Genomic DNA, 72,089 nt, shown 5'->3' with positions numbered 1-72,089 from the left:
CTTTGGGTTGCCACCGCCTGCGCCGTGAGACGTCAACTCGATTTGTATTAGTGATAATATCAGTTATCTTTCAGTTTGTCGAAGCTCCTTGTATGACTTTCATGTGTGTTCTTGATCAAGGAATCCCAACTGTTATCATGGGGGGTGCTTCCTCCTTCTTCTCTTCTTCTGATGTATACCTTGGTATAATGCGCAAGGAGAGGAGAGGAGAAGGGCACATCACCGACGGTCGAACTATTAGTGCGAGAAAGTGTCCACCAACATATATACAACATGAGATATGAGAGTTATTTAAGGAAAGCCTCGACTAACCAAGAGATAAGCGATATTGAATTAGGTCTATTTGGAGATGTGTGTATGTTATTAAATGAGTAAGATGATGATGAGTTATATGTCATATATTTGATTGCTCATGTTTATCTAGTGTTGTAGTTGCTCATGTACGTGTTCTTAAGTGGTCCTGTTATATGCAACATTGAAGTGGTTCCATTGTGCCAAAGTGGCCTTTTGTTGTTTCCAGGGAATGAAGCCGAGTGGCCTATGTTTTGCCGGAATGTTGATTCATTTCTGTTCCGACAAATTTCAGGTGCTCGATTTGTCCACTTTTTAGCAAAGGTCATGCCGAAATTTTTCATGAATTTCGGCATGACTTATGATATAAACTAGGACATATCGAGTGCCCGGGATTTACTGCACCAGGTTGAATCAACATTCCTACAAAACATAGGCCTTTTTATGTCATTATTCATTTTATCAGGTCTAGAATTAATTGACTAGATTTAACTGTAGGAAACATGGCTAGCAACGATGAAGGACAGGGTTCTGGTGATTGCAACGCCTACGAGGTGACACACTCTTATTTTAACTTTCTCGGCGAGCAATGGTTGTTGGAGGGCCCACCTGTCACATCCAAGACTGAGACCGACATCGAGACAGGCGCCGAGACTGGGACCGGCACCGAGACTGGCGCTGAGACCCAGACCGGCACCGAGATTGTTGAAGCCGGTATAGAACCGAAACCGAAGAGGATACGACGCCCAAACAAGCTAATCACTACTAGACTGGTGGCATGCGGAAGCACGCACATGCTACGATAATCAAATAGGTTGCACCCTATGGGAAACCGCCACCATCAACAATGAGAAACTAAAGAAGGTACCAGATATGGAGCACTCCCTTCTAAGGAAGCTGCACCACGCATTCTTGTTCCCGAGCCGAGATGAAAAAAATATACTGATCGAGATAAAGATCCGGCAATGAAGAAGATAAACAAACGCGCCATGGACAAGTTTAGAGGCGCGTTGTTCGTCTGGAAAGTAAGGGTGGAAACAAGGATCGTCGACAAAAAGGAACCATACTCCGAGATTGTAAAGGATAATCCGACAATTACGGAAGAGCAGTTTGAAATATTCTAGGCGGCTTGCATTGCCGAAGCTGCCAAAGAAAAGTCGGAGAAGATGAATGGGCTTCAAGAGAGGAACATGGGGTGACACCACCTCGGAAGCCGTGGTTACATGGGGAAGAGGCCCATATGGGCCAAGAAGGACGCGAAATGCGAAAGTCTAGGCATCCCAAACCCCTTGGGGGAGTTCACCGTCCCGCAGGAGCGTGATGTCATTAAGCCCCGGTGCCGTTGGGACCGACTCAACATGGTTTTCGATATAGACACAGTCATGAAGGAGTTCATGAGGCTTCTGGTAATTATTAATTTACCCCCTAATTTTAGCTTATGATCAATTCAACTGCACTTTTACTCACATTTGTAAATGGTCCATGTTCCTTTTGCAGAAAGAGCAACACATGATTGCGGCTGAAAGCGACTCGCTGTCTGAGGAGTTGGCGAGCCCAAGTGGGACACCCCATTCAACCGGGCCTTGAACATATTAAAAGGACTCCCGGTGGACACTCGGCCGTTGTATGGACGCGTACATGACGTCGGAGATGGCGCCACATGGAAGAAGTACTACCGTGAGACCACGGAGGAGAGAAAGGAAAGACGAAGGTTAAATGAAGAAAACATTGACATGAAGGTTGCGATTGCGGTTGATAAGAAATTGGCTGAGAGAGTCAAAGCAGCGGCAGCTGCTGCAAAAGAGGAGATTGCAGATTCGTGTAGTGTCTTGGTTCCGGCTATCGTTAGTTGGACCAAGGAAAATCCAAATAAGGATGCATCGGACTTTCCCCTTTCCAACTTCTTGGGGAGCAGGTCGACTAGCGTTGCACCAGCACCTGCTACTGCACCGGCTCCCGCACCTGCTCCTGCACCGGCTCCCGCACCTGCTCATAGCAGCCCGTCCTCCGTCTCGGACGTGGTCGGCGGTGCTTCGTATTTGGCTGAGCTCGATGCCCTCACGGTACCTGTCACACCGGCCCTCTTCAATATATGTATAATCTCCCGTTTCCATTGCCTTTCGGATGTGTCACATTGCAGACATGTCTTTGTAGGCCGACGTAACCCCGTGCACCATACTGTACACCATTAGCGGCGAGAATGTGGACGTGGGGAAGGCGAAGATAATGAAGCCGAAGGAACAATTGTTCCAGAGTCGACGGATCCCCCTGACGTTTTCAAGGTTTCCGTGGCCAGTGTTGAACCAGGCCACAAGAATTAGGCTCCTCCAGTAGCACTAGGGGGAGATGACGATGAGACCCCGCGGCGGCTTGGCGATCGCAAGTGTTTGGTCCTGTTGTGGCCGAAGAGTCTGCTTTGTCTGGAGGCGGCCGGGAACACACCCACGACCAAGCAGCCCCAGCAAGGTATGAACACCAACACTCCACCTACCCAATTAGTGTCGCCTGTCGTGCCGGGTGAGGAAGAGGCTCCATTAGTGGTTGATGACGTTGCCGCCATCGAAGAAGCAATGCATGATGCCATCGACGATGATGATGATGTCCCTTTATAGTACCTCAATACCGGTGCCTCTCACGTCGGTGGATTGATGGCTCAACAATATGAGTACTCAGGGTTTGACCGTGATGAGTTGGTGCCTGAATTGCCGGAGGATGAGCGTATTATAGGCTCACTTCCAGTAGCAAAGAATCATAGAAAGAGACCAAGGAAAGGCAACAAAGCTGGTTCTATGATCCAGTCGCCTCAGCAGCCTCGGGTACAAGATCGTATACCTATCCCCGGTGCGACAAAATTTCATATCCCCGGTGTTCTGATCCTACCTAAGGCAGCGGTAGAGGACATATACGATGATCTAAGGAGACTTCATGACAATGTGCTATGGAGAGAGAAAAGCCTGATCGCCTCGAAAAATCTAGGATACCCGCTCTACGTGGTTAACATGCGGCAACATAGGTTGTACGTCGACACATTCCCCACGGAAAAGTTCTTCCTTCGATACGATTACATCTTCGACATGTTTCACTTGAAAAAGCTAGATTTTACGTTTGTCCTCCTTTTTGCCTTGCACCTGAACCACATCATCATAATTGAACATATACCTTATATTTGTGTCGCTCCCCCGTACTTCATGCACGAGGGCTTCTTGGCAGTCTGCTCAAAGCACCGTGAATACGTGAATAACTACACCGCCGATTTCATGGTTGCCAATAAGGACAAGGGGCCGATTCTCGTGCCTTATCATCCCATGTAAGTCATCCGTAGATAACTTTCCTTCGATTTCAATCATTAATTTGCACACGTGGAGGCTAATTTGAGGTGTACTTATTTTGTGCAGTGACGGGTGCGCCTCCTTTACCCTCGATTCTCCCATGCTCTTTACTTGGACTCGTCGAAGAACATGAAGCAAAAGGATTATACCCACATCAAGTTTGTTCTCGACATTGCTATCTTTTTCTATGGCCTACGTGGTGGAGAGATCACGACCAGGAAGACAAGGAACCGCGCGCCCGCCTTCGGCCATAAGACCGACTTCTGCTGCATCCAGCAACCGAGTGGTACTCTTAGTTATGGATTCTATGTCCTCCACCACATGCTGGAGTGCAGACGGGATCAACACAACCTTCGCATTTCACCTACATCCGCTGATGCCCAGATTCTGCAATGGGCAAAGAATGTAGGAGATATCCCGGATCACCGACTTTGAGCTGAGTTCTATCACATGCAGCGTGAACTTGCGCAAATCGTCATGAATGAGGTCGTCGAAAAAATAGGGATGTTCTATGAAGAAGGGCAAATGTCGCGGGAAGACGTCCGAACATGCGTATCGACTCAGCGTCTCGACCTGAAGCCTTTCACTGCGCTCGGGGACTATCTCCCTGACTTGGATGGATTGCACGACATGTTGGAGTGATTGACGATACATGACAAAGTGTCCGTTTAGTCCATACTTACTCTATGATGAAACTTTGAGTTATGCACAACGAAACATTATTTGTGATGTAATTAAACCGTCCTCCTCAACTAGCGAATATCACTCTAGTTAGGGCATTTTGGGTACTATGAACTTTGTTATTTATGCTTATGAGATGTTGCTTCTACTTTTGCCAATTCTGTCTCTTTCTGGTGCTCAACTATATATGTTGCATATTATTGACTCATGTGATGATGCACGTACATAGATCATCGATGGCGAAGAAGTGCTACGCCAGGAGTATACAACAAGTGACCGGAGTTTCAGGCCCAGGTGTACCGGTTTCCGAGCGACAGCCAGAGAGAGTTAGATAGCAGAGCTGAAGCAGAAAGTAGTTAGTTTAGGTTCATGCTAGTGCGAGAGAGGGATACGAACCGGTGCCTCAAGAAATACTACATTATGTATGATGATACATGCCATGTAACTTGTATAGCTATATCTTGATTATGATTTGATGACATGATTTGTGTTGGATGGTATGATGAGACTATTATGTGTATGATAATCTTTACCTAATAATAAAGAGGCTATCGCTTCCGTCGGAAAACCCACCAAGGTGATTTTATAAAAAAACCCTTACTGTTTATGACATTAAACTCGTAGTATATATTAATTGTTTTTTAAAATACTCATATCTTTTAAACCGTAACTCCAAATTTAACATATTATATGTGGAGTTTGATTAGAAAAATATGTAGAATTTAAATATGATATTATTTTATCTGTTAAACGTTTAATAAAAATACTATCTAGGGTGCAATCTTAATAAATAATTCATTATTCATCTTTCTTCCATATCGGTACTCATCCGGGTTGGGGATGAACACGTCAACAAAATCAGGATTAGAGATGAAACTGAAGGTCACTTGAGTAATTCTTTGTACGTATTAAATCTACATGCAAGCCGTGTTAAAATAGAAGACCTGTGAAATTTTGAACTACATTTTTGTAGGATAAGACCATCTTTATTTGTGTCGTAACTACAAATTCTCAGATTATAGACCATTTTTTATAAATTAAGAGCGTGTGGTTTTTCTTTCTCCCGTTGCAACGCATGGCCCCTTTTGCTATCTATCATAAACTGGCAATATGCTCATCATAGAATACTGTATAAAATCTGTACAAAAACATCGCAAATACGTAGCAAAAAAGATATATGAAAATATAGTAGTAGCGCTCTTTGGTGCTGAAAAGGAAAATCCTACTGCTAGGCCACTTAGCAGTAGCGTTGGTATGGACATCACTACTACTAAGTAGCTATAGGAGTAGCGCGGGCCAAAGCATGCTACTGATACACGTTAGCTATAGCACCGTATCAGTAGCGCGGTACCCCGCGCTACTGATAGCCCTAAAAACCATGCTACTACTAGGCTTTTCCCTAGTAGTGTTGCTCCACTTGGGATCCATTATTCTCATAAAACTCCACGTTACACGTCTCCTCAATGAGTCCATTGGACTTGTTGAGGACACGGTAAGCACGAGAGTTTATAGCATAACCAACAAATATGCCCTCTTGAGCTCTAGGTTCGAATTTAGACAAATGAGAACCTTTATTAAGAATGAAACACTTACAATCGAACACCCGGAAGTACTTGAGGTTGGGCTTGTTACCGGTAAGAATTTCATACGGAGTCTTGTTCAAGCCTTTGTGGAGGTAGAGCCGATTGGATGCACGACATGCGGTGTTGATGGCTTCGGCCCAAAAGTTATACGGAGATTTAAACTCTGCCATCATGGTTCTTGCCACGTCCATTAATGTCCGGTTCTTCCTTTCAGCTACACCATTTTCTTGAGGGGCATATGGTGCGGAATATTGATGCTTGATTCCCCCATCACTCAGAAATTCATTTAAGGTGTAATTCTTGAACTCGGTGCCATTGTTACTTCTAATCATCAACATCTTTGCATCATGTTGACGTTGAACTTCATTGGCAAAGTCAATGACGGTTGGTGGAGTCTCACTCTTCCTCTTGAAGAAGTATACCCAAGTATATCTTGAGTAATCATCCACTATCACCAAGAAATACTTTCTTCTCCCAACACTATCGGAAGATGGAGGACCAAAGAGATCAATGTGGAGGAGCCCCAAAGGCCTCTTCGTGTATACGGTAGTTGTGGGGCGGTGAGCTGTCTCGTGTAGCTTTCCTTCAATGCACACACTACAAGCATGATCTTTAGCAAAACATACATTTGTTAGTCCAAGAATGTGGTCCCCTTTGAGGAGACTTTGCAAAGATTTGACAAGGGCTAGCCAACGATGCCAAAATCAGCCAATATCAACTTTAGCCTGTAGGCAATTCTTAGCCTTAGTGGGTCGCTCCAAAAAGTTAACCACATAGAGAACGTTCTCGACATGCCCAACAAAAGATACTTTAAGAGTCTTTCTCCACAAAAGGGTCACAGATTCAATACCAAAGAACGTTCTAAAACCCATGAGCGCAAGTTGATGAACGGAAAGTAAATTTTATTCAAGGGTCTCAACAAGCATGGCCTTTTCAATGGTAAGTTCTGGAGAAATTACCACCTTGCCAAGACCCAATACCTTTGAAATCGCATCATCACCAAAGAAGACTTGTGTGGCCATGGATGGGTTGGGATGAACGTCCACCATCAAGTCCTTGCTTTTGGTCATATGATTTGTTGCTCCGCTATCAAGCAACTGTGACATTCCACCGGAAGCAAACTCCTGCATAGGACCAATGCTTGGGTTTAGGTACCCATTCTTTAATGGGTCCTTTCAAGTCAGTAACAAGGGTCTTAGGAACCCAAATAGCCCATTCAATGTACTCATAAGGGGAACCAACAAATTTAGCAAATACACATTTCCATCACTAGCACGACATAAGACATAAGATGGGTTAAATTCGCCGGCATTGTTAGAAGGGAGGGGTTTTCCCTTCTTGGCACTACCACCCTTAGCTTTGCTCTTCTTTTCGTGAGTACCCTTCGCAGCCTTAACAAATGATTCTTTAAGCACGGGAGGTTGCTTGGTCTTCGTATTCTTGTTCTTCTTGGCCTTGGGGGCAAACCAAACTCCTTCCATAGCATCCACTTCCTTTTGATTGCTTAGAAGGTCATTGAGGTTCTTTTTGCCTTGAATGCATGTCAGAAGGCCTTTCTCAAGCCGCTCCTTTAATTTGGCATTGTAATCCACAAGATGTACATGCTCACAACACGGGTTAGTAGCATGTTGTCACGACCGGTTTCCAAATAAAATAATTTATTGGAAATCAGCCATCTACGTCTCCAGTGTAGAACAATATTTCCCACTGATAGACTCATCTTGATATAGAAAACCAATAGTATTTAATATTAAACAGGTAGTGCAGAGGCTGCTCTACAATTTATTACAACATGTCCAGGTCTCGCACATACAGATATGTTACTGTGGTAATGGGATAACTCTACTCCTTGTAATAAAAGGGGCACGTCACATCAGAGTAATGTGACATGACAAGCACTACTATGCACCAAGCATGAGCGTGAGGCTTGACGATTTATTCGTGATGGCAGAAGCGGTGAAATAATACAGCGACGAACTCCATGATCGCAAGACTGACTGGGACTCCTCTAGACATTCGACTCGCTATCGAACTCTTCATCCATGAGGTCTACTTCATCCATATTTGGCCACATCAACAAGCCATTGAGTACTTCGAAAGTTCTTGCAAACAGTTTGCACAAAAGATGAGATGCATGTGATCAATTATTAATATGCATGGTTGAGATCATAATTTATCAAATGGATCTGTTAGAAATAAATTAAGTTAGTGGATAAGTCGGGTGGTAATCCTCCCGAGATATCCCAACACAAAGGTAAAATAAAATAAACCGATCGGGTGTCTGGTGCGACGCCTCGAAAGGTTAACAAGGTTTAGTTTACCACCATCGTGCGTCTGAGCGACACCTCATACAGGGCATAAAATAAATAACAAGCCACAGTTGGGCGTCTTAGCGACACCACAGAAAGGGCACAAAGATAAATAACAAGCCACAGTCGGGCGTCTTAGCGACACCGTACAAAGGGTATATAACTAAATAACAAGCCACAGTCGGGAGTCTTGGCGACATCACAGAAATGGCATAAAGAGAAATAACAAGCCACAGTCGGGCGTCTTAGCGACACCATAGAAAGGGCATAAAAATAAATAACAAGCCACACTCGGGCATCTTAGCGACACCACAGAAAGGGCATAAAAATAAATAAGAATTATTCGGGTGGTACAACCAACCTTGAGGATAATTTTTGAACCAAGAAGATAATAATAGAATTTTCCACAATACTGTTAGATATACACAATCATTATTTATCCACCAACTTGTACTCCAAGGACCGACTCTAAGACCGACAATTAACTTGTCAAACAATCGTCCTTAACCGTGGACACGACTACTCAACTAGTTTTGACTCTGCAGAGGGTGTACTCTTTACCCATAGCTCACGGGTTTCGATAGCCCATATGACTAATCCCGCGTACGATATTTTAGAAGCAGACACTCAGAACCAGAACACACCCACTTTACCCCCGTGAAGCCCGGCTTCACCTGGACTACGCTGCCAGGGCAAAACCATAAGACGGGGAGGCTCCGACCTCGACTAGCATGGGATCAAATTTATACCGTGCGCTACAAGGGAGTGCCCTCTCTTTCGGTCCTAGACCAGAAACACCCATGCCCCCTGACCCGATGACTGGATTTAGTCCAGGGGCATGGATACCTTCATCCCGGTCCCTTTACTTGGTGTGTGACTGATAATAGGCCTACGACCGACTATACCGAATCCTTATTTAGGAAAATGTGGTAGCACAATAAATAAAGTAAGACATGGACAACACTCGATCTAGTTCGATACTGGTGTTATCACTTTCTTACCAATAAAATTATGCACTTGTCATGACCAGGCCATAACCTATCACGTTCCACGTGGCTAGGTTATCCACGACCTCTCACAATCATCACTTGCCATAGTCATGTTTTTAACATTATTTATAAGATATGCAACATGCATGAATAATGCAATGGATGAATATTAATTTTTTCTTAGTGAGCAAACAACACACCAGAAGTTCAAACATGCTTGCATGGTTCCACATAGTCGGGATCAAGCTCGGTGAAGTTAACGTCGGCGTTCCCTTCGTCAGAATCTATGTCATATAACATGTACCATCATAAGAGTTGAGGCCTAGCTACTAACTCCAAATAATTTTCAAATAAATCTGAAAATAAACTAGACCCTCAGATCAACATTTTTCAAAAAGAATCAATTCAAAAGTTGTTGTAGTTTAATAGTTATAAGAAAAACAAGTTCAGGGACTGATTTGTAATGAAACAAAATTTGTCCAGGGGCTAGTTTGAGAAACTCAAAGCGCCCGAAAGAGAATACGTTAACCAGCTTTGAAGACGGCTCCTGGCGAAGGCACCTTCGAGGGAAAACATTTCAAAAAATAGAACCCTGACAGGGGGGGTCCATCGTATCAGGTTCGAATCCACCTGCGCCAGAGGCGCTGCAATGATCGCTGGTGGCGATTGGCAGAGGGAGAGAGCCAACCGAGGTTACCTATGCACTCACCATATTCCTGCACTTCAGTGAGAGGTGGATGGGGTTGAAGGGAGGCCCTACGTCGATGACCATCTTGCTCCGACGGACGATAGGTTCGGGCACCTCCGGAACTCACCGAGGGACTATCCTGCAATCAAATCGAAGGGGAGCTCACGATCAGGAGGTCACCAGGAAGCTTTTGAACGCCTCAGGGGATCCTACCTCTGCTCACCATGCTCGAATCCAACAAGAACTCGAAGCGGATCAGGGCGGCCGGAGCTGGGGAAGAAGGCACCTCTGAGGCCCTCCTGTGGCTTGGGAAAGGTTTCAAAGTGGGGTTGGAGTGTGGTGAGGTGAGTGATGGGTTCGACAGCTCAGAGGGGGATCTATTTATAGAGGCCTGAGAGAGGTGTCACGTGTCTTAAATCCGGCGAGCAATTATGGTGATCTAGGGAGTTAGGCATGTGGTTAGGTGGTTCGGCTCATACCTACTCATCGAGGGGAATCCATTTTTGGCCTAAAGCAGTCCGGTCATCGACAGAGAAGTCGGGTCAACGGAGCGGTGCTCGCTGTGCACGGCGACAACACAGTTCATGCTTTGTGCTCCCCGGTGCATGGCGACGACAATTGTGGCGCGAGCTGGGTCTAGGGACACGCGGCGGCTTCACGTGCGAGGGGAGGTGCCGGTCGGTGCAGGGCTGCAGCATGGGCGAAGCTAGTGGCCGTGGCAGCCGCTGCAGGTGCTGCTGCTGGAGCTTGGCCAGCTCGGCCAGCTCACCACCGACGCTAGCAAGCATCCAAGGGAATGCGCGGCGCGTGGATAAGCTCGAGCATAGGATCGAGCGGCTCTTGTGTCGCTACTGTGGTGATTGTCACTGAACTGAATCCCTGAATTTTTGACTGAATTAGTTTCAGAGATTGACAGTGGCAACAATGCAGGCTAGGTGTTTGATTAAATGAAAATGGCATGTGCACAAAATATCTTGACCTGAAATTTTTTGGGTGGTCTCTCATTAGGTGAAAAGACTGCCCACAATTGTTCATAATTTTTGGAACTATTTTTGTCAGGTTTTTAATAAAAACATAGTCTTTTGTGTCAAACTTGAGTCAAATGAAATTTGAATTTTCCAAACCTGAGACTCCAAAGTTTTTGGTGAAAGAGGTTGAGGGTACTAAGGTATCCTAAGGGTAGGAGTTTGGGTCCAAAACTCCAAAGGAATCACTGAGTTCCTTTGTAAATTTGCTAGGGTGAAAATTGGTTACAGAAAATTCTTTTATTAAAAATAAATTACGAAAGGTGGTCCAACCTTTCTAAAGTTTTGGTAAACAAATGAAAATGAAGACCTAGTTGTTGTAGAAGTGCAAAAAGGCCTAAAATAGGATGGAGGAAAAGGAAACCTTGAGGTAAAAAAATAATTGAACCTATAGGATAAATTCCAAGGTTGTGCAAAAGAATAAAATATTCTCCCCAAACCACTTCATTTAGAGAAGAGGTCAAAAGATCACTTTTTAAAACGAGGCAGGTTGAGAAAGAAAGCTCTAAAAAGTTTTCTTAAAGAGATTGTCAAAGAGCTCCAAATTTTTTATCAAAGCCATGTAAAAATCTATAAAAGAAAAATGGGTCAAAATCAAGAAATCAAATTTAAATTTTTTGGGTGTTACAACACCTACCCCCTTAAGAAAAATCTCGTCCCCAAGATTTCAGCCAGTCCTCAAGAAGTTGGGGTTGCTCTTTCTACAAGAAATCCTCTCTTTCCCAAGTGGCCTCATCCTCTGAATGGTTGCTCCAGTGTACCCTGAATAGTTTGATGAGATTTTGTCGTGTCCTCCTTTCTGCCTCCTCTAATATTCTCATGGGCTATTCCTGATAGGATAGGCCTGGTTGTACTTCTATACTATCATGGGCTACCTGTTGATCAGGGTTCCTTACACACTTCCTTAGTTGAGAAATATGGATCATGTCGTGCACGTTTGACAGTTCCGTGGGTAGATCCAGTTGGTAGGCAACTTGGCCTCTTCGAGCAATTATGCAAAATGGTCCGATGAAACGATGCACTAGCTTGCCCTTGACCTTGAAACTTTGTAGTCCTCTCACGGGTGATACCTTTAGATATAAATAATCATTTGGGTTGAAGCCGAAGTCACGGTGTTTTTGATCGTAATAGCTCTTTTGACGGCTTTGAGCTGTCTTGAGTCTGTCCCTTATGAGTTTTACCTTGTCCTCTGCCTCTTGAAGTAGTTGTGGGCCGAAAATACGGCTATCTCCGGTTTCTGACCAATTTAGAGGCGTACGACATCTTCTTCCATATAAGGCTTCAAAAGGTGACATTTGTAAGCTTGCTTGATAATTGTTGTTGTATGAGAATTCGGCGTAAGGCAAACTGTCCTCCCAACTGTTTCCATATGTGAGCATACAAGCCCTAAGCATGTCTTCGAGAATCTCATTTACACGTTCGGTTTGCCCTCTAGTTTGAGGGTGATATGTTGTGCTGAACACTAACTGGGTTCCCAAGGATTGTTGGAAATAATCCCAAAATCTTGAAGTAAACCGGTGCCTCTATCGGATACAACAGTTTTGGGTATCCCATGCAAGCAGACAATACGGGGGAGGTATAACTTTGCTAGCTTCTGAGTGGAGTATGTAGTCTTTACTGGAATGAAGTGAGCCACCTTTGTAAGTCGATCTGTGACAACCCATATAGCATCGTGTCCGTGTCGTGACTGGGGTAGTCCGATAATGTACTCCATGCCTACCTCCTCCCACTTCCACTCGGGTACCTTCATAGGTTGTAACAATCGTGCTGGCTTCTGGTGTTCCGCCTTGATTCGTTGACATGAATCACAACGGGCAATGAAAGAGGCAATATCTCTTTTCATCCCTTGCCACCAATATTTTGTCTGTAGATGCTTGAACATTTTTGTACCTCCGGGGTGGATTGAGTATGACACATTGTGATCATCTTCCAAAATTTGAGCTTTGAGATCCTCTTGGTCTAGTACACACAATCGGTCTCTGTACCATAATATCCCCTGTTCGTCAATAATAAATTCGGGGGCTTTTCCAAGGTCCACCTTTCTCTTTATGCCTTCAATGCCGGGGTGCTCATTCTAAGACTTCTTGATATTCTCGTCCAGAGTGGGTTGTACTTCTAGTTGTGCCACGGTGCCTTCTAGAATGAGGAGGAGGTTTAGCAGAGCGAACTCTTTCGCAATCTCAGGTCTTAGCTTTGGTACAGGGCCTTTGTGTGAGGCCGGGTTTCGGCTAAGAGTATCGGCTACCACGTTATCCTTCCGAGGATGGTAATGAATGCCCACATCATGATCCTTAATTAACTCCAACCAACGTCGTTGTCATAGGTTGAGATTTGGCTGCATGAAGATATATTTCACAGCGATTTCCAAGCAGAAAATGCCTTCATTCCTTGAGAGCGTGTATCACGGCGGCCAACTCCAAATCGTGAGTGAGGTAATTTTCTTCGTGTAGCCGTAGTTGTCATGAGGCTTATGCCACGGCCTTCCCTTCCTGCATAAGTACGCATCCGAGGCCTTTCCTTGAGTCGTCACAGTATACTTCAAATTTTTTGTTTGAGTCTGGGACAATCAACACGGGTGCCGTGGTCAGTCTCGTCTTCAGCTCTTGGAAACTGTTCTCACATGCTTCAGTCCATTCAAACTTCTTTTCCTTTTTGAGTACCTCGGCCATGGGCTTGGCAATATTGGATTTTTTTCCAACAAATCTCCGGTAGTATCCCACCATTCCGAGGAAACTTCAGATGTGTGTCACGTTGGCTAGTTGCGGCCATTCACTTATAGCCTTGACCTTCTCAGGATCCACAGCTATGCCTTCTTGGGTCATTACAGGTCCCAAAAATCCAACTTGCTTCAGCCAAAACTCACATTTGCTGAACTTGGCATACAATTGATGTTTACGCAATTCCTCTAACACAATTCTTAGGTGTTCTGCATGTTCTTCGGGGTTCTTGGAGTAGACAAGTATGTCGTCGATGAAGACTACGACAAACTTATCCATGTACTTCATGAATACCTTATTCATTAAATGCACGAAGTAAGCTGGTGCGTTTGTTGGTACAAAATGCATTACCGTAAACTCATAAAATCCGTATCATGACATAAATGCTGTCTTTGGAATGTCTTCTGAACGTATCTTAAGCTGATGATACCTTGACCGCAAATCGATGTTCGAGAATACCTTTGCTTGTGCTAACTGATCAAACAAATCATTTATCCTGGGTAGTGGATACTTGTTCTTGTTGGTGTCCATGTTGAGGGCTCGATAATCGATGCATAGTCTAAGCGTCCCATCTCTCTTTTCGGCAAATTGTACTGGCGATCCCCAGGGCGAAGAGCTAGGTCTGATGTATCCTTTGTCAAACAACTCTTTTATTTGCTTCTTGAGTTCGACTAACTCAGTAGGTGCCATGCAATACGACTTTTTGTATATTGGGGTGGTACCAGGTGCAAGTTCAATGAAAAATTTGATTTCTTGGTCTGGGGGCATGCGTGGTAGTTCATCAGGAAATACATCCAGAAATTCACATACCACTGGGACGTCGTTCAGCTCAATTGCTTCCATCTGATTTAGTCGTGCTTGGTTTGACTTCTCCTTTTCTAAGGCTGCAACTTTTACTCTTTTACCCTGATGGTGGGTGAGTGTGACCGTTCGGTTGAAGTAGTAAATAAATCCCTTGTTGGTATTTAGCCAGTCCATTCCCAGAATAACGTCCACATTGTTGCTTTTGATCACAATGAGATTTGCCCAAAACGTTAAGTCTTCGATCTCAATAGTAACATCCTTGCAATATTTTTGTGTAATCTGTTGTACTCCCGGGGTCTTGGTGATCATCGAATTTTCCAAGGGGAGGGTTGAAAAGTTGTTTTTTGAAACAAACTTTTCTGAAATGAACGAATGGGAAGCTCCAAAATCAAACAAAACAATGGCAGGAATATTGTTGAGAGGAAACTTACCGAACACTATTTCTGGCGCGTTCATAGCATCTTCTTTGGCGACAAGATTCACGTGACCCTTCCTGTGATTGTTGTTGGGGTTTAAGTTGTTGCACTTTGGTGTTGGGTCAAAGTTAGAAGGGTTGGTTTTAGTTGCACCATTCCCGGCCTTTGGGCACTGTTGGGCGAAGTGTCCAACCTCTCCGTAGGCGAAACATGTGATACCGAGGCGGGGAGTAAAATCCTTGTTCCTCGCATAAAAGTGTGTGTTGACTTTAGTTGTTGTCGTTGGAGTACGAGGAGTTTTATTCCTAGTGTCCTTAGTCTTGTGCTTGATGTTGTGCCTCGGTGTCGAGTTGTTATGACGGCGTTTACGAATGTCATCCAAGCTGCGACGTTTGGCCTCCAACATGTTGGCTTTGTCCACAAGTGTTTTGAAGTCTGGAAATGTGTGAACGACCGGCTGTCATTTTAATGCCGGAGCGAGTCCATCCAGGAATTTCTCCATTCTTTTCTCTTCCGTCTTATAATCTTCACTTGCATAACATGATAATTGATTATACTGGTCCAGATATTCCATTGAAGTGGAACTCCTTTGTTTGAGGTCTTCGAATTCCTTCTTCTTGATTTTCATGATGCTGTTGGGAATGTGTGTCCCACGAGAACTCTCCTTGAATTCAGCGCACGAGTCTTCATCACTGGGAGGGTGTTCCGGAGACGGGCAATCACCTCCCTGGCTGCCATCTGAATAGCCTGCGTCTCCATAGGCATGGCTCTCCCAACAAAACAAAGATGACGGGCCTCCGGTTGCCCACGAATAAAATGCACCGACGCCTAATGCATAGTCAGGGAGTCGCTGATCTTGTGGCAGTAGAATGAATACTCGGTGCGAGTCATCGGTCCAATCGCGATCTTGGCAATGACGAAAAGAAGCCTCGAAAATCCCGCCGGCTCGTCGGCGAACACTTGAGACGCGCAACCACTGCCAGCTATCTACACAGTAGACAAATTTTTCATATAGTCATAACATAAATATATGTTGACTAATACAAAATATTTACAACATGCAGAAAAATAAAAAAACTAATCCGGTTAGCGATCGTGCCTAGGTGTTTCCTACAGTCAGCCTAGCTCTGATACCAAGGTTGTCACGACCAGTTTCCAAATAAAATAAGTTATTGGAAATCAGCCATGTGCGTCTCTAGTGTAGAAGAATAATTCCCACTCATAGACTCATCTTGATACAGAAAACCAGAAGTACTTAATATTAAACAGGTAGAGCAGAGGTTGCTCTGCAATTTATTACAAGATGTCCAAGTATCACATAGACGAATATGTTAAAGTTGTAATGGGATAACTCTACTGCTCGTAATAAAAGGGGCACGTCACATCAGAGTAATGTGACATGACAAGCACTACTACGCGGCAAGCATCAGAGTGAGGCTTGACAATTTAGTCGTGGTGGCGGAAGCGGTGAAATAATACAGCGGCAAACTCCAGGATCGCAAGACTGATTGGTACTCCCCTAGACATCGGACTCGCTATCGAACTCTTCATCCATGAGGTCTCCTTCATCCATATCTCGCCACATCAACAAGCAAGTGAGTACTTCTGTCACATCCCTGACACCTTAATCAAGTTAGCATTGTGCTCATCTCTTCTTTGCATTGCATCTAGGAAATTTTCAACAAGAACAAAGTAAGTGGTGAAGGAAAACTAAAAAACCCTAGACACTTCTCAAATTAAAGGAAATTTCAAACTAGTTAAAATCAATGAACTCAAAATGGCCTCAAGAAAAGTTCATTTTTTCTAGTAAATCATGGAAACAAATAAGCAATGAAGAAAACCATTTTCATAACACTCTTGGCATTTGACATAAATGCAAAAAGCTACTGGTTTCAAGTTTAAAATTTGAATTCAAAAACTTTAAGTTTTCAAAAATGCTGAAAACTTCAGGAATGGTTGGATATATCCAAACTAATATTCTGGTGTGTTCAAAATATTTTTATAAACTATTTTGGAGCTGAAATAAAAAGCAAATCAAAATAGTTAGCAAATCAGAAAAACAAAACAGAAAGAAAATAGAAAGAAAGGGGGAAAACCTTACCTGTCGCCCTCAGGAGGCCTAGCCCACCACAGGCAGGGGCGTCTTCTTCCTCCTGCCTTCTAGCAGAGGAGCAAACACCCACGGCGGCTCCTCTACCTCCTGCTTCGCCGTGGCATGCTCCGGTGCTCCCCAGGACATCGCGATTGCGGGGATATCCTCCCCGAGCCCGTCTCTATCCGTTCCCCTGCTTCAGTTCCCCCCTCCTCTCGGGATCTCTCCTCCCTCCTTCTGCTGCCATTGCCAAGAGCTCGAGCTCGAGCCCCCGTGCCTCTAGCCACAGGACCTTCCACCCGAGTAGTCCAGTAGCTCCGCCTCGACGAGCTGGTTCTCTCTGCAAAGGCCGAAGCCTCCCCGAGCCGTGCAACGTCCCCAACGCCATCGTCTTCAACCTTCGGTCGCCGGCAAATCGACGGTGAAACGCCGGCTACAACCCCTCCCTGAGCAGTCTGAGCCTAGCTTCACCTCCACCGTGAGCCTGCGATCATTTCCCCTCTTCTTCCCCTCGTATTCGTGCCCTCTACCCATTGGACCATCGAACCCGAACTCCGGCAGCCGCCTCGGCTCGTCGCCGGCTTGCTCCGGCCACCCATAACCCTCCCTGATGCCAGTGCTGGATGAGGTCGAGCCTGGGGATCATCCGAGTGCTCTCGGCAACCATTTCCGAGTACCACAACAAGAATTCCGGAAAAATGCCAAAACTTCTAAAATTCATAGAAATTAATCTGTAACTCCAATGAAAATAATTTATATATGAAAAAGTATCAGAAAAATCCAAGGAATCTGAATATGTCATTTTCAAACATGTTTGAAAATGTTACCGAACCCAAACATATAGATTAATGAATAAATTAACTTTCATAAATACTTTGGAGATGGAATTTGGAAAATATTTAAAATTCACTACAAATGATATGATCAAACACTGTCCAAATTACGAACCAGCATCCTAACATGTCATTCCATGAATGTTAAAAGCAAGTTGATCTGAGCATCAGGTCGAATCAATTAAAATGGTATTCGAGAATATCTCGTTTGAAGTGATATTTGAATTTGATTCAAATCAACTTCAAACCTACTAAATATTAACTATAATAATATACCACCTTGCATCCTCATTCCATGCTCATGCATCATCTTGTTGCATATGTTTGTTACTGATTGTTGTCATCCCTTTCGGTAGGCTCCGCTCCTCCGGATTCCACCGAATATCCGACTGACGGATATTGTCCCTCCTCTAAGCAACAAGGCAAGCAACCATTTTGATCATCCTGATAAATCCCATGTTCTCACTCCTGCACTTACTTATTGCATTAGGATCAGATGCTTCAAATGCTTTTGCCATGTTAGTTGAACCCACTTCCTTTGCATGACCTATCCTTGTCACAGTAAATAGCTGAACCTTGCAACCTAGCATACCTGGTAGTTGCTTGAGACATGTTGTGCCTTATCCTGCTATGCATGCTATGCTTAGAGTTGTGTATGGTCTGTCATCTGGGAGATGAACAGAATTGTGAGAATGTGTTCGGTAAGCAAAGGTTGTGTGTTGAACCTGATTTGGTAAAGGTACCGATGAAAGGCTGTGTAGGAGTACATGGCGGGTTGTTTCATTGGAACCGTCCTTAGGAACTGAGTTCCGTGTATGTAATCCAAGACTAGATACTACCACACGTTGGGATACTTAATTGACCCTCTCGACTTATTAGTCGCTTAGTACTCGGTCCAGGAGTTGCAAGTAGTTTCTGGTGTTTATAGTCATGCTGGAGGTCGTGCATAGCGCTGACCTGAGAGGTGGGCTGTGATGCGGTAGGCAGTGGCACGGTGTACCAAGTGGCACCCGGATGGTGGGCTTGGGAACCCTGCGCACATCGTTTGAGGTCGTGGCAGAAACCTCGACTGGACTTCCGTACGGGTTACTCTCAAATAGGCGATAAACCTGGACTAGGTACTAGTGTGGTTAACGGTCGTGGCCGACTCCCTTGCTGGGCTTCCGCTTGAAGGTTGCCGAGGTGCATGACGTGCACATGGCGATAGGTGGAGAGAGCGTGTGTGACGAAGTACACCCCTGCAGGGTTATGCTCTATTCGAATAGCCGCGTCCGCGGATATGGACTACTTGGAGACATATGTTGTTCATAGACAACTTCAATGGCTACTCATTAAATTCTCAAGATAAGCGTGAGTGTCGTGGACGGCATTTCTGTATGGAGACGGAATGATTCCACGATGGAGTATTGTTGTGGTGTTAGTGGACTCGTGTGAGAGAAATCAAGTTGTCAAAATTATTTAAAAATGCAAGTTGTCTAGCCACGAGTCAAATGCTGGCTTTCCGCATGAAACCCCACAATACCTTATTGATACTTTGCATGAGTAGTTAGTTATCCTAAAGTCTTGCTGAGTACCTCCGTACTCATGTTTGCTTAATAAATGTTGCAGAGGTTGCTAATGACCCTAATGGAGGGTTCTTCATAGACATCAACGACAACGAGTAGCTGGTGTCCCAGCTACGATCTGGCCCTAGGTTGGGTCTGTAGTATAGTCAGGCCATGTGACTTCTAGTTTCACCTGTCTGTACTCAGACAGTTTTAAACACTTCCGCTGGTTTGTAACTGAATGACTGCTATGATGGGTCGTGAGACCTTTTCTGTGTAATATTATGTGTGTGGCTCTTCTGAGCCTCTTAAATAAAGCTTGTATGTTTATGGTTATGTTGTGATGCCATCGATGTATCTATACATAACGGTATGCCATGCGTACGTGTGTCGTACTTCCTATGTATGGGGTTCGATTACCTAGCCGTAAACTTTAGTAGCACTCCTTACAGGGAAATGCCCCTTTGTGATCCAACGAGCCATGGTAGCTCGCTATTTCTCCGGACACATTGGTTGACTGGCGTGTGTCCTTCTTAGCTGCTGTGTCTGTCCCCTTGGGGAAATGTCACGTGATGTAATGAAGTCCTTGTAGCTTGCTACGACTCGTCTACATTCGCTGGTGACCGACACCTGCTTTGCTGGGTCATGTATGCCTGTCCTTGTGCGGTACTGCCACTTTGGTTTATGACTAGACATGTCGATCCGGGTTCTTTGTCATTGGAATGCTAGCGACACAATTGCATACGTGAGTCAAAAGGCACAAACGGTCCCGGCTAAGGTAAGGCTGCAACCGTGGGGTTAACTGTGCGTGAGACCGCAAAGGGATGCGATGTGTTACATGCTGGATTCCTATGGCTTAGGATCGGGATCCCGACAGCGTTGGTATCAGAGCCTGACTGACTGTAGGACTACCAAGCCAAACTGGTCGAAGTTGAGTCTAGAATTGCTTTAGTTATACATAAGGGAATTGTTTGTGGAAGGGAACGTAAGACTCTTGTTCTCTTCTCAAGTTATTCTATTCTGGTCATCCTCGTCTTTTATGCGGGAATTAAGGACTAGGTTACTCATCTTCTTCTAGGCTCGTGTTTCTGATCGGTAGATTATAAGACTACGGGTCGAGAGTTATATTGGGTTTCTTTCATCCCTAGGAAAAAAAGTAAGTTTGATGATCAGAGAATTGAACTTGATAGTTGAGTGGTTACGCTATTCCATTTTGGGTTGTCTCAAAATTTGTTTTTGAGCATTTACAGCCGTTATGCTGCCCAATTTTGCATTCAGAGCTCTAATGCTTTTGCATTACTCTCTATTTTTAGATGCCTGGCCGACCTTCTCGTCAGGTGGTACGTCTGACCAGGTGCATTGATGTGCCGGGTCATACGACCATGTTGGTCAGGGTGATGTCGGTGTGCGGTTACCGCTGGTACCCCGAGTACACAGTGGAGGAATAGTACCGAGACTTTAACAAGAGCCAGTATATCTGCACTGTTAGGGTATTTCCAGACTACCCTGGAGCTGAGGAGCCAATCCGTTGGTCCTATGGGTTGGGAGTCACTGTTGACATGCCAGTACAAGATGCTGCCTATTCAATGCTGACCATTATGAGGGCGAGACATGCACCGCTGCAGAATTCAGAGTTCTGCTATGTTCCTGCTTCTCAGCCTGGTGAAGAGGGATACCTCAGCGGAGTCTATTTTGATTCTTCTATGGAGGATCCACTACTGCAGTCCACTGCTGAGATGCTAGAGAACAGAGACGGGGATGCTCGTGCTCTCCGCATGGAGCTTTATGCTACCTGTGCCCGTCTGTGGACGGCTTTGATGCAGCTGGCACCGGTAGTCCAGACAGGGTACGGAGATATGGAGATGCTGAACCCTGTTAGGACCCATCTTCCGGCCCACGTTGACTGGCCAGCTATAGGAGGAGTCACCCCTCTTCGGGGACCCCTACTACCACCAGTCAGGGGACCAAGGCCACATCCATGTCCTTATGGATCCCAGGGATCTCAGGCCAGAGTGTTTCCTGATCCGCAGATTGAGCTTCCAGGCCATGGAGGTAATCTCTATGAGATGTTCTATGCGGATGCTTGAGCTGTGAGCGGAAGGATAGTATGGTAGTAGTCGTACGATCACAGTCCCGCGTGACTTGTGAAGTATGCTTGTGATGTGAAATGAATTCCGGAGGCCTAGATAAATAATGTATAGGAAGCTTGTAAGCCTCTAATGAGTAGTTTCATAATTTCAGTAGTTTGCTCTTCGATTAAGGTTGTACTGAGCTATGTAAGGGTGTGTATGAAGCATGGTGTATATATAGTAGATGCTTGTTACCATGTTGTTCGGATATTCATTTACGCATTCCGTGTGTTCAGTACATTCTTAATCCATAGCTAGTATTGATATGATATTGGTCGAAGCTGTGAGTTTGTTTGTCAGGATGGTGTTCACCAGGTTGAACCGTGCCCCTGCTCATGAGCAAGGCGAGGGTAGTCAAGCGTCGCAGCAAGACCTGCCTCACCCGCCCTCTTTGGCGGAAGTTATGCTTGAGGTAGAGAGGAACAAAAGGGAGACCAACCGACTGTTAGAGCGTATTGAGCAGAATACGGCTTGTCAGCCTAGGAATGCTGCAGTGTCCCTCAACGACTTTGTGAAGCAGAATCCTCCAAAGTTTCATCACTCCATCGATCCCCTCGACGCTGATGACTGGCTGTGCAGCATCTCACGCAAGATTCGCTCTGCGAATGTTTCTGAGGCGGACAAGGTGACCTTTGCGACGTATTTCCTGGAAGGACCCGCCAATCTGTGGTGGGAGAACTTTGAAGCGATGCGTCCTGCTGAACCAACAGCCACATGGGCAGACTTCAGTGCAGCCTTCCGTCTGCACCATATTCCAGAGGGCTTGATGGACAGAAAGAGAGAGGACTTCTGTGCTTTCACCCAGGGCAAGTTGTCCGTGGATGCCTATAGCCGCGAGTTCGGTAACCTCACCCGCTATGCAATAGAGGAGGTGTCTACTGACGCCAAGAAGCAAGCAAGATTCCGTAAGGGTCTAAGCCCTGAGCTTCGTCGTGATCTGCGCCTCCACGAGTGTGCAAGCTTTCAAGCCTTGGTCAACAAGGCGATCAGTGCCGATACTGGTCATACCGACCTTGAAGCCACAAGGAAGCACTCCCGTGACCTTGGCTCGTCATCTGGTTCCGCGTTTCCAAAACGCAGGCTGTGGGTTCCGAACAGTTCTCTCCCGCCAAGATACACTCCGAGGCTATCCTATGTGGCGCCTCAGACGAATCAGACCAACCCTCCAACAAAAACTTATGGTGGTCCAGCTAGCAATGCTGCACCACGTGGCAACCAAGTGATATGCTACAAGTGTGGAGAACCAGGGCACTATTCCCGTGAGTGTCCTCAAAATGTGGGTGCCAAGCAACCCGGAAAGTCCGTCGGGCAAAGCTTACTATGTGAATCCAACTCCTGCACATGGCCGTGTGAACTATGCCTCAGCAGAAGAAGCTGCAGAGGATCCCGACGTCATACTGGGTACACTTCTTGTTAATCATCACCCAGCGTCTGTTCTCTTTGACACTAGGTCTTCTCATTCCTTCATTTCAGAAAGTTATGCACAGTTGCATAACATGTCTTTTTGTGATATGCCAATTCCATTGGTTGTCTAAACTCCTGGTAGTAAATGGCAAACCTCTAGGATAACCTATGATAATGAAATTCTAGTAGACAGACTAGTTTTTCTAGCCTCATTGATAGCCTTGAAATCTTCGGATATCAATATCATCTTGGGTATGGACTGGATGTCAGCTCACTATGCCAAGATTGATACTCATTCTAGAAATGTTTAGCTTACCCATCCCTCGGGTGAGATAGTCAATGTCTCTACTCAAGTTGCCAAATGCCAACTCTATTCCCTCAATGCCAACCCTCTTCTGGAACTTGAAGACATTCCGGTAGTCCGCGACTTCCCGGATGATTTTCCAAAGGAACTGCCAGGAATTCCACCTGACACAGATGTAGAGTTCGTGATAGATCTTGTTCCGGGAACTGTCCCAATAGCTAGAAGACCATATAAGATGGCACCCCTGGAGCTAGCCGAACTTAAGAAGCAACTAGATGATGCCTTGAATAAAGGTTTCATTCGTCCTAGCTCTTCTCCTTGGGCTTTCCCCGTCCTATTCGTCAAGAAGAAAGACGGAACGGATCAGATGGTTGTAGATTACCGACGAGTTAATCTGGTCACCATAAAGAACAAGTATCCGCTCCCCAGGATCAACGATCTGTACGATCAGCTCGCTGGATCCTCAGTCTTCTCCAAAATGGATTTGAGGTTGGGATACCATAAAATCAAGATCAAGAACGGGGACATTCCAAAAACGGCCTTTGTTACTCGTTATGGCCAATACGAGTACACCGTCATGTCCTTCAGTTTAACCAATGCCCCAACCACCTTCTCTCGTGTGGTGAATTCAATCTTCATGGAGTATTTGGATAAATTCGTCGTGGTATACCTCGATGTTATTCTCATCTACTCGAAGAACGAACAAGAACATGCCGAGCATCTAAGGCTGGTATTGATGAAACTTCGAGAGCATCGCCTTTATGCCAAATTTTCAAAATGTGAATTTTGGTTACCAGAAGTGACCTATCTAGGTCACGTAATCTCTGGTAAGGGTATTGCTGTCAATCCCGAGAGAGTTCAAGCTGTCCTTGATTGGACTCAACCTGAATCGGTTAAGCAAGTTAGGAGTTTTCTTGGTCTGGCGAGCTATTGTCGCCGCTTTGTCCAGAATTTCTCCAAGGTTGCAAAGCCTCTAACTGAACTCCTCAAGAAGGATAAAAAGTTCGAGTGGACACCACAATGTGAGCATAGTTTCCAGGAACTGAAAAGACGCCTGACTTCCGCACCTATGTTGCTACCACCAGATTTTTCGAAGGACTTTGTTATCTATTGCGACGCCTCGCGACAAGGATTAGGTTGCATTCTCATGCAAGATCCTCATGCGATTGCATACGCAACTCGACAGTTGTGTCCACATGAGGATAATTATCCCACACATGACCTTGAGCTTGCAGCTGTGGTCCATGCACTAAAAACCTGGCGACATTACCTACTGGGTAATCGGTGCAAAATATTCACTGATCACCAAAGTCTGAAATATATCTTCACCCAGCCGGATTTGAATCTCAGGCAAAGACGGTGGGTTGAGTTGATCTCAGATTACGACTTAGGGATAACTTATACCCCGGGGAAGGCCAATGTTATGGCTGATGCACTAAGTCGTAAATCTTATTGTAACAATTTGATGCTACAACAAGGTCAACCACATCTCTATGAGGACTTTTGGAAGTTGAATCTTCATATTGTTCCTCAAGGATTCCTTTCTACCCTGGTGGCGAAGCCTACCCTTAAGGATCAAATTATAGCTGGCCAGAAGCATGACAAGGGTATATCACGGATCAAGGAGAATATTATTAGCGGAAACGCTAAAGAATTTTCCATGAATGATCAAGGTGTTGTGTTCTTCCAGAATCGTCTAGTGGTTCCTAAGAACCTACATCTAAGGCAGTTAATTCTTAAGGAGGCCCATGATTCTCCTCTCACCATTCATCCCGGTAGTACTAAGATGTATCAGGACCTACGCCAGAAGTTCTGGTGGACTAGGATGAAGAGAGAAATTGCTGAGTTCGTTGCTAACTGCGATGTTTGTCGTCGAGTTAAGGCAAAACATCAAAGGCCTGCTGGCACCCTTCAACCTTTAGCTATTCTTGAATAGAAATGGGAGAAAGTTAGTATGGATTTCATTACCGGATTTCCCAAGACCAAGAAAGGAAATAATGCTATCTTTGTGGTCATTGACCGACTCTCCAAAGTAGCTCATTCTCTTCCCGTTCGTGAGAGTATAATAGCTGGCCAGCTAGCGAAGTTATATATCTCTCGAATAGTGTCTCTTCATGGTGTTCCCCTGGAGATTAACTCGGACCGTGGGAGTATCTTTACTTCTCGCTTCTTGGAAAGCTTTCAGAATGCCATGGGGACTCACTTATCTTTTAGCACTGCTTTCCATCCCCAATCAAGTGGTCAAGTAGAAAGAGTGAATCAAATCCTAGAAGATATGCTCCGAGCTTGTGTTATATCGTTTGGTATGAATTGGGAGAAGTGCTTTCCATTTGCCGAATTCGCTTATAACAATAGTTACCAATCAAGCTTGGGCAAAGCTCCTTTTGAAGTTCTCTATAGACGAAGATGTCGAACACCTCTTAATTGGTCAGAAACCGAAGAGAGGCAACTCTTTGGCCCGGATATGATCCAGGATGCAGAAGAGCAGGTTCGCATTATTCGTGAAAAGTTGAAAACAGCCCAGTCTTGTCAAAAGAGCCAATATGATCGTCATCATAAGGCTGTGACCTTTGAAGTTGACGAGAAGGCTTACCTTCGGGTTACACCTTTGAAGGGTACCCATCGATTCGGTATCAAGGGCAAGTTGGCTCCTCGTTACATTGGTCCTTTTCGCATTCTTTCCAAATGAGGAGAAGTTGCCTACCAGTTGGAACTTCCTGCGCATCTTTCCAAGGTTCATGATGTCTTCCACGTCTCGCAACTCAGGCGTTGCTTTTCGGATCCTATCCGTGAAGTGGACCACGAAACGCTTGATCTCCAAGTTAACCTTTCGTACCGAGAATACCCCTTGCGTATTCTTGATCAAGCTGAGCGTACCACTCGACGTCGAAACCTCAAGTTCCTTAAAGTTCAATGGTCAAATCATTCTGAAAAAGAGGCAACATGGGAAAGAGAGGATCGTCTCCGACTTGAGTATCCTGCGTTATTCCCGACGACTTCTAAATCTCGGGACGAGATTCTTTTGAGTGGGGGTGAGTTGTCACATCCCTGACACCTTAATCAAGTTAGCATTGTGCTCATATCTTCTTTGCATTGCATCTAGGAAATTTTCAACAAGAACAAAGTAAGTGGTGAAGGAAAACTCAAAAACCCTAGCCACTTCTCAAATTAATGGAAATTTCAAACTAGTTAAAATCAATGACCTCAAAATGGCCTCAAGAAAAGTTCAATTTTTCTGGTAAATCATGGAAACAAATAAGCAATGAAGAAAATCATTTTCATAACACTCTTGGCATTTCAAATAAATGCAAAAAGCTACCGGTTTCAAGTTTAAAATTTGAATTCAAAAACTTCAAGTTTTCAAAAATGCTGAAAACTTCAGGAATGGTTGGATATATTCCAACTAATATTCTGGTGTGTTCAAAATATTTTTATAAACTATTTTGGAGCTGAAATAAAAAGCAAATCAAAATAGTTAGCAAATCAGAAAAACAAAACAGAAAGAAAATAGAAAGAAAGGGGGAAAACCTTACCTGTCGCCCTGAGGAGGCCCAGCCCACTAGGGGCAGGGGCGTCTTCTTCCTCCTGCCTTCTGGCAGAGGAGCGAACGCCCACGGCGGCTCCTCCACCTCCTGCTTCGCCGTGGCACGCTCCGGTGCTCCCCAGGACAGCGCGATAGCGGGGATATCCTCCCCGAGCCCATCTCTATCCGTTCCCCTGCTTCAGTTCCCCCCTCCTCTCGGGATCTCTCCTCCCTCCTTCTGCCGCCATTGCCAAGAGCTCGAGCTCGAGCCGCCGTGCCTCTAGCCATAGGACCTTCCTCCCGAGTAGTCCAGAAGCTCCGCCTCGACGAGCTGGTTCTCTCTGCAAAGGCCGAAGCTTCCCCGAGCCATGCAACGCCCCCAACACCATCGTCTTCAACCTTCAGTCACGAGCAAATCGATGGTGAAACGCCGGCTACAATCCCTCCCCGAGTAGTCTGAGCCTGGCTTCACCTCCACCGTGAGCCTGTGATCATTTCTCCTCTTCTTCCCCTCGGATTCGTGCCCTCTACCCACTGGACTATCGAACCCAAACTACGGCAGCCGCCTCGGCTCGTCGCCGGCTTGCTCCGGCCACCCATAACCCTCCTTAAGGCCAGTGCTGGATGAGGTCGAGCCTGGGGATCATCCGAGTGCTCTCGGCAACCATTTCCGAGTACCACAACACGAGATAGCATGTCTCCGTCGAAGTTCTGCCGCGGATCTGGTCGCCGCCGGTCAGGCTCCGGCGGGGGACGACGTGGCCGGCTTAACCCCAGTAGCTTAACCTAATCGCTCGCTAACAGTGGGCCCAAGGCCAAGTCAAACCCACTTAGGGGCTGTTCAACGCGGGATTAGCTCCTCAGCCACTGACCAGTGGGTCCCCCCTGTCAGGTTTGACTTTCAACGGCCAGTTGGACCTGCTGATGTCATGTTGATGCAGTAAAGAGTTTTCTGATTTAAAAGAATTCCAGAAAAATGGCCAAACTTCTAAAAATCATAGAAATTAATCTGTAACTCCAATGAAAATAATTTATATATGAAAAAGTATCAGAAAAATCCAAGGAATCTGAATATGTCATTTTCAAACATGTTTGAAAATGTTACTGAACCCAAACATATAGATTAATGAATAAGTTAACTTTCATAAATACTTTGGAGATGGAATTTGGAAAATATTTAAAATTCACTACAAATGATATGATCAAACACTGTCCAAATTACAAACCAGCAACCTAACATGTCATTCCATGCATGTTAAAAGCAAGTTGATCTGAGCATCAGGTTGAATCAATTAAAATGGTATTCGAGAATATCTCGTTTGAAGTGATATTTGAATTTGATTCAAATCAACTTCAAACCTACTAAATATTAACTATAATAATATACCACCTTGCATCCTCATGCCATGCTCATGCATCATCTTGTTGCATATGTTTGTTATTGATTGTTGTCATTCCTTTCGGTAGGCTCCGCTCCTCCGGATTCCACCGAATATCCAACTAACAGATATTGTCCCTCCTCTGAGCAACAAGGCAAGCAACCATTTTGATCATCCCGATAAATCCCATGTTCTCGCTCCTGCACTTACTTTTTGCATTAGGATCAGATGCTTCAAATGCTTTTGCCACGTTAGTTGAACCCACTTCCTTTGCATGACCTATCCTTGTCACAGTAAATAGCCGAACCTCGCAACCTAGCATAACTGGTAGTTGCTTGATCCATGTTGTGCCTTATCCTGCTATGCTTAGAGTTGTGTATGGTCTGTCATCTGGGAGATGAACAGAATTGTGAGAATGTGTTCGGTAAGCAAAGGTTGTGTGTTGAACCTGATTTGGTAAAGGTACCGGTGAAAGGCTGTGTAGGAGTACATGGCGGGTTGTTTCATTGGAACCGTCCTTAGGAACTGAGTTCCGTGTATGTAATCCAAGACTAGATACTACCACACGTTGGGATACTTAATTGACCCTCTCGACTTATTAATCGCTTAGTACTCGGTCCAAGAGTTGCAAGTAGTTTCTGGTGTTTATAGTCATCCTGGAGGCCGTGCATAGCGCTGACCTGAGAGGTGGGCTGTGATGCGGTAGGCACTGGCACGGTGTACAAAGTGGCACCCAGATGGTGGGCTTAGGAACCCTGCGCACATCGTTTGAGGCCGTGGCGGAAACCTCGGCCGGACTTCCGTACGGGTTACTCTTAGATAGGCGATAAACCTGGACTAGGTACTAGTGTGGTTAACGGTCGTGGCCGACTCCCTCGCTGGGCTTCCGCTTGAAGGTTGCCGAGGTGCATGACGTGCACATGGCGATAAGTGGCGAGAGCGTGTGTGACGAATTACACCCCTACAGGGTTATGATCTATTCGAATAGCCGCGTCCGCGGATATGGACTACTTGGAGACATATGTTGTTCATAGACAACTTCAATGGCTACTCAAAAAATTGTCAAGATAAGCGTGAGTGTCGTGGACGACATTTCCGTATGGAGACGGAATGATTCCATGATGGAGTATTGTTGTGGTGTTAGTGGACTCGTGTGCGAGAAATCAAGTTGTCAAAATTATTTAAAAATGCAAGTTGTCTAGCCACGAGTCAAATGCTGGCTTTCTGCATGAAACCCCACAATACCTTATTGATACTTTGCATGAGTAGTTAGTTATCCTAAAGTCTTGCTGAGTACCTTCGTACTCATGTTTGCTTAATAAATGTTGCAGAGGTTGCTAATGACCCTAATGGAGGGTTCTTCATAGATATCAACGACGACGAGTAGCTGGTGTCCCAGCTACGATCTGGCCCTAGGTTGGGTCTGTAGTATAGTCAGGCCATGTGCCTTCTAGTTTCACCTGTCTGTACTCAGACAGTTTTAAACACTTCCGCTGGCTTGTAACTGAATGACTGCTATGATGGGTCGTGAGACCTTTTCTGTGTAATATTATGTGTGTGGCTCTTCCGAGCCTCCTAAATAAAGCTTGTAGGTTTATGGTTATGTTGTGATGCCATCGTTGTATCTATACATAACGGTATGCCATGCGTACGTGTGTCGTACTTCATATGTATGGGGTTCGATTACCTAGCCGTAAACTTTAGTAGCACTCCTTACAGGGAAATGCCCCTTTGTGATCCAACGAGCCATGGTAGCTCGCTACTGCTCCAGACACATTGGTTGACCGACATGTGTCCTTCTTAGCTGCTGTGTCTATCCCCTTGGGGAAATGTCACGTGATGTAATGGAGTCCTTGTAGCTTGCTACGACTCGTCTACATTCGCTAGTGACCGTCACCTGCTTTGCTGGGTCATGTATGCCTCTCCTTGTGCGGTACTGCCACTTTGGTTTATGACTAGACATGTCGATCCGGGTTCTTTGTCATTGGAATGCTAGCGACACAATTGCATACGTGAGTCAAAAGGCGCAAATGGTCCCGGCTAAGGTAAGGTTGCAGCCGTGGGGTTAACCGTGCGTGAGACCGCAAAGGGATGCAATGTGTTACAGGCTGGATTCCTATGGCTTAGGATCGGGGTCCCGACAACTTCAAAAAGTACTCACAAACAGTTTGCACAAAAGATGAGACGCATGCAATCAATTATTAATATGCATGGTTCAGATCATAATTTATCAAATGGATATGTTTGAAATAAACTAAGTTAGTGGATAAAGCGGGCGATAATCCTCCTGAGATATCCGAACATAAAGGTAAAAAAATGCACTGATCGGGTGTCCGGAGCGACGCCTCACAAGGTTAACAAGGGTTAGTTTACCACCATCAGGCGTCTCACCGACACCTCATATAGGGCATAAAATAAATAACAAGCCACAGTCGGGCGTCTTTGCAACACCGTAGAAAGGGCATAAAGCTAAATAACGAGCCAGAGTCGGGCGTCTTAGCGACACCACATAAAGGGTATAAAAATAAATAACAAGCCACAATCGGGCGTCTTAGCGACACCACAGAAAGGGCATAAAGAGAAATAACAAGCCACAGTCGGGCGTCTTAGCGACACCACAGAAAGGACATAAAAATAAATAACAAGCGACAATCGCACGTCTTAGAGACACGAGAGAAAGGGCATAAAAATAAATAAGAATTATCCGGGTGGTACAACCAACCTTCAGGATAATTTTTGAACCAAGAAGATAATAATAAAATTTTCCGCAAAACCGTTAGATATCCACAACCATTATTGTTCCACCAACTTGTACTCCAAGGACCGACTCTAAGACCGACACTTGACTTGTCAAACAACCGTCCTTAACCGCGGACATGGCTACTCGAATAATTTTGACTCTGCACAGGGTGTACTCTTTACCCATAGCTCACGGGTTCCGATAGCCCATATGACTAATCCCGCGTACGGTATTTTAGAAGCAGACACTCAGAACCAGCACACACCCACTTTACCTCCGCGAAGCCCGGCATCACCCGGACTACGCTGCCAGGGCAAAACCATAAGACGGGGAGGCTCTGACCTCGACTAGCATGGGATCAAGTAGTTAGGCCTCAACTCTTGGTCCCAAACCGGAAACACCCATGCCCCCTGACCGGATGACTAGATTTAGTCCAGGGTCATAGATACCTTCATCCCGGCCCCTCTACTTGGTGTGTGACTGATAATAGGCCTATGATCGACTATACCGAATCCTTATTCAGGAAATTGTGGTAGCACGATAAAGAAAGTAAGACACGGTCAAGACTCGATCTAGGTCGATACTGGTGTTATCACTTTCTTACCAATACAATTATGCACTTGGCATGAGCAGGCCATAACCTATCGCGTTCCGCGTGACTAGGTTATCCAAGACCTCTCACAACCATCACTTGCCATCGTCATGTTTTTAACATTATTTATAAGATATGCAACATGCTTGAATAATGCAATGGATGAATATTAAATTTTTGTTAGTGAGCAAACAACACATCAGAAGTTTAAACATGCTTGCCTGGTTCCCCCTAGTCGGGATCAAGTTCGGTGAAGTTAACGTCGGCGTTCCCTTCATCGGAATCTACATCATATAACATGTACCATCGTAAGAGTTGAGGCCTAACTACTTGCTCCAAATAATTTTTAAATAAACCTGAAAATAAACTAGACCGCCAGAGCAAGATTTTGCAAAAAGAATTAATTCAAAAGTTGTTGTAGTTTAATAGTTATAAGAAAAACAAGTACATGGACTGATCTGTAATGAAAAAGAATTTGTCCAGGGGCTAGTTGAGAAACTCAAAGCGCCAGACAAAGAATACGTTAACCAGCTTCGAAGATGGCCCCTGGTGAAGGTGCCTTCGAGGAAAAACATTAAAAAAAACAGAACCCTGACAAGGGGGCCTACCCTGTCAGGTTTGAATCCACCAACGCCACAGGTGCTGCGGTGATCGCTGGCGGCGATTGACAGTGGGAGAGAGCCAACCGAGGGCACCTAGCCACTCATCGTGTTCATGTGCTTCGATTAGAGGTGGATGGATTTGAAGGGGCCCCTACATCGACGGCGATCTTGCTCCAGCAGACGACAACTTTGGGCACCTCCGAAACTCACCGAGGAACTCGCCTGCGCTCAAATCGAAGGGGAGCTCAGGATGATGAGGTCACCAGGAAGCTTTTGAACGCCTCAGTGGTCGCTACCTCTGCTCACCTTGCTCGAATACAGCCGGAACCCAAAGCAGATCGTGGCGGCCGGAGCTGGGGAAGAAGGCCCCTCCGAGGCCCTCCTCTGGCTTGGGCAAGGTTTCTGAGTGGGGGTGGAGTGTGGTGAGGTAAGTGATGGGTTCGACAGCTCGGAGGGGGCTCTATTTATAGAGGCCCAAGAGAGGTGCCGCGGGTCTTAACTCCGGCGAGCAAATGGTTAGGTGGTTCAGCTCATACCTACTCATCGAGGGGAATCCATTTTTGGCCTAAAGTAGTTCGATCATGGACGGAGGACTCGGGTCGATGGAGCGGTGCTCGCTATGCACTGCGGTAGCAGAGTTCAAGCTCTGTGCTACCCGGTGCGTGGCGATGGCAATTGCAGTGCGAGCTGGGTCCAGGGACACGCGGCGGCTTCAGGTGCGAGGGGCGGTGCCGGTTGGTGCGGGGCTGCATCAGGGGCGATGCTGGTGGCCGTGGTAGCCGCCGCAGGTGCTGCTGCCGGAGCTTGGCCGGTTTGGCCAGCTCACCACCGACGCTAGCAAGCATCCAAGGGAATGCGCGGCGCGTGGATAAGCTTGAGCACAGGATCGAGCGGCTCTTGCACCGCTACTGTGGTGATTGTCACTTAACTGAATCTCTGAATTTTTGAGTGAATCAGTTTCAGAGATTTAAAGTGGCAACAGTGCAGGCTAGGTGTTTGATTAGATGAAAATGGCACGTGCACAAAATATCTTGAGCTGAAAGTTTTGGGGTGGTCTCTCATTAGGTGAAAAGACTGCCCACAATTTTTCATAATTTTTGAAACTGTTTTTGTGAGGTTTTTAATAAAATAGAGTCTTTTGGGTCAAACTTGAGTCAAATGAAATTTGTATTTTTAAAACTTGTGACTTCAAAGTTTTTGGTGAAATAGGTTGAGGGTACTAAGGTTTCTGAAGGGTAGGAGTTTGGGTCCAAAACTCCAAAGGAATCAGTGAGTTCCTTTGTACATTTGGTAGGGTCAAAACTGATTACAGAAAATTCTTTTATTAAAAATAAATTATGAAAGGTGGTCCAACCCTTTCTAAAGTTTTGGTAAATAAATAAAAATGAAGACCTAATTGTTGTAGAAGTGCAAAAAGGTCTAAAACAGGATGGAGGAAAAGGAAACCTTGAGGTAAGAAAATAATTGAACCTATAGGAATAAATTCCAAGGTTATGCAAAAGAACAAAATATTCTCCCCAAACCACTTCATTTAGAGAAGAGGTCAAAATATCACTTTTTTAAACCAGGCAGGTTGAGAAAGAAGGCTCTAAAATGTTTTGTTAAAGAGATTGTCAAATAGCTCCAAAGTTTTTATCGAAGCCATTTAAAAATCCATAAAACAAAAATGGCTCAAAAATCAACAAATCAAATTTAAAAAATTTGGGTGTTACACATGTGCATTATCAATTAAAACAAACGGTGAACATGTGGCTATATCCTTACTAAGTTTTACTTGGAGTTGAGCATGAGACTCTTTCAATGAAGCATGAGCACTCTTCAAGGCTTTGTGGGCCATGTCAAGTATATCAAGCTCTTTCTAGAGTCTAGCATGGTCATCCCCAAGCGCAACCTTTTCAGATTGAAGCCATTGAGTAAGAACAATATCATGATCATGATCTTTTTTGTAATTTAGTAAGGTCATCGTTGTGTGACTCCTCAAGATTCAAATGAAGCCCTTGCTCTTCTTCAAGAGCAATGGGGAGATACAATATCTCATTGGCATAGTCACGACTATGTCCTTGCAAAGTAGAGATAGTTTCTTCATGAGTTTCGATGAGGTCATTAGCCTCTCCGAGTTGTTCCAAGAGAGCAACGAAATGCTTCTTGGTTTTACCCTTGATTTTTCTCGTGAATCTATCAAAGGAGTTTTCTTCATCATTAACCTCGTCTTGTTCATCTCCACTAACCATAAGATAGGGGGTAATGGAAACGATAGTTTTGATGTTGGAGGTCACCTTGTTGGATGCCTTGTCCATAAGGCACTTGGCAATTCGATTCTCATTGGGGGCGTTGAAGAGGGACACCTTGCTTGGGGAAGAAGATGCAAGGGCCACCGTGGCCATTACCAATACTTTGCCACATGCATCATCGTCATCATCCTCATCGGATAGATACTCTTCTTGAGCCACCAACACCTTATTCTTGAAGAAGTTGTTCTTGTTGGGGAAGATCTTGGTCTTGTCTTTGTGAATAAGTTTGCCACCATTGTCTTCTCTCTTCTCACAAGGACAGTCAGCCACAAAGTGACTCACATTGCCACAGTTGTAGCAAGTCCTCACTCGTTTCTTGCCTTTGTACCCATTTGAGTTGTTCTTGGAGAAATTGGGCTTTGAGTTTCTCTTATTGCCCCAAAACTGCATTGACGCAAGAGCCATATGCTCATGATAAGCATACTTGGTGTCTTTGGGGCACAATTCCTCTTCTTATTCTTAATCTTCCTCCACAACAACCTTGGCCTTCAAAGCAAGATTGGGAGAGTCTTTTCTTGACTGTTGGACATGATCAAGAGCATTGTCAACGGTCTTGTTCAATATGTTCATGGCAATGAACTCATCCAACACATTGCTTGAGGACATGGAGTGAAAGTCTGGCCTTTGACGGATGACAGAGGATGTGGACTTGTTGAAAGGAATGATAGCCTTGAGAAAATTACACTTGATCCAATTTTCATCCACATATTTGCTTCCATGATCTTGAAGATCATCTGCAAGCGTTGTCACCCTTCGGTAGAGCTCACGAGGGTCCTCATCCTCAATCATAACAAATTCATCGGCCTCATGAAGTATCACTTCATAGTTAGACCATTGAATACTAGAGCTTCCCATGTACATGGAAATGATGTGCTCCGAGAAATCTTTGGCACGAGTAAACGGATTCAAATGAGCAAGATCTTCAATGGGAATAACTGCTTGTAGGCTGAACTAGGCGGAGTGATTGAGGTGATTGTCAACCTCTTCTCTTGGAGTGAGGTTTCTTGGACCATGTGGGTATTAGCCTTGCTCAATGATTCTCCAAAGTTGTGTTGAGCTGTGACTCAAATGAGCCTTGATACAAAAACCCAATTAGAAAAATCATTCTTAACAAGCTTAGGAGGAGGACTGAGGTTAATAATATGCGGTGGGTGAACCGGTCATCCATAGACCAAGAGAGGAGGAACCGAGGCAAATGTATTTGCCCCACTCGTTCCTTGACACAATTTATTTCTATCATTACTAGTATTCTCCTTTTTGGAATTGGTCCCCATGTTCGAAGTTGTAGGATTAACCACATGCAATGGATCGGTAGACACTTCGAAGTCATCAAGGAAATCTTTGAGCATGTTCTTGACCTCGATAGCCACTGAGGATCTAAAGGTGGACTGTCGGGACCCCGATCCTAAGCCATAGGAATCCAGCCTGTAACACATCGCATCTCTTTGCGGTCTCACGCACGGTTATCCCCACGGCTGTAGCCTTACCTTAGCCGGGACCGTTTGCGCCTTTTGACTCGTGTATGCAATTGTGTCGCTAGCAATCCAATGACAAAGAACCCGGATCGACATGACTAGTCATAAACCAAAGAGCCAGTTCCGCAGAGGGACAAACATACATGACCCAGCAAAGCAGGTGTCGGTCACTAGCGAATGTAGACGAGTCGTAGCAAGCTACATGGACTCCATTACATCGCGTGACATTTCCCCAACGGGGACAGACACAATAGGTAAGAAGGACACATGCCGGTCAACCAATGTGTCCGGAGCAGTAGCGAACTACCATGGCTCGTTGGATCACAAAGGGGCATTTCCCTGTAAGGAATGCTACTAAAGCCTACGACTAGGTAATCGAACCCCATACATATCAAGTACAACACACGTACGCATGGCATACCGATATGTATAGATACATCGATGGCATCACAACATAACCATAAACATACAAACTTTATTTAGAAGGCTCGGAAGAGCCACACACATAATATTACAAGGTAGGGGGTCTCACGACCCATCATAACAAGTCATACACACAGTTCTTACAAACCAACGGAAGAGTAAAGCTGTCTGAGTACAGACAGATGGAAGGATAAAGGCACATGGCCTGACTATCTACAGACCCACCCTACGGCCAGATCGTAGTTGGGATACCAGCTACTCGTCGTCGTCGATGTCTAGGTAGAACCCTCCATTAGGGTCATTAACAATGTCTGCAACAATTATTAAGAAAACATGAGTACAAAAGTACTCAGCAAGACTTTAGGATAAGCTATCTACTCATGCAATGTATCAATAAGGAATTGTGGGGTTCCATGCGGAAAGCCAGCCTTTGACTCGTGGCTTGACAACTTGCATTTTAAAATAATTTTGACAACTTGATTTCTCGCACACGAGTCCACTAACACCACAACAATACTCCATCATGGAATCATTCCGTCTCCATACGGTAATGCCATCCACGACACTCACACTTATCTTGACAATTTTATGAGTAGCCATTAAAGTTATCTATGAACAACATATGTCTCCAAGTAGTCCATATCCGCGGACGCGGCTATTCGAATAGATCATAACCCTGCAGGGGTGTACTTCTTCACACACGCTCTCGCCACTTATCGCCATGTGCACGTCATGCAACTCGGCAACCTTCAAGCGGAAGCCTAGCGAGGCAGTCTCCCACGACCGTAAACCATGCTAATACTTAGTCCAGGTCTATCGCTTATATGAGGGTAACCCGCACGGAAGTCCGGCAGAGGTTTTCGCCACGGCCCCAAACGATGTGCGCAGGGTTCCCAAGCCCACCATCCGGGTGCCACTTGGTACACCGTGCCACTTCCTACCGCATCATAGCCCACCTCTCAGGTCAGCGCTATGCACGGCCTCCAGCATGACTATAAACACCAGAAACTACTTGCAACTCCTGGATCGAGTACTAAGCGATTATTAAGTCGAGCGGGGTCATATTTTAGGGCCCAGCATGTGGTAGTATCTCGTCTTGGATTACATACATGGAACTCAGTTCCTAAGGACGGTTCCAACGAAACAACCCGCCATGTACTCCTACATAGCCTTTCACCGGTACCTTTACCAAATCAGGTTCAACACACAACCTCTACTTACTATACACATTCTCACAATTCTGTTCATCACCCAGATGACAGACCATACAGAACTCTAAGGATAGCATGCATAGCAGGATTGTCATGCCCAAGATGCGACCCTATCCTTAATTTGGCTCGAAGGCCTTGTCAGGGATAGAAGCGCATCTCGTCGTGTCGCAAGAATGGATATCGTTACAAGTACATGTACTGAAAAGATGAGATATAAATAGAATTGGCTTACACTCGCCACAAGCTACATCAGAGTCACATCAGTACATTACATAAACATCAAGAGTAAGAGCAGGGTCTGACTATAGATGAAAACAAACGAGAAAAATAAGAACGACGTCCATCCTTGCTATCCCAGGCTGCTGGCCTGGAACCCATCCTAGATCGATGAAGGAGAAGAAGAAGAAGAAGCAACTCCAAATGAACAATCAACGCGCTCGCGTCAAGTGACCTTTACCTGTACCTGCAACTGGTGTTGTAGTAATCTTGGAGCCACAGGGGACTCTGCAATCTCATTTCCAAAGGTATCAAGCCTAGCAAATCTTAATGGGTGAGGTATGGTTAAGTGGTGAGGTTGCAGCAGCGGCTAAGCTTATATTTGGTGGCTAAACTTATGAGTACAAGAAATAAGAGGGGGGAAGATCTACGCATAACGGACGTGTCTACTGATGATCAAATGAATGATCCTGAACACCTACCTACGTCAGACATAACCCCACCGTGTCCTCGATCGGAGAAGGAACTCACGAAAGAGACAATCACGGTTACGCACACAGTTGGCATGTTTTAATTAAGTTACTTCAAGTTATCTAGAACCAGTGTTAAACACAGTTTCCATGTTGCCACATAACCGCGGGCACGGCTTTCCGAAAGATTTAACCCTGCAGGGGGCTCCAACAAGTCCATCACAAATTCCACAAGCCGCATAGAAATCCTCAATCACGAATCTCGCGATCTCGTCGGATTCCCTAGTGGAAAACCTCAACTCTGAGATTACCCAAAGCATCACCTGAATCCCGATGCACAAGATATCTCGTCAAAGGTAAAACTAATCCAGCAAGGCCGCCCGGCGTGTCGACGTACCCGATAGGAGCCGCGTATCTCGTTCTCAGGACACGACGGATGGAACTAGCTACGAGTGCCAAACCTCGAGTTTCCCCGTGGTGGCCCCGCAGGCAGACCGTTTGGGACCAACACCATCAGCACTGGGCCCCCCCTGTTTCTGTAAAATTACTCCTCGGGTTCATGACACCCTATGCATTTCAATGTTAACAAATTATTATGTTGGGCAAATGTAGAACCAATGTTGGGCCTTGCCAGACCAGCTTTAATCTAAAACAAATTATCAAGGGGGTCCCCATAACAACCCCGATCGTGTTAGGAGCGCTCAATTATGGAACATAACACCGGTAGCCGAAAACTAAGGGGGCAAAGGTGGAACAAAACACCAGGCTAGAAAGGCCGAGCCTTCCACCTTTTACCAAGTATATAGGTGCATTAAATTAAATAACATTTAATAGGGTGATATAACAAGGAACCCATGTTATCACATGGAAGCAACTACACCTACAACTAGCAACGCTATCAACAGGGTCAAGCAAGCAGTAACATAGCCAATCAGTGGTTTGCTAGGTCGAACAGGTTGAAGGTTTCATGGCATTATTGAGAGGCTGACATTTAACATGTGGGAAGCAACGAGACATAAACGATAGAAGAGGTAAAACTAGCATGGCAATCATAGTAATGGTATCTGGGGAAATGGTCATCTTTCCTGAGATCCCGCTTGGAAGAAGAATGACTTCGTGAAGTAGACGAACCGACGTAGTCGAACGGGTCCTCACAATCCGACACGCTTGCGGAACTCTATCGAGACGGAGCAAACCGGAAACACAAATCAACACAAGATATTTACCACACGATGCACAACACAAATGATGCATGAGCGGCTGAATACATGCAAGACACAACATGACAATCCACACAATCAAACACTACACATTAAGTGAAGTTCAATATGCAACGAGTTGCATATTGACGAAACTCCACGTGCAATTATTTAGTTCTATCCTGATTAGATACACGGCAATATTAAATGTGATTAAACATGGCAAGAGGTGAAGCGTAATTAAACTACTTATCTAGGCATTTTAAATGAGGTTGGAAATGACATATAGCATCTCCGAGACGACCTCACATGATAATTTACAATTCTGTCCAGATCTGAACTAACACGTTTAATTAGTTGTTAAACAGAAAAACAAATAGGTTCACGTGATTCTACGCGTCATTTGAGGCAATTTTCACATAGAGATCATCTCCAACGGAGCTACGGTTCAAATGATACAAGCACCACAAGATATGATGGCATGGATGCAATATGTGTGCAACGACGGTCACGAGCACTTCAAAACATACAACCAGCAAGAGAAAATATAACTACACGAGATTCTAAGCAAGTTTCATGTAGGACACTATCAAATCGGAGCTACGGTTCAACAACTACGAGCAAAACAAGAACTGACTACAATCTGCCAAAATCAGCCACATAGCATTTTCTACGCCCCACAACTACGGGCTACACAACTCCGATATGCTCAAGCAAGGCATGGCACGAAAGAGGGCAAGAAGCACTACTAAAAACAACTAACAACAACTAGCATGGCATCATGGATCACTAGGGAAATAAGTCACAATATGGCATCTCACACACTATTTCAGACTTAGTGAATATTGCACCTCATGAAAGTGCAGTTTTCGATCTGAAGCCATATTGACAGCAGAAGAATTAATAGCTACAGGACTCCAAATGGCATGAAAATTCACACCATGCTAGATAAACACAAGGGCTACAACTAACTCCATTGCACCAACCTCAAAAGAGCTACGAATCAAAGGATAGAAGCAAGACAAGATAGCAACAAAATATAACAGATTCCAGACTTAGAAATATTTCAGCACCTCCAAATCAGCACTATTTCTAGCAACTTGAGAGCAAACAAACCACACATAAACATGCATTTTTATTGCAACAAAAAATACCAGGGGCTAGTCTAAACACCCAAGAACAACTTCCTAGTTGACAACTCCGTCAAACGAAGCACAGAATAAATCCTACGAATTAAACAAAAGGGCATCACGGAAAAATATTGCGCGAACTAACTTACTCAAAAGCTAAAACTAATTGCACAGAAAAATCACATGGATGTTTCTACCCTGAAAACATATAAAATATGTGGGGTTGCACAACAAAAATGATACCACACGTAAATGCGAGAAAATAACCTATACACGGGAAAATAAACTAGCGACAAACCCTACACGCAAAAATACCAAAGTCTACTCTAAAATACATGGAAAATAGGTTCCTAAAACATGGGCATTTTATCTATGGCATACGAGCAACCCGGTCTTGCGCGAAAAATAAATACGGCGTCTATCCTATCTAGACATCACGCTAATCTATGCATTCGACACATCAAACAATGTCAAACGATTATGCAAGTTGTGAAATCGTGTTCTACTTGCAAAACTAACCCAAAACCATATAAAATACGCCTCGTTCGACTTATGGATTAAAAACTAAGGACGTTTTAATATGCCTATTTCCTGAAATTTAACTAATTTGGAAAAACCCTAAAATAAAAATACTACCGGGCCGAATTTACCTAATGCTACACACGGGGGGAAGAGGCTCACCTCGGTGGGTCGGCCTGGAGCTGCTGAGGGAGAGGTGGCCGATCTGGGCCGGCTCGGGGAAGGGGTCAACGGCCCACGCGGGCGAGGCCCACGCGCAGGAGCGCTTGCTCGATCGAGCGGCTCGTCCCTCGAACGGGATCGAGGCCGTGGCGGCGGCCGGGACTGGAACCGGCGAAGGCAGCGTCGCAGGTGGCCGGGGACGACGCGAGGAGGCGGATCCAGCGGGGCAGGATCGGGTCCGGTGGCCGGCGCGACGACGGCGGCGGTTGCTCCGGCTGGAACCGAGGGCGGCGGCGGGCCACTCCGGCCGAAGTTGGGTGCGAGATCCATCGCTCCGGCGGGGCAAGCTGCGGGGCGCAGGCTCTGGCGAACCCGGCGGGGAGGCAAGGCGGTGGGGCCGAACTGCGACGGCGCGCGTGAGGCAGCTAGCGGGGCTGCCCGCGCCGGACGGTGGTGGGGCGGCGAGGAGAGGCCTCGGTGGAGCTCGTGCGGGGCTCGGGAGGCGGCGAGGGAGACGCCGGGCGGCGGCGGCGGCGTATGGGCCTTGCCCGGGCCCGATCTGGGCTCGGCAGCCCCGTGGCGGCTGGGGGCGGAGAGAGAGGTGGGGAAGGCTAGGGTTTGTTGCGCACGGATCTCGAGGATAGAGGGGAGGGGCTGTCTAAAAATATGATGGAGGGGTATTTATAGAGAAAAGAGGGCTTCGGTTAACCGGAATCGCGTTCTAGATCCAACCGTGCAGTCGGATTCGGACGATTCCGAACGTGGCAATGGTTACGAGGACGTGTAGTGTAGATATCTGGAGACGAGAGGTGGAACGGGTGACGCGACAACGCATTTTTAAAACACCGACAATCGTCCGACAGTAGACCGAATACGATGCCGCTACGGTCGACCGTTCGGGTACCAGACGGTCTCCGATCGCGACGAAATTCGACAGGCGGCCTAGCTAAAACAAATTACGACCGCGTGCCAAGTTTCACGCCGATCAAAGAAAGTTTTACACACGCTTTTAAAACAGGGTTTTGACGATGTCGCGGGAGCGTGCGTGTGCGGTCGGGCTCAGAACGGACAACGACGAGACCCGGTAAGTAACAACGGACGCAAGTTTTGAAAACGGGCAGTCACGGAGATGCTGATGCAATGCAGATGATGCGCATGATGCGATGATGATGTGACAAATAAAAATAGACACACGACGAAAACGGAAAGAGAGGGGAATCTTCTGGGGCGTCGGCATCAGGCTGTCACAACTCTCCTACACTACAAGAGGATCTCGCCCTGAGATCCAAGAATGAAAGGGGAGAGGATGAGAAAGCAAGAGGTAAAAATTTAGTCGCTTCTTTGACAAAAGAGTGAAACCAATGATCCTTGAAGGTTGCAAGGAGATGAGGAATGATATGAGAAAGAAGCAAGAATTCACGGAAAATTTCGGCAGCACTTCGATAGGAAAATGGGACAAAAAATTCGATAAGATGGAAGACATAGACAATATTCACAACAAACAAGTAAATAGAGCAAGGGAACACCATGATCTTGATAGAACAACAAGATTGACCCAAAAGAGCAACAACACAATGCCTCCGGAACAATAGAATAGGAACTAGCTCATACGGAAGAAGAGAATGAAGAAAAGAATGACAACTACTAACTCCAATGAACTAGGAAAGCATCCTTGCAAGAAGAATTGAATTGAGTTGTTGGAAAAACAACAACGAAAAGAACAAGCCAGTAGTGGGCTTATGGACACCTTTCAAACTAGTGAAGTGACAACCAGCCACTAACAGAAACAAGGATTGATTGGGAGGAACAAGATATCGAGACTTCTTACACCAAGAGGATACATTAAGAACTTGGATTAATGACAAGCACCATGATAGCAACAATCCATAGGAAAAGCTTTAGGTGAAATCCAAACCACATAGCTCAATGAAGAAATCATGGGTTCAAATATCTCATGATCAAAGAATTGGTGGTTTTAATTATCTCATACTTGAAAGGAAAACTCTTCGAGGCTCCTACACTAACAAGAATGTTATAATACCACCTCAAAGGATAAAGGAAGAACAATTGCACATATAAATGCAAGAGAAAGGATACTTGAGGTTCTCCAACAAGAATCTTGAAGAACACTTGAGAATGGATTGAAACCTTGATGAACCACCATGAAGGACCTCCGTATACAAATGAATGATGCGACGATAAGAAGGTAGAAAGAATAAGATTATGACCTTGCCAAAATTTAGATGAAGCCTCACAAAGAGATACTTAAAAGAACTTGGAACTCTGGAAAAGAAAGATAGGCACTTGAGAAAAGAATTGATATCATGAGCCCTCCGGAAGAAGAATTGAAATCACTATGAAACAGGAATAAGAATTATGTTATGCTTATCCTTCATCAAGTTTAATTGATGACAAGCAACGGATTTAGCATACAACTTATTCCTCTTGAAAGAATCTTGAAGAGATAGGGATATAAGCATCAGTTGAGGCATGATTGAAGGACGCACCGGTAAGAATTCACAACTGAATGGGAATTCCAAGAATGCATGGAAACACATGAGAATGAAGAGATCATGAGCCACCTGAGAGAAAAACTAGAACAAGGCACCGGAATAACCGAGAGACGAACGAAGAGACAACAATTGAGAAGAATTGAGGATGAAAGCTGAAAGCTGAGAACGAAGAATCTTCTAAAATGATGGCCTTCGGAGGAACGAGAAATAAAAACAACTCAGAAATGCACCGGATAGCAAGAAAGGGATTACTCATGATTGACAACAAATCAAGATGATAACACAAGGCTGAAATGATGAATCTGCAAGAGAATGAACCAAGATTTGAGAGAAACACTCCTTCGAATTGCAAGCTAAGAATAATGACGAGGAACAAGACCAAGAATATCTGAGACACTCCGGAATAAAGAAGAATGCAAGGTTGAGCCAAATATGAGAATTAATTCAAATAGATCTTGACGAAGGGATATGACTGATGGAAATCATACTTACGTCATAGTTGAAAGAATTAGAAATCTCCGGGAAAGATTAAAAGAGCCAGGAAAGATCCTGGGAAAAACCTGTGGGTTATGGACCCACTCGAAGAAACCACCGTTGAAAAGATTGCTAGAAAGAGGGATATTGCACCGGTACAATGAAAACTTGATGAGGTTGAGCACCTCGAAATAATTGAAAAGACTGGAAAGAAGAACTACAGAGATAACTTCAACGCTCCAGATCGGCAAGAGAGAAATAAATAACAAGATAGGCTCATAAGAATTCCCAACATAGGAAAGAATTACAAGGATGAATGGATATGATGAACACAGACAACTGAATCAAATTCACCGGTAAGGATGACAAGAATGAACAAATATGACACGAATCTCCTGAGAATCTTCACAACGAATCACCGGCTACAAAAAGGAAGAAGAGATAGCGGAAGCATCACTGAATAAGAAGGCATTTGGATGAAATCCAAACACGGAAGAAAAGGGCGGGAGGGTGGGGAAAAACAAAGACAACATGGGACAAATGAGATGAACTCCGGAATAAAATGAGAGAATGATCTGCAACAATTGGAGATGATTGAATTCAGTTGCAGAGAAGCACACCGGTAAAATGGAATTGATACGACGACTCCGGTTGACAAGAATTGATAAGACAACTGATTGAGCAAAAGAATTTGTATTCTCACATGAAAATATGAGAACACCTCTTAGGAAGGATCTGAAATCACCACTTGACATCGAAGCAACTTGAATAACCATATTAAAAGAAAACAAAGGGTGAGGCTTATGAAACAAGCCAGAACAAACTCATGAGAAAGATTTCGTCCGATATTTTCGTGGACAGGAATCCACTAGATGTCGAACCCCAACCTAACATCATGCATTTGTTGGAAGATTGTCCTATAAGAAACTTCTTGAATTCCCACCTAAGAATTCCCGAAATATCTAGTCATGCAATCTGGTACACAGATACAAGGAGTAATAATCACACAACTCCTATACTAACCCGTCACCTGTATCACATCCGTCAACACACAACCAGAATCTCGGACCTTCATCTACAACAGACCCTCGTGATCACAACGATACAAAGTATGGTAGTACTCCCGAACAATCTGCACCAGTACTGGGGACATCAGGGTTATCTCGCCACTACTAGTACTGAAGCAATTACGAACATCCTTCGTTCTGAGATACTAAGAAATCTGAATGATAACGATGTCCTCAAGAATCCCCTGGAGCTCAACTCCCCTGAAACTCAAAGCACATAGGAGGCGCCAAGACAAAACTCCGTCACATCGGCATCATATAGATTCCAAAAATATCCGAGTGATCCTAAATTTTTTTTGAGTGAGAAGAGGAGTAGAATAAATTATTACGTCAAGATTCCTCACCAGATCATAGAAGAGGAGAAAAAAGAATCCTACTCTCCGATATATAACTAGACTCAAAGCAGTTTTTCACTAGACTCGACTCGGCCAAGTTCGATCAATCAAGGGGCTCCTAGGTCGGTACTGCTCTGATACCAACTTGTCACGCCCAAAATGCGACCCTATCCTTAATTTGGCTCGAAGGCCTTGTCAGGGATAGAAGCGCATCTCATCGTGTCGCAAGAATGGATATCGTTACAAGTACATGTACTGAAAAGATGAGATATAAATAGAATTGGCTTACACTTGCCACAAGCTACATCAGAGTCACATCAGTACATTACATAAACATCAAGAGTAAGAGCAGGGTCCGACTACAGACGAAAACAAACGAGAAAAATAAGAATGACATCCATCCTTGCTATCCCAAGCTACCGGCCTGGAACCCATCCTAGATCGATGAAGGAGAAGAAGAAGAAGAAGCAACTCCAAATGAACAATCAACGCGCTCGCGTAAAGTGACCTTTACCTGTACCTGCAACTGGTGTTGTAGTAATCTGTGAGCCACATGGGACTCAGCAATCTCATTTCCAAAGGTATCAAGCCTAGCAAAGCTTAATGGGTGAGGTATGGTTAAGTGGTGAGGTTGCAACAGCGGCTAAGCTTATATTTGGTGGCTAAACTTACGAGTACAAGAAATAAGAGGGGGAAGATCTATGCATAACGGACGTCTCTACTGATGATCAAATGAATGATCCTGAACACCTACCTACGTCAGACATAACCCCACCGTGTCTTCGATCGGAGAAGGAACTCACGAAAGAGACAGTCACGGTTACGCACACAGTTGGCATGTTTTAATTAAGTTACTTCAAGTTATCTAGAACCAGTGTTAAACAAAGTTTCCACGTTGCCACATAACCGCTGTTACGGCTTTCCGAAAGATTTAACCCTACAGGGGTGCTCCAACTAGTCCATCACAAATTACCACAAACCGCATAGAAATCCTCAATCACGAAGCTCGCGATCTCGTCGGATTCCCTAGTGGAAAACCTCAACTATGAGATTACCCAAAGCATCACCGGAATCCCGATGCACAAGATATCTCCTCAAAGATAAAACTAATCCAGCAAGGCCGTCCGACGTGTCGACGTACCCGATAGGAGCCGCGTATCTCGTTCTCAGGACACGGCGGATGGAACTAGCTACGAGTGCCAAACCTCGAGTTTCCCCGTGGTGGCCCCGCAGGCAGACCGTTTGGGACCAACACCATCAGCACTGGCCCCCCTGTTTATGTAAAATTACTCCTCGGGTTCATGACGCCCTATGCATTTCAATGTCAACAAATTATTATGTTGGGCAAATGTAGAACCAATGTTGGGCCTTGCCAGATCAGCTTTAATCTAAAACAAATTATCAAGGGGGTCCCCATAACAACCCCGATCGTGTTAGGAGCGCTCAATTATGGAACATAACACCGGTAGCCGAAAACTAAGGGGGCAAAGGTGGAACAAAACACCAGGCTAGAAAGGCCGAGCCTCCCACCTTTTACCAAGTATATAGGTGCATTAAATTAAATAGCATTTAATAGGGTGATATAACAAGGAACCCATGTTATCACATGGAAGCAACTACACCTACAACTAGTAACAGTATCAACAGGGTCAAGCAAGCAGTAACATAGCCAATCAGTGGTTTGCTAGGTCGAATAGGTTGAAGGTTTCATGGAATTATTGAGAGGCTGATATTTAACATGTGGGAAGTAACGAGACATAAACGATAGAAGCGGTAAAACTAGCATGGCAATCATAGTAATGGTATCTGGGGAAATGGTCATCTTTCCTGAGATCCCGCTTGGAAGAAGAATGACTTCGTGAAGCAGACGAACCGACGTAGTCGAACGGGTCCTCACAATCCGACACGCTTGCGGAACTCTATCGAGACGGAGCAAACCGGAAACACAAATCAACACAAGATATTCACCACACGATGCACAACACAAATGATGCATGAGCGGCTGTCGGGACCCCGATCCTAAGCCATAGGAATCTAGCCTGTAACACATCGCATCTCTTTGTGGTCTCACGCACGGTTAACTCCACGGCTGCAGCCTTACCTTAGCCGGGACCGTTTGCGTCTTTTGACTCACGTATACGATAGGTGTCGCTAGCAATCCAATGTCAAAGAACCCGGATCGACATGTCTAGTCATAAACCAAAGTGGCAGTTCCGCACAAGGACATGCATACATGACCCAACAAAGCAGGTGTCGGTCATCAGCGAACATAGACGAGTTGTAGCAAGCTACAAGGACTCCATTACGTCGCGTGACATTTCCCCAAAGAGGACAGACACAACAGCTAGGAAGGACACATGCCGGTCAACCAATGTGTCCGGAGCAGTAGCGGACTACCAAGGCTCGTTGGATCACAAAGGGGCATTTCCTTGTAAGGAGTGCTACTAAAGTTCACGACTAGGTATTCGAACCCCATACATATCAAGTATGACACACGTACGCATGGCATACCGATATGTATAGATACATCGATGGCATCACAACATAACCATAAACATACAACCTTTATTCAAGAGGCTCGGAAGAGCCACACACATAATATTACACATTAAGGTCTCTCGACCCATAATAGCAGTCATACAACTACAAGCCAACGGAAGAGTTATAAACTGTCTGGGTACAGACAGTGCAACTAGAGGGCACATGGCCTGACTATACTACAGAGCCGACGTAGGGCCAGATCGTAGCTGGAACAGCAGCTACTCGTCGTCGTTGATGTCTACGAAGAACCCTCCATTAGGGTCATTAGCAATCTCTGCAACATTTATTAAGCAAACATGAGTACGAAGGTACTCAGCAAGACTTTAGGAGAACTAACTACTCATGCAAGGTATCAAAAGGTATTGTGGGGTTTCAGGCGGAAAGCCAGCATTTGACTCGTGGCTAGACAACTTGCATTTTGAAATTAGTTTTGACAACTTGATTTCTCGCACACGAGTCCACTAACACCACAACAATACACTATCGTGGAATCATTCCGTCTCCATACGGAAATGCCGTCCACGACACTCACGCTTATCTTGAGAAATTTTATGAGTAGCCATTGAAGTTATCTATGAACAACATATGTCTCCAAGTAGTCCATATCCGCGGACGCGGCTATTCGAATAGATCATAACCCTGCAGGGGTGTACTTCGTCACACACGCTCTTGCCACTTATCGCCATGTGCACGTCATGCACCTCGGCAACCTTCAAGCGGAAGCCCAGCGAGGGAGTCGGCCACGACCGTTAACCACACCAGTACCTAGTCCAGGTTTATCGCCTATCTGAGAGTAACCCGTACGGAAGTCCGGCCGGGGTTTCCGCCACGGCCTCAAACGATGTGCGCAGGGTTCCCAAGCCCACCATCCGGGTGCCACTTGGTACACCGTGCCACTGCCTACCGCATCACGGCCCACCTCTCAGGTCAGCACCATGCACGGCCTCCAGCATTACTATAAACACCAGAAACTACTTGCAACTCCTGGACCGAGTACTACGCGATTAATAGGCCGAGCGGGGTCATATTTCAGGGCCCAACATGTGGTAGTATCTAGTCTTGGATTACATACACGGAACTCAGTTCCTAAGGACGGTTCCAATGAAACAACCCGCCATGTACTCCTACACAGCCTTTCACCGGTACCTTTACCAAATCAAGTTCAACACACAACCTTTGCTCACCGAACACATTCCACATTTCTGTTCATCTCCCAGATGACAGACCATACACAACTCTAAGCATAGCATGCATAGCAGGATAAGGCACATCATAGCTCAAGCAACTACCAGGTATGCTAGGTTGCAAGGTTTGGCTATTTACTGTGACAAGGTTAAGTCATGCAAAGGAAGTGGGTCCAACTATCGTGGCAAAAGCAGTTGAAGCATTTGATCCTAATGCAATGAATAGGTGCAGGAGCAAGAACATAGGAGTTATCGGGGTGATCAAAAGGGTTGCTTGCCTTGTTGCTCAGAGGAGGAACGATATCCGTCAGACGGATATTCGGTGGAATCCGGGGGTGCGGAGCCTACCGAAATGAATGGCAACATTCAATAACAATCATATGCACTCAAAATGATGCATGAGCATGGCATGAGAATGCAAGGTGATAAGTTATTATTTTCAACATGTAATAGGTTTAGAGTTGATTTGAATCACATTCGAATAGCAATTCAAACGGGTATTCTCGGATACCGGTTTAATTGATTCGACCTGATGCTCGGTTCAACTTGATGTTAACATGCATGAAATGTCATGTTATGATACTGATTTGTAATTAGGGCAGTGTGTGATCATTGCATATATAATGAAATTTGAATATTTTAGCAAATTCCATTTATAAAGTGATTAAAAGAATTGAATTATTCCTTATTTCACAATTTAGGGTTCTATAACTTTTTCAAACATGGTTGAAAATAGCATAATCAGAATCCTTGAATTTTTCTGATACTTTTTCATATATAAATTATTTTCATTGGAGTTATAGATTAATTTCTATGATTTTTACAAATTTTAGCAATTTCCTGAATTAGTTTTAAACTAGAAATTCTATTTATTGCCTCAGGCTGACGTCAGCAGGTCAGCCGACCTGTTCAGGTCAAACCTGACAGGGGGGCCCCACTGGTCAGCCTCTCTGGGACTAATCCCGCGCTGACCAGTCCTAACTGAGGTTTGACTTGGCCTTGGGCCCACTTGTCAGCGAGTGATTAGGTCACTAATCGGCTGGGTTAGCTTGCCATGTCGACATCCACCGGCGGCGAGGTCGTCCTCGCCGGCGGGGAGCCCCCGGCGACCACCAGCACGGCGGAGGGGCTCGTAAACGGCGCACAGGGGGCCAAATGCTGCGCGGAGAGCACCAGAGGAACGACACGTCTCCCGCAGCTTCATTTCTGCGCCTAGCCGGGGCTGATCTGGCCGGAGATGACGCCGGCGACGAGCTTGGCGGCGGCCAAGGCTCGGGCGTCATCGGGGTCTTTGAATCAGGGGGATCTACGCTCGGTTCTTAGCTGCTACGGCATCTACGCGTCGTCCTGGAACTGCTGGTGCCCTCGGAAGGACGAGCTGATCATCGGAGGGCTACCGGCGACGAGCGGCAGCGACGGTCCTCGTCGGGCTCCGGTGAAACTAGAGCTAGAGGAGGGGATCGACGGGGAAAACTTAGGGGAAACGACCGCATGCTCACGGGGAGTGCAGAGCAGAGCTTAGACGGCTCGGGGAAGGCCTGGGGGCAACGAATCGACGGGAGGGGTCCGGCGGCCGGAGGTGGAAGACGACGGCGTTGCGGGTGTTGCAGGGCTCGAGGAAGCTTCGGCTTCTGCAGAGATGACCAGGGCGACGAGGCGGAGCTAAAGGCGTGCTCTGGGAGGGAATCCTATGGCCAGGGGCACGGGCAGCTCGAGCTCGAGCTCGGCTCTAATGGCGGCAGCAAGGAGGAGGAGGAGATCCGGGAGGAGGAGGAGGACCGAGGCGGGGAATGGATAGGGGAGGCTCTAGGGAGCTTATCCCCGTCGTCGCCAGCGCGAGGCGGCGGCCAGGCAGGCACGCAGGTGCGTGGCCGCGTCGGAGGAGGCGGCGGCCACCTCCTGCTGCCTACTGGCGCGAGGGAGGGGACGAGCGGGGAGATGGGCCGGGCCAGGCTTAGGCGACAGGTAAGGTTTCCCATTTTTTTCTGTTTTGCTAACTAGTGTTTTGCTAATCATTTCGCCCCAAAACAAAAAGTAAAAACTATTTTAGACCTCCTGAAATATTTGTTATAATATCCCCACTCATTTCCAAGGTTTTCAACATTTTTGGAAATTTATAGATTCTGATTTCGAATTTTAAAGTTTGAAACTGGTGGCTTTTGCATTTATTTAAAATGCTTAAAGTGTCAAGAAAATAGTTTTCTCCAATGCTCATTTACTTTCATGATTTATCAGAAAGTTTGAACATTTCTTGAGGCCATTTTGGGTTCACTGATTTTGAACTAGTTTGAGATTCCCTTTAATTGAAATGGTGGCTAGGGTTTTGGGTATTTCCTTTGCCACTTTGTTGTTTTTGTTGAAACTTCTTAGATGCAAATGCAAAGAAGACATGAGCACAATGCTATCTTGCTTAAGGGTTAGGGATGTGACAGCGGCTGAATACATGCAAGACACGGCATGACAATCCACACAATCAAACACTACACATTAAGTGAAGTTCAATATGCAACGAGTTGCATATTGACGAAACTCCACGTTTAATTATATAGTTCTATCCCGATTAGATACATGACAATATTAAATGTGATGAAACATGGAAAGAGGTGAAGCGTAATTAAACTACTTATCTAGGCATTTTAAATGAGGTCGGAAATGACATATAGCATCTCCGAGAGGACCTCACATGATAATTTACAATTCTGTCCAGATTTGAACGAACGCGTTTAATTAGTTGTTAAACATCAAAACAAATAGGTTCACGTGATTCTACGCGTCATTTCAGGCAATTTTCACATAGAGATCATCTCCAACGGAGCTACGGTTCAAATGATACAAGCACCGCAAGATATGATGGCATGGATGCAATATGTCTGCAACGACGGTCACGAGCACTTCAAAACATACAACCAGCAAGATAAAATGAAACTACACGAGATTCTAAGCAAGTTTCATGTAGGACACGATCAAATCGGAGCTACGGTTCAACAACTACGAACAAAACAAGAACTGACTACAATCTGCCAAAATCAGCCACATATCATTTTCTACGCCCCACAACTACGGGCTACACAACTCCGATATGCTCAAGCAAGGCATGGCACGAAAGAGGGCAAGAAGCACTACTACAAACAACTAACAACAACTAGCTTGGCATCATGGATCACTAGGGAAAGAAGTCACAACATGGCATCTCACACACTATTTCAGACTTAGTGAAAATTGCACCTGATGAAAGTGCAGTTTTCGATCTGAAGCCATATTGACAGCAGCAAAACTAATAGCTACAGGACTCCAAATGGCATGAAAATTCACATCATGCTAGAGAAACACAAGGGCTACAACTAACTCCATTGCACCAACCTCAAAAGAGTACAAATCAAAAGATAGAAGCAAGACAAGACAACAACAAAATATAACAGATTCCAGACTTAGAAATATTTCAGCACCTCCAAATCAGCACTATTTCTAGCAACTTGAGAGCAAGCAAACCACACCTAAACATGCATTTCTATTGCAACCAAAAATACTAGGGGCTATTCTAAACACCAAAGAACAACTTCCTAGTTGACAACTCCGTCAAACGAAGCACAAAATAAATCGTACGAATTAAACAAAAGGGCATCACGGCAAAATATCGCGTGAACTAACTTACTCAAAAGCTAAAACTAATTGCATAGAAAAATCACATGGATGTTTGTACCTCGAAAACATATAAAATATGTGGGGTTGCACAACAAAAATGATACCACACGTAAATGCGAGAAAATAACCTATACACGGGAAAATAAACTAGCGGCAAACCCTACACGCAAAAATACCAAAGTCTACTCTAAAATACATGGAAAATGGGTTCCTAAAACATGGGCATTTTATCTATGGCATACGAGCAACCCGGTCTTGCGCGAAAAATAAATACGGCGTCTATCCTATCTAGACAACACGCTAATCTATGCATTCGACACGTCAAACAACGTCAAACGATTATGCAAGTTGTGAAATCGTGTTCTACTCGCAAAACTAACCCAAAACCATATAAAATACGCCTCGTTCCGACTTATGGATTAAAAACTACGGACGTTTTAATATGCCTATTTCCTGAAATTTAACTAATTCGGAAAAACCCTAAAAAAAATACTACCGGGCCGAATTTACCTAATGCTACACAGGGGGGAAGAGGCTCACCTCGGTGGGCCGGCCTGGAGTTGCCGAGGGAAAGGTGGCCGATCTGGGCCGGCTCGGGGAAGGGGTCAACGGCCCACGCGGGCGAGGCCCAAGCGCAGGAGCGCTCGCTCGATCGAGCGGCTCGTCCCTCGAACGGGAGCGAGGCCGTGGCGGCGGCCGGGACTGGAACCGGTGAAGGCGGCACCGCAAGTGGTCGAGGACGACACGAGGAGGCGGATCCGGCGGGGCGGGATCGGGTCCGGTGGCCGGCGCGACGACGGCGGCGGCTGCTCCGGCTGGAACCGAGGGCGGCGGCGGGCCACTCCGGCCAAAGTTGGCTGCGAGATCCATGGCTCCGGCGGGGCGAGCTGCGGGGCGCGGGCTCTGGCGCACCCGGCGGGGAGGCAAGAGGGCGGGGTCGAGCTGCGATGGCGCGTGTGAGGCGGCTAGCGGGGCTGCCCGCGGCGGCCGGTGGTGGGGCGGCGAGGAGAGGCCTCGGTGGAGCTCGTGCGGGGCTCGGGAGGCGGCCAGGGAGACGCCGGGCGGCGGCGGCGGCGGATGGGCCTCGCCCGGGCCCGGTATGGACTCGGCGGGCCCGTGGCGGCTGGGGGAGGAGAGAGAGCTGGGGAAGGCTAGGGTTTGCTGTGCATGGATCTCGAGGATAGAGGGGAGGGGCTGTCTAAGAATATGATGGAGGGGTATTTATAGAGAAAAGAGGGGCTCGATTAAACGGAATCGCGTTCCGAATCCAACCGTGCGGTCAGATTCGGACGATTCCAAACATGGGAATGGTTACGAGGCCGTGTAGTGTAGATATCCGGAGACGAGAGGGTGAACGGGTGGCACGACAACGCATTTTTAAAACACCGACACACGTCCGACGGTAGACCGAATACGGTGCCGCTATGGTCGACCGTTTGGGTACCAGACGGTCTCCGATTGCGACGAAATTCGACAGGCGGCCTAGGTACAACAAATTACGACCGCGTGCCAAGTTTCACCCCGATCACAGAAAGTTTTACGCACACTTTTAAAATAGGGTTTTGACGACGTCGCGGGCGCGTGCGTGTGCGGTCGGGCTCAGAACGGACAACGACGAGACCCGGTAACTAACAACGGACAAGTTTTGAAAACGGGCGGCAACTGAGATGCCGATGCAATGCAGATGATGCACATGATGCGATGATGATGCGGAAAATAAAAATAGACACACGACGAAAACGGAAAGAGAGGGGAATCTTCTGGGGCGTCGGTATCGGGCTGTCACAAGGATAAGGCACATCATGGCTCAAGCATCTACCAGGTATGCTAGGTTGCAAGGTTCAGCTATTTACTGTGACAAAGACAGGTCATGCAAAGGAAGTCGGTTCAACTAACGTGGCAAAAGCATTTGAAGCATTTGATCCTAATGCAATAAGTAAGTGCAGTAGCGAGAACATGGGATTTATCGGGATGATCAAAATGGTTGCTTGCCTTGTTGCTCAGCAGAGGGACAATATCCGTCAGTCAGATATTCGGTAGAATCCGGAGGAGCGGGGCCTACCGGTAAAAATAATATCAATCAATAACAATCATATGCAACAAGATGATGCATGAGCATGGCATGAAAATGAAAGGTGGTAGGCTAATGTAGCTACCATTTATTAAGTTGAAGTTGATTTGAATCAAGATACAAATATCACTTCAAACCAGATATTTTCGAATACCCTTTTAACATTTTCAAACATGTTTGAAAATGACATATTCAGATTCCTTGGATTTTTCTGATTATTTTCATATATTATTTGTCCAATTTGGAGTTGTATTCAAACTTCTATGAATTTCCAAAGTTTTGAACTTATTCAGGAATTATTTTTAAACAGAAAAAACTTTATTGCATCAGCATGACATTAGCACGTCCAACTTGGTGTTGAAAGTCAAACCTGACAAGTGGGACCCACTCGTCAGTGACTCATGCCAGTTTTTAGTTTAAACTTAAGTTAATTAGTTAATTAACAGGGTAGGACCCACCTGTCAGTGACTGCTTAGGTTAATTTAATAAAGTTACTTTTATTTTTATTAATACTAATTAACAAGAGGCTCGCCCCACCTGTTATAGACTCAGGGGGTCAGATCCACCGGCGGCAAGGTCGTCCTCGCCGGCGGTGAGCCTCCGGCGACACCCAGAACGGCGGAGGGGCTCGGAAACGCGGCACAGGCGGCCAAACTCTGCGCGGAGTGCACCAGAAGAACGACACGTCTCCTGCAGGTCCATTTTTCATAGAACCGGGGCTGATCTGGCCGGAGATGACGCCGGCGACGAGCTTGGTGCCGGCCGAAGCTCGGGTGTCATTGGGGTCATCGAAACAGGGGGCTTCACGCGCGGTGCTAGGCTCCTACGTCATCTACACGACGCCCTGAAGCTACTAGTGGCCTTAGATGGACGAGCCGTTCACCGGAGGGCTACCAACGACGAGCTGCCGCGGCGGATCTCGTCGGGCTCCGGTCAAAACAGGGCTAGAGGAAGAGATCGAAGGGGGAAACTTGGGGGAAATCTTTCTAGGCTCACGGGGAGTGCAGTGGTAGCGCTAGCTTGCTCGGGGACAGCTTGTAGAGAGAGAACGCTGGCGGCGAACTTCGGTGACCCGAGGAAGAAGACGACCGCGTCTCGTCGATTCACTGCATCTCGGCGTCGGGCTCGTAGTTGAGAGCTTCAGGGGACCCTGGCGGTTCTTTTGCACGGCTCAGGAGGGAAGGAGGCAGGTCAGAGCGACGGTGAGCTCGAGCTCTGCTCGGGCTCCAATGGCGGCCGAGAGGAGAGATAGCAGGGGGGAGAATGGGGAGGGGATGAGCTCGGGCACGCCTCGGGGAGGTTATCCCCTCGCGTGCCAGCGCGAAGGGGCAGCGAGGCAGGCGCACAGGTGCGTGCCGCACCGGAGTACGCGACGGCCACCTCCTGCTACCCACTGGCGAGGGGGAAGACGACACGGGAGAGTTGGGCCTGGGCCATGTAAGCGCTAGATAGCGTTTTTGCATTTTTTTTCTTTCTTCAGTTTCTGTTTATTCTTTCTGACATTTGTTTTTATTTATTTTTGGCTCCAAACAATTCCTAAAATAGTTTGAATGATACTAGAGTGTTAGTTGGAATATTTCCAACCGCATATAAAGTTTTCAACATTTTTTGGAAACTTTGAAATATTTGAAATCAAATATATAATTGATTTCACTAGCTTTTAACTTAATTTAAAATGCCAAAAGTATTTTGAAAATATGTTTCACTTCTGATATCTTGTTTTCAACATTTAACAGAAAAGATGAACTTTTCTAATGGCCATTTTGGGTTCATTGATTTTGGCAATAGTTGGATTTCTTTTGAATAAAGAGTGGCTAGGGTTTTGCTTTGGTTTCATTTCCTTCCTTGAGTGCAATTCATATTCTTAAGATGCAATTGAAGAAAACATGAGCTCAAACTTGCTAAACCCTAATGGGGATCAGGGATGTGACAACTCACCCCCACTCAAAAGAATCTCGTCCCGAGATTTAGAAGTCGTCGGGAATAGCACGGGATACTCAAGTCGGAGACGATCCTCTCTTTCCCATGTTGCCTCCTTTTCAGAATGATTTGACCATTGAACTTTAAGAAACTTGAGGTTTCGACGTCGAGTGGTACGCTCAGCTTGATCAAGAATACGCACAGGGTATTCTCGGTATGAAAGGTTATCTTGGAGATCAACCGTTTCGTGGTCCACTTCACGGATAGGATCCGAAAAGCAATGACTGAGTTGCGAGACGTGGAAGACATCATGAACCTTGGAAAGATGCGGAGGAAGTTCCAACTGGTAGGAAACTTCTCCTCATTTGGCAAGAATGCGAAAAGGACCTATGTAACGAGGAGCCAACTTGCCCTTGATACCGAATCGATGGGTACCCTTCAAAGGTGTAACCCGGAGGTAAGCCTTCTCGTCAACTTCAAAGGTCACAGCCTTATGACGACGATCATATTGGCTCTTTTGACGAGACTGGGCTGTTTTCAACTTTTCACGAATAATGCGAACCTGCTCTTCTGCATCCTGGATCATATCTAGGCCAAAGAGTAGCCTCTCTCCGGTTTCAGACCAATTAAGAGGTGTTCGACATCTTCGTCCATAGAGAACTTCAAAAGGAGCTTTGCCCAACCTTGATTGATAACTATTGTTATAAGCAAATTCAACGAATGGAAGACACTTCTCCCAATTCATGCCGAACGATATAACACAAGCTCGGAGGATATCTTCTAAGACTTGATTCACTCTTTCTACTTGACCACTTGATTGAGGATGGAAAGGAGTGCTAAAAGATAAGTGAGTCCCCATAGCATTCTGAAAACTTTCCCAGAAGCGAGAAGTAAAGATACTTCCACGGTCTGACTTAATCTCCAGGGTGACACCATGAAGAGACACTATTCGAGATATATATAACTCTGCTAGCTGGCTAGCTGTTATACTCTCACGAACTGGAAGAAAATGAGCTACTTTGGAAAGACGATCAATGACCACAAAGATAGCATTATTTCCTTTCTTGGTCTTGGGAAATCCGGTAATGAAATCCATACTGACTTTATCCCATTTCCATTCAGGAATAGCTAAAGGTTGAAGGGTGCGAGCAGGCCTTTGATGTTCTGCCTTAACTCGATGACAAACGTCGCAGTTAGCAACGAACTCAGCAATTTCTCTCTTCAACCTAGTCCACCAAAACCTGTGGCGTAGGTCCTGATACATCTTAGTACTACCAGGATGAATGGTGAGAGGAGAATCATGAGCTTCCTTAAGGATTAACTACCTTAGATGTGGATTCTTAGGAACCACTAGACGATTCTGGAAGAACACAACACCTTGATCATTCATGGAGAATTCATTAGCGTTTCCGCTAATAATATTCTCCCTGATCCGTGATATACCCTTATCATGCTTCTGGCCAGCTATAATTTGATCCTTAAGAGTAGGCTTCGCCACCAGGGTAGAAAGGAACCCTTGAGGAACAATATGAAGATTTAACATCCGAAATTCCTCATAGAGATGTGGTTGACCTCGTTGTAGCATCAAATTGTTACAATAAGACTTACGACTTAGTGCGTCAGCCATAACATTGGCCTTCACCGGGGTGTAAGTTATCCCTAATTCGTAATCCGTTATCAACTCAACCCATCGTCTTTGCCTGAGATTTAAATCCGTCTGGGTGAAGATATATTTCAGACTTTGGTGATGAGTGAATATTTCGCAACGATTACCAAGAAGGTAATGTCGCCAGGTTTTAAGTGCATGGACTACAGCTGCAAGCTCAAGATCATGTGTGGGATAATTATCCTCATGTGGACACAACTGTCGAGATGCGTATGCAATCACATGACAATCTTGCATGAGAATGCAACCTAATCCTTGTCGCGAGGCGTCGCAGTAGATAACAAAGTCCTTAGAGAAATTTGGTGGTAGCAACACAGGTGCGGAAGTCAGGCGTCTTTTCAGTTCCTGAAAACTATGCTCACGCTGTGGTGTCCACTCGAACTTTTTATCTTTCTTGAGGAGTTCAGTTAGAGGCTTTGCAACCTTGGAGAAATTCTCGACAAAGCAGCGACGATAGCTCCCTAGACCAAGAAAACTCCTAACTTGCTTAACCGATTCAGGTTGAGTCCAATCAAGGACAGCTTGAACTCTCTCGGGATTGACAGCAATACCCTTACCAGAGATTACGTGACCTAGATAGGTCACTTCTGGTAACCAAAATTCACATTTTGAAAACTTGGCATAAAGGCGATGCTCTCAAAGTTTCATCAATACCAGCCTTAGATGCTCGGCATGTTCTTGTTCGTTCTTCGAGTAGATGAGAATATCTTCGAGGTATACTACGACGAATTTATCCAAATACTCCATGAAGATTGAATTCATCAAGCGAGAGAAGGTGGCTGGGGCATTGGTTAAACCGAAGGACATGACAGTGTACTCGTATTGGCCATAACGAGTGACGAAAGACATTTTTGGAATGTCCCCGTTCTTGATCTTGATTTGATGGTATCCCAACCTCAAATCCATTTTTGAGAAGACTGAGGATCCAACGAGCTGATCATACAGGTCGTTGATCCTCGGGAGCGAATACTTGTTCTTTATGGTGACCAGATTAACTGGTCGGTAATATACAACCATCCGATCCGTTCCGTCTTTCTTCTTGACGAAGAGGACGGGACAAGCCCAAGGAGAAGAGCTAGGACGAATGAAACCTTTATTCAAGGCCTCATCTAGTTGCTTCTTAAGTTCGTCTAGCTCCATGATTGCCATCTTATATGGTCTTCTCGCTATTGGAATAGTTCCCGGAACAAGATCTATCACAAACTCTACATCTCTGTCAGGTGGAATTCCTGGTAGTTCCTCTCGGAAAACATCCGGGAAGTCGCGAACTACCGGAATGTCTTCAAGTTCGGGAAGAGGGTTGGCATTGAGGGAATAGAGTTGGCATTTGGCAACTCGAGTAGAGACATTGACTATCTCACCCGAGGGATGGGTAAGCTGAACATTTCTAGAATGAGTATCAATCTTGGCATAGTGAGCTGACATCCAGTCCATACCCAAGATGATATTGATATCCGAAGATTTCAGGGCTATCAATGATGCTAGAAAAACTAGCCTGTCTACTAGAATTTCATTGTCATAGGTTATCTTGGAGGTTTGCCACTTACTACCAGGGGTTTGGACAACCAATGGGATTGGCATATCACAGAAAGACATGTTATGCAACTGTGCATAACTTTCTGAAATGAAGGAATGAGAAGACCCAGTGTCAAAAAGAACATACGCTGGGTGATGATTCACAAGGAGCGTACCCAGTATGACGTCGGGATCCTCTGCAGCTTCTTTTGTTGAAACATAGTTCACACGACCACGTGCAGGAGTTGGCTTCACATAGTAAGCTTTGCCTGACTTGCCTTGCCCAACGTACTTTCCGGGTTGCTTGGCACCCACATTCTGAGGACACTCTTGGGAATAGTGCCCTGGTTCTCCACACTTGTAACAGATCACCTAATTGGCACGTGGTGCAGCATTGCTAGCTGGACCACCATAGGTTTTTGCTGGAGGGTTGGTCTGATTCGTCTGAGGCGCCACATAGGATGGACTCGGAGTGTATCTTGGCGGTAGAGAACTATTTGGAACCCACAGCCTGCGTTTTCGAAACGCGGAACCAGATGATGAGCCAAAGTCACGGAGTGCTTCTTTGTGGCTTCATAGTCGGTATAACCAGTCTCGGCACTGATCGCCTTGTTGACCATGGCTTGGAAGCTTATATATTCGTGGAGGCGCAAATCACGACGAAGCTCAGGGCTCAGACCCTTACAGAATCTTGCTTGCTTCTTGGCATCAGTAGACACCTCCTCTGTTGTATAGCGGGCGAGGTTGCCAAACTCGCGGCTATAGGCATCCACGATCAACTTTCCCTGGGTGAATCCACATAACTCCTCTCTCTTTCTGTCCATCAGGCCCTCTGGAATATGGTGCAGACGGAAGGCTGCACTAAAGTCTGCCCATGTAGCTGCTGGTTCAGCAGGACACATAGCTTCAACGTTCTCCCACCAGAGATTGGCGGGTCCTTCTAGAAAGTACGCTGCAAAGGTCACCTTGTCGGCCTCAGAAACATTTGCAAAGCGAATCTTACGTGAAATACTGCACAACCAATCATCAGCGTCGAGGGGATCGACGGAGTGATGGAACTTTGCAGGATTCAACTTCACAAAGTCATTGAGGGACACTGCAACATTCCTAGGCTGACGAGCCTTATTTTTCTCAATACGCTCTAATAGTCGGTTGGTCTCCCTTTTGTTTCTCTCTGCCTCAAGCATAACTTCCGCTAGAGAGGGCGGGTGAGGCAGTTCTTCCTGCGACGCTTGACTACCCTCGCCTTGCTCATGAGTAGGGGCACGGTTCAACCAGGTGAACACCATCCTGACAAACAAACTCACAGCTTCGACCAATATCATCATCAATACTAGCTATGGATTAAGAATGCACTGAACACATGGAATACGGAAAAGAATATCCGAACAGCATGGTAACAAGCAACTGCTATATATACACCATGGTTCATACATACCATTACATAGTTCAATACAACCTTAACCGAAGAACAAACTACTGAAAATATGAAACTACTCATCAGAGGCTTCCAAGCTTCCTATACATTATTTATCTATGCCTCCGGAATTCATTTCACGAAACAAGCCTATTTCACAAGTCACACAGGACTGTGAAAGTACAGCTACTACCATAATATCCTTCCACTCACGGTTCAGGCATCTGCATAGAAAATCTCATAAATATTGCCTCCATGGCCTGGAAGCCCAACCTGCGGATCAGGAAATACTCCAGCCTGAGATCCCTGGGATCCGTAAGGACACAGATGTGGCCTTGGAGCCCTGACTGGTGGTAGTAGAGGTCCTCGAAGAGGGGTGACTCCTCCTATAGCAGGCCAGTCAACATGAGCCGGAAGATGGGTTCTAACAGGGTTCAACATCTCCATATCTCCATACCCTGTCTGAACTACAGGTGCCAGCTGCGTCAAAGCCGTCTACAGACGGGCACGTGTAGCATAAAGCTCCATACGAAGGGCACGAGCATCCCTGCTCTATTCTCTAGCATCTCAGCAGTGGACTGCAACAGCGGATCCTCCATAGAGGAATCAAAGTAGACCCCACAGAGGTATCCTTCTTCACCTGGCTGAGAGGCAGGAACATAGCAGAACTCTAAATTCTGCAGCAGTGCATGTCTAGCCCTCATGATGGTCAGCATTGAATAGGCAACATCTTGTACTGCCATGTCAACAGTGACCCCAATCCATAAGACCAATGGATTGGCCCCTCAGCTCCAGGGTAATCCAGGAACACCCTAACAGTGCAGAGGTACTAGCTCTGATTAAAATCCTGGTACTGCTCCTCCACTGTGTACTCTGGGTACTAGCGGTAACCGGACACTGACATCATCCTGACTAGCATGGCCGTATGACCCGACACATCAATGCACCTAGTCAGACGAACCACCTGACGAGAAGGACGGCGAGGCATATGAAAATAGAGAGTAATTCAAAAGCATTAGAGCTCCGAATACAAAATTGGGCAGCATAACGGATGTAAATGCTCAAAAAAAATTCCAAGACAACCCATAAAATAGAATAGCGTAACCACTCAACTATCAAGTTCAATTCTCTGATCATCAAAACTTACTTCCTTTTCCTAGGGATAAAAGAAACCGAAAATAACTCTCGACCCATTGTCCTATAATCTACCGACCAGAAACACGAGCCTAAAAGAAGATGAGTAACCTAGTCCTTAATCCCCGCAGAAAAGACGAGAATGACCGAAATAGAATAACTTGAGAAGAGAACAAGAGTCTTACGCTCCCTTCCACAAACAATTCCCTTATATATAACTAAAGCAATTCTAGACTCAACTTCGACCAGTTTGGCTTAGTAATCCTACAGTCAGTCAGGCTCTGATACCAACGCTATTGGGACCCCGATCCTAAGCCATAGGAATCCAGCCTGTAACACATCACATCTCTTTGCGGTCTCACGCACGGTTATCCCCACGGCTGCAGCCTTACCTTAGCCGGGAGCGTTTGCGACTTTTGACTCGCGTATGCAATTGTCTCGCTAGCAATCCAATGGCAAAGAACCCGGATCGACATGACTAGTCATAAATCAAAGCGCCAGTTCCGCACAGGGACAGGCATACATGACCCAACAAAGCAGGTGTCGGTCACTAGCGAATGTAGACGAGTCGTAGCAAGCTACAAGGACTCCATTAAATCGCGTGACATTTCCCCAACGGGGACAGAAACAACAGGTAAGAAGGACACATGCCGGTCAACCAATGTGTCCGGAGCAGTAGCGAACTACCATGGCTCGTTGGATCACAAAGGGGCATTTCCCTGTAAGGAATGCTACTAAAGCCTACGGCTAGGTAATCGAACCCCATACATATCAAGTACAACAGACGTACGCATGGCATACCGATATGTATAGATACATCGATGGCATCACAACATAACCATAAACATACAAACTTTATTTAGAAGGCTCGGAAGAGCCACACACATAATATTATAAGGTAGGGGGTCTTACGAACCATCATAACAAGTCATACACACAGTTTTTACAAATCAGTGGAAGAGTAAAGCTGTCTGAGTACAGACAGATGGAAGGATAAAGGCACATGGCCTGACAATCTACAAACCCACCCTAGGGCCAGATCGTAGCTGGGATACCAGCTACTCGTCATCGTCGATGTCTAGGTAGAAGTGTAGAACCCTCCATTAGGGTCATTAACAACCTCTGCAACAATTATTAAGCAAACATGAGTACAAAAGTACTCAGCAAGACTTTAGGATAAGCTATCTACTCATGCAATGTATCAATAAGGAATTGTGGGGTTCCATGCGGAAAGCCAGCCTTTGACTCGTGGCTAGACAACTTGCATTTTTAAATATTTTTGACAACTTGATTTCTCGCACACGAGTCCACTAACACCACAACAATACTCCATCGTGGAATCATTCCGTCTCCATACGGTAATGCCGTCCACGACACTCACGCTTATCTTGACAATTTTATGAGTAGCCATTAAAGTTATCTATGAACAACATATGTCTCCAAGTAGTCCATATCCGCGGACGTGGCTATTCGAATAGATCTAAACCCTGCAGGGGTGTACTTCTTCACACACGCTCTCGCCACTTATCGCCATGTGCACGTCATGCACCCCGGCAACCTTCAAGTGGAAGCCCAGCGAGGGAGTCGGCCACGACCGTTAACCATGCTAATACTTAGTCCAGGTCTATCACCTATCTGAGGGTAACTGGCACGGAAGTCCGGCCGAGGTTTCCGCCACGGCCCCAAATGATGTGCGCAGGGTTCCCAAGCCCACCATCCGGGTGCCACTTGGTCCACCGTGCCACTGCCTACCGCATCATAGCCCACCTCTCATGTCAGCGCTATGCACGGCCTCCAGCATGACTATTAACACCAGAAACTACTTGCAACTCCTGGACCGAGTACTAAGCAATTAATAAGTCGAGCGGGGTCATATTTCACGGCCCAACATGTGCTAGTATCTCGTCTTGGATTACATACACGAAACTCAGTTCCTAAGGACTGTTCCAATGAAACAACCCCCCATGTACTCCTACATAGCCTTTCACCGGTACCTTTTCCAAATTAGGTTCAACACACAACCTTTAATTACTGAACACATTCTCACAATTATGTTCATCACCCAGATGACAGACCATACACAACTCTAAGCATAACATGCATAGCAGGATAAGGCACATCATGGCTCAAGCATCTACCAGGTATGCTAGGTTGCAAGGTTCAGCTATTTATTGTGACAAAGACAGGTCATGCAAAGGAAGTGGGTTCAACTAACGTGGCAAAAGCATTTGAAGGATTTGATCCTAATGCAATAAGTAAGTGCAGGAGCGAGAACATGGGATTTATCGGGATGATCAAAATGGTTGCTTGCCTTGTTGCTCAGCAGAGGGACAATATCCGTCAAATTCGAAGGAGCGGGGCCTATCGGTAAAAATAATATCAATCAATAACAATCATATGCAACAAGATGATGCATGAGCATGGCATGAAAATGAAAGGTGGTAGGCTAATGTAGCTACCATTTATTAAGTTGAAGTTGATTTGAATCAAGATTCAAATATCAATTCAAACCAGGTATTTTCGAATACCCTTTTAATTGATTCGACCTAATGCTCAGGTCATCTTGTTCTAACATGCATGGGTATGATATGTTGAGTTTCTGGTTGTGGTTGAGCATTGTTTGGTCATGGCATTTGACGTGGAATTCAAATGAATTTCAAATTCCAACTCCAAAGCATTTATCAAATTTAACCTATTCACCATTTTGCATGTTTGGTGAAGTTAACATTTTCAAGCATGTTTGAAAATGATATATTTAGATTCCTTGGATTTTTTTTGATCATTTTCATATATTATTTGTCTAATTTGGAGTTATATTAAAACTTTTATGAATTTCCAAAGTTTTCAACTTATTCTGGAATTATTTTTAAATAGAAAAAACTTTATTGCATCAGCATGACATCAGCAGGTCCAACTGGCCGTTGAAAGTCAAACCTGACTAGTGGGACCCACTGGTAAGTGACTCAGGCCAATTTTTAGTTTAAACTTAAGTTAATTAGTTAATTAACAGGGTAGGACCCACCTGTCAGTGACTGCTTAGGTTAATTTAATTAAGTAATTTTTATTTTTATTAATACTAATTAACCAGAGGCTGGCCCCACCTGTCATAGACTCAGGGGGGGGGGTCAGATCCACCGGCGGCGAGGTCGTCCTCGCCGGCGGTGAGCCTCCAGCAACCACCAGAACGGCGAAGGGGCTCGGAAAAGCGGCACATGCGGCCAAACTCTGCGCGGAGTGCACCAGAAGAATGACACGTCTCCCACAGGTCCATTTTTGCATAGAACCGGGGCTGATCTAGCCGGAGATGACGCTGGCGACGAGCTTGGCGGCGGCCGAAGCTCGGGCGTCATCGGGGTCATCGAAACAGGGGGCTTCACGTGCGGGGTTAGGCTCCTATAACATCTACACGACGCCGTGAAGCCACTGGTGGCCTCAGATGGACGAGCCGTTCATCGGAGGGCTACCGGCGACGAGCTCCCGCGGCGGATCTCGTCGGGCTCCGGTGAAAACAGGGCTAGAGGAAGAGATTGAAGGGGGAAACTTGGGGGAAATCTTGCAAGGCTCACGGGGAGTGCAGTGGTAGTGCTAGCTTGCTCGGGGACGACCTATAGAGAGAGAACGCCGGCGGCAAACTTCGGTGACCCGTGGAAGAAGATGACCGCGTCTCGTCGATTTACTGCGTATCGGCGTCGGGCTCGTAGCTTGGGAGCTTCAGGGGACCCTGGCGGTTATTCTGCGCGGCTGAGGAGGGAAGGTGGCAGGTCAGAGCGACGGCGAGCTTGAGCTCTGCTCAGGCTCCAATGGCGGCTGAGAGGAGAGATAGCAGGGGGGAGAATGGGGAGGGGATGAGCCCGGGCACGCCTCGGGGAGGTTATCCCCTTGCGTGCCAGCGCGAAGCGGTGGCCAAGTAGGCGCACATGTGCGTGGCCGCGCCGGAGTACGCGGCGGCCACCTCGTGCTGCCCACTGGCGAGGGGGAAGACGACACGGGAGAGCTGGGCCTGGGCCAGGTAAGCGCTAGATAGCGTTTTTGCATTTCTTTCTTTCTTCAGTTTCTGTTTATTCTTTCTGACATTTGTTTTTATTTATTTTTAACTCCAAACTATTCCTAAAATAGTTTGAATGATACTAGAGTGTTAGTTGGAATATTTCTAACCACATATAAAGTTTTCAACATTTTTTGGAAACTTTGAAATATTTGAAATCACATATATAATTGATTTCAGTAGCTTTTAACTTAATTTAAAATGCCAAAAGTATTTTGAAAATATGTTTCACTTCTGATATCTTGTTTTCAACATTTAATAGAAAAGATGAACTTTTCTAATGGCCATTTTGGGTTCATTGATTTTGGCAATAGTTGGATTTCTTTTGAATAAAGAGTGGCTAGGGTTTTGCTTTGGTTTCATTTCCTTCCTTGAGTGCAATTCATATTCTTAAGATGCAATGGAAGAAAATATGAGCTCAAACTTGGTAAACCCTAATGGGGATCAGGGATGTGACGTGGACATGGCCTTATTTAGATCCTCTCGGGATACTGAGTTTGCAATAGATGCCTCACACGACTCCACATGCCTTACCTAGTCGTCAACTATACTCTTTGGGTGGTGAAACCCTTTATAAATAGACGAGGTTGTGATACCAATTGAAAGTATTGATATGGTTGACTAGAGGGGCGGGGGGGGGGGGGGGTGAATAGGCTACTACCAATTTTAATATTTTCTTTAAAAACTTAGGATTAGCAACAAATAGGTTGACTAGATATGAAACTGGATGAACAACCTATATGATGCTACCAATAATAATAACAACAAATAGCTTTGCACAAACTAAAGGTTTGAAGTAACCACAAGTGGAACCGTTGGAGACGAGGATGTCTTTGAGGGGAAGTACGTCTCCGTTGGAGCGGTGTGGAGGCACAATGCTCCCCGAGATGCCACTAAGGCGACCATATTCTCCTCACGCACTCACACAATGCAAGATGTCGTGATTCCACTAGTGGTTCCATTGATGGTGGAAACCGAACCTTTACAAACAAGGTTGGGGCAATCTCCACAACTCAATTGGAGGCTCCCAACGAGACCACAAAGCTTGACCACAATAGAATATTGCTTCGAATTGACCTCTTCTCTCTAGGGTGCTTAAACAACCAAGAGTAACAAGATCCACAAGGGATTAGTGGGGGGAATCAAATTTCTCTTGGTGGAAGTGTAGATCGAGGCCTTCACCTCCAAACCCTAGAGTATCAACAATAACTGATGGCTAGAGAAGGAGATCGGGCAAGAATGAGATTAGGGAGCAACAATGGAGCTTTTGGAAGGATAAAAGATGAGTCTCTATGGGGAAGAAGACCCACTTTTATACTGGTAGAAAATTTGACCGTTTTCTTCCCACAAGACATGCATAAGCGGTAGTACCGCTTAGGGAAGCGGTACTTCCGCTTGCACGGAAGTACATAGGTATGTAGTCAACTAACATGCGTCAGGGGGGCGTTAATTCCACCGGAGCGGTACTACCGCTCCCACAAGCGGTACTACCGCTCCCGCAAGCGGTACTTCCGCTTAGCATTGCAGACACCCCTTCCGAGTAAGAAAGAGGGGGCAATACGGTAGTGCCGTCCACAGTGGTACTGCCGCTAAGAACTACCACTCAAAAATCCACTCGAGATAGAATGCAACAAATGAAAAATGTAAGAGGAAGTGGGGCCGGAAGTTGACAGTGGCAGTACCGCCCGAGCGGTACTATCACTCTACTCCCAGCGGTACTTCCGCTTACCAAGAGACAAGACCCCGAAGACACCACACGCACAATCAGAAGCGGTACATGACCCGGTACCGCAGGGCGGCACTATCGCTTGAGTGGTACTACCGCCCATGGTAGTTGTACTACCGCTTATGATGGTGCACATGATCCTAAGGACAGAGAACAACTTCAAAGTGCCGGGGGGAAAGAAGGAGATGAATGTGTACGTGAGAGATTCTCTTAACCTTTCAAGTTGCGGACCCCCTCTTGATAGTACAAATTATCCTATGACTCAAGTACACCAACACTAAATCATACGAAGCACTCCGTCTTCTCGTTTAACATCTGAGGGGTAGAATAACCATCTCGTGCCACCTAATAACCTCTGAAAGCTCAAAGCACATGATTAGTCCGCAAAGGTATTGTCATCAACCAGCAAAACTACTTAGGGAAGATTATGCTCTTACAACTGCGAACTTGGCCACACACGCAAGCGCATTGAGATGGCAGTAATCGATGCATAACCTCCATATGTTGTCCTTCTACTTGACCAGAATCACCGGTGATGCAAACACACTCGAACTCCACTCAATAATGCCTGTGCGGAGTAGCTCTTCATCCTTGTGCTCTGGTTTGTGCCGATATGGTGTGATGCGGACTGGTTGAGCCCCCGATATAAGGGGTATTTCGTGATCACATGCCTGACGGGGAGGTAATCTGGTTGGTTCTCTACAAAAGATCCTAAATTCAGCTATCACTACGTGAATATAGCCAAGTGTCTCCAAGACATAACCTTCTCCCGGTGCCACTGAATAAATTTGAATCATACAAGCTACTGAGTTGTTGTTGCACAAACCATGCAACTGTAAGCTGTTGATGACGAGGCATTGTGTAGGTTCTACATCACGCCCCCGCAGAATCACTATACCCTATTGCGGAGGAATTGCTATAGTATTTTCCTTCGAATCAACTGTCATTGGGTTGTGCTCCTCAAGCCAGTCCATGCCCAAAATTGAGTCATAGACGCCCAGCATGCCAATTCATGACCTTGCGAGCACCAGGAGCATTGGGGAATTAGTGACGAGCAACTCAGTTCCCCTTCATCAGCAACACACACACCCTGTAAATATTAGGAAGCGGTTCCATGCCCTCGAGGAATGTTACAAGGGAACTGTTGATGAATGAAGTTGAACTTCCGGAATCCACTAGCATCAACACTTCCTTGCCCTGTATCCATGCTTGTAACTGGAAGGCTTTGGCTGAAACGCCCCCTCACAACACTAGGCGAGAGATGGCCATGATTGTGTCATGTCCTTGCTATGGTAGAGGAGCTAAATCCAGATGTACAGAGGTCGTTCCATCGTCAAGACAAAACAAGTAGAGGAGGTCTTCCATGTTGGAAAGCTGCACCAACGTGGGGCATACATGATCATGACCCTAACACTCGCCGCACTTGTCGCACAGCCCGCGGGCGCGTATGTAATCGCACAATGCCTTGACCCTGGAGGTATCCACGCGGGTGCTTTCCACCCCACGATAGTCCACTGCCGATGTTGAAGAAGAGGCAGGAGGCGGACATGGTGGAGGCGACAAGGGCAGTGGTGTGCTGGTCCGCAGGAGCGCATCATTGCCGTGCTGCGTGACCCGTTGCTGATGCCGTGGCTGCGCTAATTCAATGACTTCCTCTTGCAACAACACTAGAGAGCACGTCGTGTCGAGGTCGGGTGGTCGTTGGATCAGGACCACTGCTCGAAACTCCGCCCTCATTCCCTCGACAAACCAAGTCAGATAAAAAATGGGTGAATGGAATCAGAATATGATGATAAACGATTAACAATCAATTTGAAACGCTCAATATAATCAGCTAGTGAGGATGTTTCGTGGACAATGTAAAACTGCTGGATGAGCTTGGTGTCTATCCATGCCAAAACGAGTGCAGAGTAACGCTGTAATTGTCTCCCAATCAAATTCAGAGAGGCAGTTTTGGAGGGATGCAACCAAATGGATGCAGGTCCTAAGAAATCGAGCATTGCCATAGGAACCCAAAATGTGGAGTGGATTCCAAACATGGTAAATTACTGTTCGTAGAGAGTTTTCCATAATTTTGGATTCTCTCCAGCGAAGTGCAGAAACGTGACACAGGGAGGAGCTTGACCTAACCTCGCGAGAAATTGACTTGCGTGGGAAATGGGAGAAGGAAGGGGAACGAGCGATTGGAGATGAAACTGACTAGTGCCCGTGAGTGGTGCCGGTGGCGTGGCCAGCACCTGCTCCCAGTGAAGAGATGCGTCTCTATGGTCCGCAGACCCGTGGGGCAGCTCCTGCGCACTGAGACTGGTACCGATGTGGCCACCACCCGCTGCAAGAGGGGGATTCGGGGACGTGGTCCCGATTGCTTCCACACCAGATGCCGCCACCGAAGATGCGCGCTCTTGTTGTAGATCGGCCACCGCAACGCCGAGATCCGCCACCCGACGCTCGAGATTGGGCCGCCACGAGAGCCTGTCATCAAGGTTGACGGTGTTGGCACGCACGGACGTCGTGCTATTGTGGAGCTCAAGGCAGAACTCATCCATGGAGTAAGTAATCTTCTCCATTTAGTCCATGATAGTCGGATCCATGGCCTCGATCTGAGCCCGAGTTTGGAGAAGACGACGGGTTTCGATGAACTGCGCCAACTCGCATGCGGGAAGGAGTGTTGGTTGTTGCTGATACCAGATGTTAGGTACCGAGTGGCATATCTCTCGATCTAGCAGCTATACTCACAAATTTAGGTACCAATCTCGATTACAATTATGTTACACGAATGAGCGAAAGGGGATCGGGATAGAGAGGAACATGCGCCTCCACCGAGCCGGTTCATGATCCTTGCTCGGATAGCTTCTCCTCCTGTGTTGTGGTCTTAAGTAGTTGGGGACGCGGTTGGGCTTCACTGGGTCCAATTGGGCATGCTGAACCTGGTGTTGGACTTGATTGCGTGCCGTGGTCGCTCTCCCCATCCCTCGGTGCCGTTGGATGGGGCCGGCATGTTAGGGTAGGTGACAATCAGGTGATTGAATGCCGATTTAATTCCTGCATGAAGTAAGCACTAACCTCCAGGGCGTTGTTTCAGTGCTGTCCAAGGCAAACTTTGGCAGAGACCCATGGCCCGAACGAAGCTCACTCGGTCAAGCTCCTCACGGAGCGATAGTATCCTTCAATCCGTCGGCTCCCTGCGCTGCAACCCGAGACTCTCGTGGACCACGGCCTCATCGATCCTGCATCTCTATGAAAGGTGATCAGTCGCCTAACGCACAGCTGCGACATCGTCACGGCACACGCAACAGAGGCCGACGTTGTGTCATGAAGCCCGAAGTAGCCTCTTACACCTCGACTGCTCGTCGCATGGCACCTCTAACAACCACGGCAGACTTGGGGCACGCTCCCACCAGCCAAGGCTCCCAAACACAGAGCACCGTAAGTTACAGAGTAGCCATCCGCCATGCGTGGACTCCTTGAATCCGAGGCGGTGAAGAGATAGTGGCCGCGGCGGCGACGCCCCAGTAAATTCCCCATTTGGAATTGGTAACCGCACACGAGAGAAAGAGAGAAACCTTATCTCTTTGTTGTTTTTCAGTTTTAACATTGAGGTTTTACTGGTTCATGGTTCCACCGGAAAAATTAAATTAGAGACCGATCTCTCATATCACATTTACAATATGTAAATGATTAATCCAGATATTGTTTGTGAAAATGGGACATGTTCAATTTATTTGCTCTATAGAAATTCATATAGTATGTTGTTTACCGGAACAACGAC

This window comes from Hordeum vulgare, chromosome 1H (assembly GCF_904849725.1).
Source record: "Hordeum vulgare subsp. vulgare chromosome 1H, MorexV3_pseudomolecules_assembly, whole genome shotgun sequence".
NCBI lineage: Eukaryota > Viridiplantae > Streptophyta > Magnoliopsida > Poales > Poaceae > Hordeum > Hordeum vulgare.
The sequence above is the reverse complement of the archived record's forward strand: the minus strand, read 5'-3'. Positions refer to the sequence as shown.